Below are 72089 nucleotides of genomic sequence, written 5' to 3'. Positions count from 1 at the left end.
TAGGGCGAAATCCTCCATTCCGTTATTTAGAGAGCCCCCCAAACACCTGCTACAAGTCTTCGTGATCTTCTTGAGGAGGGCCGTCAATTTCCAGATTAGCATTGCGGCTATATTGCTCACTATCATTTTGAACATCATGCAGGCGCGGATGCTGCTCTCCCTGCATTTGCACTGTAGAAGAAAGAGCGGCAATCTCAGATTCTTATTTTGCATTCTGAGTCTTCCATTCGTTTAGCTGGATGATAACCGAGTCGTACTTATTCGACATAAACATCACCGCTTCCTCCAGATGGTCAACAGCCTGAGTTAATTTCGAAAAATCTTCTTTGAGGCCTAGAAGTGTGTCCGCTCTTTTAATCAGGAATGGTAAGCAGAGAAAGCTGTCTTTTATGTCCTTGAGCTGAGCCCACCAGTGACCCACTCGGGATCGTATTTTCCACTACATGGGAAATATCAGAGTGTGAAGTGGAACCAGCCCGGCTTTTTGTAGTTCTACAGGTTTTGCAAACCCAAGCTTCTCTTTTAGGCAACGCCATTGTGTTGAACGTATTTAGGGCAATACCAGAGCAAGATTGACCTGAGTGATAGAAATGATTACAGCTTGAACACTTCATTAACTTTCTGTCAGTGGGCAGTTTATGACACACAATGCATTTTTCATCATCGCCAGACATGGTGAATTCACGACGTTGCAACAAATTGCAATCAACAACAAAAATGGCGATCGGTGGCGATACAACCAACAAATAAAAAAATAGAGTCGCAACACTCTATCTGTTAAAAAACGAGGTGCCAGCGTTGGCCGAAGGAATCGCCGCCAACTGCAAGGAATCGTAGGCGTCCGGACAAATTATATATGGGCCCCTCTGCCAGAGTTTCCAGGTGAGTAGATGATTGTCGCTGAATCCTGCAACTAGCAACCCAGTCCTGGTGTAGAAAAATGACGGGCTGGTCCTGCGACGCTTTACGAGAATCACGGAATTTAGGAGTAGCAGCCGGGGCGGAAGCTTGAAGAATCGGCAAACCAGCTACAGCGCAGCCCCAACACATTCCCGCGGCACCTCTGTAATCTGTTAAAAAACGAGGTGTCAGCGTTTGGCGAATGTATCGCCAACAACACCACCACCACCACCACCACCACCACCACCACCACCACCACCACCACCACCACCACCAACAACAACAACAACAACAACAACAACAACAACAACTACTACAACTAGTACTACTACTACTACTACTACTACTACTACTACTACTACTACTACTACTACTACTACTACTACTACTACTACTACAACAACAACAACAACAACAATAATAATAAGAATAATATATGAATAGAGTAAATGCCATGTTTTATCGTAACACAGACTCAAGAACAGGCATATATTATATATTTATTACATCCAGCGTCTGCCTGCATTTATTGAACAAAAGCTGGTTGCTTTTGTTAATAGCCGGCCGCATTTACACGAACCCGACAATAGCGCATTCTATCGCATTTCCCACACGTCGCATACGTGTAAACGGAGGTAGTGCGCTATAGGAAATGAATTAAGACAGCGCTGACGTTGCTCTGCATTGCGAAGGGTAGCTGCGACGAGATGATGTTTACACTACTCCGTTACGTTAAAATAAGAAAGGTTGTTCGTCTAATTGGTATTCTGTTAATTTTGTTGCCAAAGCCTACCCTAGAAACCAGTAAAACAGGACAATAACAAAAAAGAACGAGAGGTCTAACCGGATTGACACAGAAATTCTTCCAATGCATATGATCATACAAGTTGTCCCACATAACTTGAGCCAAAGTTTTAAAAATGAAAAGCACTCCGGATGCGAGTTGAACCAAATGCATAATGTTGGAACTGGCCTAGAGTTATTCAGCTTACTTTTTATTTTCCCCTTAACTAACAGATTCGTTATGTTTAATTAATCAACTTTAAGGGTATTGGCTGCAGACCCCAAGTGACACGCAAAGTTGTAAAGCTCCTTGAGAAACCTCTCAGCTAGTTGTTTCGAACACGATATATCACACGTGGTCCGGCAAATATGAAAAAAATACCACGTGATGGGGTGATTATGCACAGTTATGGGGTTATTGGGCGGCTCTCAAGCATGCGATGGACGAACAAGGTCGGCTGCAGCGAGACTGGCCCGAGACATGGAGTTATGCCTGGTGTAGGTATCTGGGCATGCGGCTCTTATCACATGACGATGCAAATGCAGGATACTGTCCGAGCGTTGCCGAAGCAATAAAGCGTCTAAGGCCACGAAAAAGGAAAGACGAAAGCAGCATTTTGATTCTACTTGAAAGAACGAATGGGCGAGGCGCATGGGAACGATGGAAGGCGATGATGGCTGTTATAATTTTGCCTTCGTACACAAATGACCTTGTAGTATTTTTCGAATTAAACAATGATGCTACAACTTTAAACCTTAGGGCTCGATAACACTGATAAGTCACATGGGTACGAAACTAACTAATGGTAAAAAAACCTTGGCTATATTCAAGGAAGATTAGGCATGTCTTCTTCAGACGATGACTATTTTAGCACTGGCCCCGTCTGCTCTCTTTCCCAACTTACTGTCAACCAGATGTTCTTTTTTGATCTCGCACCCTGCACGTACGCATCGTTTCGTGGTCGCAGTATCGGGTGGCCGCGTCTGGCTTCACAGATGTGAAGGCCAGCCCGCAGTTCCTGTTTACCGGATGTAGATCATACCTTAGGTACCTCGTCTGAAGAAATCACAGCGAACTGTAATATATCCAGCGCTCCTTAGGCGCCCGTATCCCCGCGTGTTGTCCACAGCAAAGCTATGAGGCTGTGACCAACGTTGAGCAGCAGATATGGCCTACTCCTAGGAGCCGATATAATTTTGGCTCTAGGTGCATGAAGTGGACATAGGAGGCGCACAGTTGAGCTATTTCAAAGATGGCATCCAGGTACGCCTCCGAGCTCAGTGACAATAGTGCGTGTATATGAAACTGTGAGACAGACTCATGGGCGAGGACTCCTGGGTGAGGACGTAGAGACAGATATTCTGTCAATGTCCAGAGCCACATGCAAGTGTTCGTAGTGTGGGTGCTGAAGCTGGAGTGTCAAAGTCTACAGTGTGGAGAGTACTTAAGAAGAGGCAACTTCATCCGTTCCACGTGCAGCTGCACCAGATGTTGTAGCCCCTCTCTTTCCCAACTTACTGTCAACCAGATGTTCTTTTTTGATCTCGCACCCTGCACGTACGCATCGTTTCGTGGTCGCAGTATCGGGTGGCCGCGTCTGGCTTCACAGATGTGAAGGCCAGCCCGCAGTTCCTGTTTACCGGATGTAGATCATACCTTAGGTACCTCGTCTGAAGAAATCACAGCGAACTGTAATATATCCAGCGCTCCTTAGGCGCCCGTATCCCCGCGTGTTGTCCACAGCAACGCTATGAGGCTGTGACCAACGTTGAGCAGCAGATATGGCCTACTCCTAGGAGCCGATATAATTTTGGCTCTAGGTGCATGAAGTGGACATAGGAGGCGCACAGTTGAGCTATTTCAAAGATGGCATCCAGGTACGCCTCCGAGCTCAGTGACAATAGTGCGTGTATATGAAACTGTGAGACAGACTCATGGGCGAGGACTCCTGGGTGAGGACGTAGAGACAGATATTCTGTCAATGTCCAGAGCCACATGCAAGTGTTCGTAGTGTGGGTGCTGAAGCTGGAGTGTCAAAGTCTACAGTGTGGAGAGTACTTAAGAAGAGGCAACTTCATCCGTTCCACGTGCAGCTGCACCAGATGTTGTAGCCCCGCAATTTCCAGATCAAAAAGACTTTGCAAACTGGATTATAATCAAGACGGAAGAGGACCCAGGCTTTGTCAACAAAATACTGTGGACCGATGAAGCTGCCTTCTCACGTAATGGCCAAGTGAACATCTACAACGCTCCTTATTGGAGTTACGAAAACCCTCCCTGGGTATTGAAGACACCTCACCGATATCAGCGGTCGGTTAATGTGTGGTGTGGAATTTGCGGTAGCACTATCATTGGCCCCATGTTTTTTGGTTACACGCTTACAGGCGAAAGATACGTCAACGGCATCGTTGATGGGGCACTCGATGATTTTCTTTGCGAAGTTCCATTGACTAGGATCAAGGATATTTGGTATCAGTATGATGGGGCTCCCCCGCATGGCAGCAGCAAAGCTTGCAAATCGCTGCATGAAGTATTCCCGCAGCAGTGGATTGGACGGCATGGGTCAATTTCGTGGCCGGCACGGTCGTCAGTTTTAACTCCCCCCCAATATTTTTATCTGAGACTACGTCAAGGATCAAGTATACCGGTCACAAACTGCAACATTAGAGAACCTAAAATAAAAAATAAGACAAGTCTGAAACTCCATCCTTGATACCATGATCAAGAATGCCTAGGAAAATGTGCCTATGACGTTTGTTCATCGCAGCAGATGGTGACCTCTTCGAACACGCATTAGAATCAAAGGGCGCTTTTTGAATTGAAGGTCACTGGGAAATCATTCCGGCTATAACGCCGCCTCCCTACCCAACCCCACTACACTCCGTCGGCAGGCTGCCAGCTCGTGCCCATTTCAAGCAAAGAAAAATAAAGCTATGTTCTTGTTCTCTTTCGTCTCCTTAGACGCTTTATCTCTTCGGCAACGCTCGGCCAGCACCACGCATTTGCGCACTCATGCGATAAAAGCCGCATGCCCAGATACCTACACCAGACACAACGCCCTGTCGCGGCCAAGTCTCGCTGCCACCTTGTTCATCCATCGCACGCTTGAGAGCAGCGCAATAACAGTGCGCAATCACTCCATCACATGGTATTTTTTTCATATTTCGCGGGTTGCCTTTGCAACGCGGAAGAATGGACCACGTGAGATATATCGTGTTGGAAACAATTTATTGGGCGGTTTCTCAAGGTGCTCTACAACTTTGCGTAGCACACTTGGGGTCTGCAGCCAATACTTGAAAAGTTGATTAAATAAAGATAACTAATCCATTAGGTAAGCGGAAAATAAAAAATAGCCTGAGTAACTCTAGGCCAGTGCAACATTATGCATTCCGTTCAACTCGCGTCCGGAGTGCCTTTAATTTTTAAAACATTGGCTCATGTGATGTGGGACAACCTGTATACACCAACAAGGGTTTGTAGGATGAGGACAAGCGTGAAATCTCCTGGGAATCATGTTCGTGTGCAGCACTGATTGTACTTTTTTCTTTGTTGAAAAAGTACGGAAAACAAAGTGAAGATAAAATCGCCAAACCCGTCTCTTTTGTTAGCTTATTTTGTTTTAAATATTTTGACGATGACAACGAGGATTTGCAGATCTGTGTTCATCACATGAATTGCGAGTTGCTCTTATTGTTATTACATATTCCTGTGAGTGATTGTTCCTATTTAAGTAAAATGTTTCTTTCTGAAAGGTTGTAAAACTTACCATAAATCTTACCATAAAAATAGGAACTTTTGGGCTGCCAACAACTAAGCCAACAGCTACATGAATGATCTTAATGATCACGACGTTTTCATCAATCGTAGCCAATGTTTCGTTTTTCTTTGCATGCATTTTATGTCTAGAAAATTGCGCATTACACTTTTACAGTTACCAAAGCTCATCCATTCCGTAATCAAATCAATTTTTAAAAGGGCAGTATAGATCTGTATCTATACAAAGCAATTGAGCAGACGCTACCACCATTAAACGATTTATTGGGACAATGATCACAGTGCACCCAGCAGTTTGGTTAATTTCTCGGAGCTCTACGACCTCAATGTTTCTTGCGAGGTTACGAATGCAAAGGATCTGCGGTCAAAGCTCCCTAGTTCACTACAAAGCAAGGACCCGTTGCGAATACTCATCCACAAGAAACGCAGTGTGTTATACTTCACCCCAAAACACACAGTTACATAAATTCACACCAACAGAATAACTGTTGCTTATTTTGTCGTGGCGACGATGCCCTCTCTTACCCTAAAATGACAACAACTTGTGGCTTGGTGTATCTAGCGCTAACTGCGCGTGTTTATGCCATCAGTAAAGAGAGTTAGTGCGCATATAACGAACTACAGCGTAGTCATGAAGTTTCGGGTTAAGTTTAATGGAGTGTAATCTAATGGCTAGATATATCATAGAAACCATTGATTGTGCACGAATCTTTATATTCTTTTTCACGATTTCGTACGGCTACAATGGGAGAGCCCACTGCAGCTTTTGTTGCGTGTTTCAGTCAAGTAGCATACTAGCCTCGCAACGTTTGTTCAGATCATTTCACTGCCAACATGTTCTAACGAACTCTAACACGTAATTTGCAGCTTGCCACCCTTTCTACGCAATGCCTCACGACTTCAAGTGAACCAGGGAACTGGAAAAATGCCAACGTTATATTTATCCACAAGGAGGGAGACGTCAAAGAATTGAAAAATTATAGGCCCATTAGCTTCTTTAAAGTATTTTATAAAATATTCAACCAGATCACTTCAAATGCAATATGCCCAACACTGGACATCAGTCAACCAAGGGAACAGGCTCGCTTCAGGGAGGGATACTCCACAATGGATCGCATCTATGTCATCAATCAGGTAACCGATAAATCCGCCGAGTACAATCAGCCCTTATATGGCTTTCATAGATGACGAAAAGGCATTGGATTCAGTGGAGATACCAGCAGTCACAGAGGCATTAGGTAATCAAGAAGTACAGGAGGTATACGTCAATATTTTGGGAAATAGCTACAAAAATTCCACAGCTACACCTCGGTTCTCCAGAACGAAAGTAGACAGTTACCTCTCGAGAAAGGGCTAAGGCAAGGAGACACAATCGCTCCAATGCTCTTAACTGCTTGCTTGGAAGAAGTATTCAGGCTATTAAACTGGGAAAGCTTAAGAGCGAGAATCAACGGGGAATATCTCGGCAATCTTCGCTCTGGAGACGCAATTGTCCTGTTCAGCAACACTGAGGATGAATTGCAACAAATGATTGAGGACCTTAACACAGAAAGTGTAAGAGTGGTGTTTAAGATTAATATTCTGAAGACGAAGATAATGTTCAATAGCCTGGCAAAGGAACAACAGTTCAGAATTGCCCGTCAGCCTCTAGAGTCTCTGAACGGGTACATTTCCCTAGGTCAATTACTCACAGGGGGCCCTGATCATGAGAAGGAAATTTACAGCAGAATAAAAATGGGTTTGAGCGCATACGGCAGACATTGTCAGATCCTGACTTGAAGCTTGCCATTGTCATTCAAAAGAAAGGTGTACAATCAATGCATTCTACCGGTGCTAACATGTGGGGCAGAAACTTGGACACTGACAAAAAAGCTCAAAAACATGTTAAGGACAGCACAAAGAGCGATGGAACGATTAATGTTAGGCGTAACATTAATAGACAGGAAGAGAGCGGTTTGAATCAGAGAGCAGACGGACATAGCCGATATTCTAATAGACATTAAGAGAAATAAATTGAGCTGGGCAGGTCATGTAATGCGCAGGTTCTATAACCATTGGGTCATTAGGGTTACAGGATGGGTAGCAAGAGAAGGGAAGCGCAGTCGAGGGCGGCAGAAAACTAGATGGTGTGATGATAGTAGGAAATTTGCAGGCCCTAGTTGGGATCGGTTGGCGCCGGACAGGGGTAATTGGAGATCGCAGGGAGAGGCCTTCCTCATGCAGTGGACATGAAAAGGTTGATGATTAAGTATGCGCCTGGCCGGAGAAGTGCATAAATTAAATTATCAACGAGGTCAGTGGTTGCGAGTACAAATTAGCTTCAGGTGTGTAAAACAAGGGGCCATTAGTTCGTTTGAGAACAGAAAGAGCAACCATGCATGGAACATCATTGCCACCCTGGCTTAGCCGCCTTGCCTACCACGCAGGCATAGGCTACAGCAGTAGGCGTGATCTTATTTTTTATTATTCTTTATCAGATTTTTGGGTCCAAGCACAAATATTGGGCAGCCTTCCTCAAGAATTTCAGGATTATTATGCAGAAGCAAATATATACCACAAGCTTAAGTGTCTCTTTAATCCTTCTTACTTGTCTTGATAAGTTATTTATATTCAAGTTCCCTTCATTTTTGCGCGTTCCAGGTAACTGTCGTTTTTTTCTTCATTATAGGTCAGCTTTTGCGTTTTTTCTGAGTATTCGCCTTTGACATTGCTTCATATTTTCTTTTTCTGTAGTGTCGTAAAATTGCGCGTACCTTCATTTTCTTTATCTTTCATTGTAGTTTAAGGTGACTGTCTAGTGTATTCTAGAAGACTGTCTCCTTCGAGCCCTATCCCAGCTAAACTATGCAGAAAATGTTATATTACTTTCTTTTTGTTGCTTTACAGATACTACTTCAAATGACGGCCCTGCGTGTAGTATAGCGAACTGTTATAATAGCTGCAAGTGTTCTCTTTCCCTCATATGATCAATTGATACTGGCAATCTAGGTTTGCGGAGAAGGCGATGACACATTTGTTGCGAAGATTTTCAATATCGCATTAAATAAATAAATTGAATCAGCCAGTCAGGACAAGCACGCTGCGTCGACTCTTTATTTTCCCGCTACTTCATCACCGACTTCGCGAAAAATCTTAACGCTGTTTGCAAGAGGCATACCGATACATCTTCTAGCATTTCGCTGCCAACAGATTGAAGGAGTTGAGCGGAAAATGAGAGAGGAGAAGAAGAAAAATAAACAAGGTGATTTCCTGAGTACTCAAGTTCGTTATCACGTGCCGTAAGCGCTGTTTTTCCGCGACCTATATGTTATGTAAAACGCGGTGCGGCTGTTTGCATACATTGCAGCTGTGCTGGTGTAAATTAGATGTAATAACTTCTTTAAGTACGGAACAAAGTTTATTTCTTCTTTTCTTGTAAAGCGAGCTTAGGTAGCGTAACTCGAATTGGAGCGTGTCCCAATTATTCCATAATTTGCTGCATAACTCTTAGCGAGACGGAATAAACAAACGAAGCAATGCGCAGCCCTTTTGGACGGCGTATAACCAAATCGGGGGCCGAATTCACTGAGGTTTTTGTTCGCTAGAACTTCTGATTGGTCAGTGGCCTTCGCTAATAATATCTTTGCTGTCACTATTGCATGGTTTTCTTTTTAATAGCATTGCTATAGGGTAAGAACTTTGTGCGAATACGGGTCTTGATACTGTTGTGGGCCGGCGGCTGCGAGGGCACTCTTCTTAAATGCACGATGTTTGTGTGCGCTAACTATAATAGAAGCAAATATGTCCTACAATAGCTTACCTAGGAGCTTCTCGCACTAAAATATTTCGTCAAGAATATTTTAACGCATTTAAGCTATATTCAAGCTATGAATGAAGTTCGGGCTTTAATTAAATTGTTGATGACATTTACACGTTTTTTTCGATGCGAAAAAAAAATAACAGAGGGCTGACTTTACAGAGCTTTTTGTTTGTAAGTGCTGTTTGCTATTGGCCAGCCGTCTTCGTTTGTAATATGGCCGACGGTCACGATCGGCTTGTGAATGTTTTTGTGAATGCGAGCCATAATTCTCATGAGTTTAGGTACTTGCCTTTCGGGTCTGTACATGTTCAGTACCTGTTAACCAGAACTGACTCCAGGTTGTGAGGAACATTTCTTAGTCCTTCAACAAAAAGCTGCGGCAATATGAAGTCGCACCTTCCTTCTTCCCCCTCCCCTCCTACATTCATTGTTATTCCAAATGTTCTTGCTTCATGCACGTCGCTTAATAAGGTATTATTGTTATTGTACGAGACACTTGTGTTTCTGAAAAAAAAATGCCTGAAAGCTTGTTAGGGACAACTAAAACAACTGTGTGCAGTAACGAAGAAGAGTTCACTTTGATGCTTGAAATAATTCCGTGGTCGGTTCCCAGGAGGAAAAGTGAGACGCGGATGAATCTAAAGCTCGCAATGCGAAGTGCAGCTACAAGTGACCTTTCTTGTGCTATACTCGGCAGGGCGTTTCGCAGAGGGCTCCTCGAAGCGCGTCGTTTTATGAAGTCAATGCCATCCACGTAGACACCTGGAAGTCCGAAGCCGGGGCACCGCAGGAGGTTCGCCACACCATAACAGTCTCAAATCCGAATGCCGCTCGAGTCGGGACTTAATAATCTTCCTCATGTTGCCTTTGTTTGGAGGCGCTATCTAAAGCACGAAGAAAGCGCACAAATATCGATGTGGCTTAACACCCCCTTTGTCGTCGACGTCGGCACACATTTTTTGGAGAGTATATAAGGAGCTTGTGCGTTTGCAGAGGAGCAGTTGTAGCAGTTTGTGCTTATCCAGCAGACCAAGCAACATCATGAAGACTCTTGTAAGTAAATAGTCAAATATTTATAGCTTTGACAGTTGTGTAGCTGTTATATTCCTTCGGTATGAGTACTAGCATAATGAGGAAACCGTTGCGAGAAGCTGGTTGCGTTACAAAGTGGATGTATGCGTTTTAAGGAATCACTGAGAGAACGCGTGCTGCCAGCGTCAGTAAATGTCGACGCTAGCAACACGTGGCTTCGAAGACAGCAGTGCACGAAAATCTTGCGCATATGCCACAGATTTCAAGCGCCTGCAATTGGTTGGCACAATGCCCAAGTCTACGGAAAAGCATTAATGCATCGTAACCACTTTCTATGACTTAAGTTCCTAAACTTTTCGTGGCCTCACGAGAGTGCCAGCGTGAAGGTGGTACTATGTCTCAATCAAAAAGTTAGCTGTTCAAATTGTTACGCTCTATGGTTTAGTTGCAAGTGGAATGGGGTTACGCTATGCATAAGAAGAGTGTTCACTTAGTCAAGATTTTTTGGTCTTTTTGTTTGCGGGCTAAGGACAGGAAGGAGAGATGGTTGCATCTTCGATATTTGAGCTCGAAATCAAAAGATTGGTAATTACTGCATTTTCAACGAACAGCGTGTTTCCCAGTTGGTTGAAGTTGTTTCAAGATACATGAAAAGGTACCAAGTGATCGTACTCAAAGGAGGTGCTATCTTGTTTTGCTCTATTCATTAGTGACAATAGCTACAAAACAAAACAACTTAATTATTTTTTATACGATGAACTGAAGAGCTGTAATGAAGTTCCGGATTATCGAACAGCTACGTGGATAAGCAAAGGGCAATGACTTCAAGCTCAGTAAGTGGCCTTGCTTGTGCCTTGACCTTGGAAAAAGCAAGGCGACGTCAAGCGATAAGCCGAATGTTTTCACCAGATGACGAAACCAGACACAAAAGTGGCTTTATAACATTTCGTTCGTCTTTACGAAAAGGGATTCAACTGGTCAATATGCTAAAGATTGCGAATCTTGCTTAGCGCTCCAGAATTTATTTATTTAATGGCTCTATAAAACTGAAAATTATGTCTTGCAGATTATTTTTTTCTTATTTGATCTGAATAAGTAGCAGACAGCAACATAGGAGCTGCCGCCACTTCAGCGTGAACCCTGCGTGATGACTTCTTTAAATGTTGACATCTATTTTCCCGCGGCCAGCCTAGAGATGTGTATGTTGATTATTAGCGTTGGTTTATATGTGGTTATTATAGTCCTGAGAGCAGCCTTGGCACTTCTTATTGTATATATACCTTCAGAGGGGCACAAATGTTCTTTGAAAGTAGATGATAGTCGGCTTGCCGACTTTCATTGTATGGTGCGAATGAGATAAGCTGAGCCATGCCGTGAGGTTGTCGGTGGCGGTTGCGCACTCCACTTGTTTCTGCGCGCACAAATGTTCAAAAAGTGGGAAATACAAGGTAGAATACTGATCTCTTGTGCTGACTGGAACTTAGAGATTTTGTCTGTAGTAATACCTAAATGGGCCAGTAGAAATGACTTCGCTTGCAATAGAAATTATTTTTTTGCCTAATTATGCAACGGTGGTGTGAAACAGCGAAATAAGCTGTACATATTATCACTTACAAAGTCTGGCACACCAAAGAGCTCTGAGATGCTCCTCATGGCATAGGTCTCAGAACCAACCATGCAACATTTTACAATGTGTAATATTATTCTTCAAGCCACGTGTGTTCAGTACTGGCGCAAACGTTTGTGCTAGTTCTGCTCGAATGTTCTGTTGGCCAGCTGCATGTACTCGATGAGAAAGGCAGTCACGCGTTTTACGGTTTCGGAATGCCACTGTGCGTTTCCTGAAGCAGCTTGCGAGAACGAATGTCTGCCATTCCCTTTGACAGGCAGTGGCCATCGTGCTGTGCTCGCTCATCGCCATCGCTCTGGCCGGCGCTGTGGCTGAAGGTGGCTATGGCGGTGGCGTGGGCACCGGTGTGGGCGGCAGCGTTGTGCTCCTCAATGGCGGCGGCCATGGCCACGGAAAAACTGTGCTGGGGCCTTCGTTCCTTGTCAAGACGGTTCACCATGTGAACAAAGTCAGCTCTGGAGGCGCGTTGGTGGCACATTCGGGTCTGAGCGGTACAAGTTCGAACGGTGGATATGGCAATGGCGGCCTCGTCTACGTGCCCGTCTACGGTCTAGGCCTCGGAGGCTTGGGAGGTGTTGGATCTCTCGGAGGCTATGGAGGCTATGGAGGCTATGGTGGCTATGGAGGCTATGGAGGCCACGGTGGATGGTAGAACACACCACAACTTCGCCCTGTGAGCAACATATTCACTAAATAGGTTTCACGCTATCCGCCGCGGTAACATAGTGGCTATGGGTGCCGACTTCCAGGTCATGAGGTAGGCCCAGGCCGCAGCTCCTACCTTTCAATAAAGGCGAAATGCAAAAAAATAAAGCGCTCCTGTATATATATTTAGGTGCAGGCTAAACAACCCCAGGTCGTGGAACTACAGCGTGCCTTATGGGATCGTGATTTGTGCGCGTACACCCCAGAATTTAACTCAATTTAATTGCGCGAGATTGTGAAGCATTCCAAAACCACGATGGAAGGGGGTTCGGTTCGCTGGAGCACTGGTAGCATCATAAGCCAGGGTGCGGAATCAAATCCGAGCCACGGCGGCTGGATTTTCATGCGAGCGAAATGCCAAAACACCAGTGTACAGTGCATAGGGTGCACGTTAAAGGACCCCAGGTGGTCGAAATTAATCCGGAGCCATTGAATACAGCGTCCTTCTTAATCATATCGTGGTTTTGGCTTGTAAAGCCTAAGAAAAATCAGAAAACTTATCGCAATTTCTTGTGCCCTGAGTGTATATCATAAATAACAAAACATTATCGGTTCACGTTGACTCCATTTGATGAATGCTGCATGATCGAATGGCACAGGGAAATTATGTTAGTAGGTCCACAAGGGAGACGGCAATTCAAGCGCGTTCTCACCATTATGCGGGATTTTAAGTGTCGCAAAAGTTTACGCTTCTAGGCGAAGCCAAGGGAATGCTCGAGGTTTTTACTTGAAGATTGGCAGCTGCAGGACAACCTGTTAAAAATTCAAGGCTCCGCTGTGTTCAGCCGCGAAAGCTAGTAGCCTTGCCAATTATGTCATATTGTTCATTGTTTTTGATACATTGTGTCATCATCAATACGAAGTAAAATTGGGACTGCTAGTCCCAATTTTACACTTTTACGCGGCTACACTTATGAGGCTTCTGTTTCCATATAGGACGAGAAATGTGCGCCCACCGGTGTCTTCACTTAAAATGGGAAGAAAAACAGCACTGAAGGGCGGAGTAGAACTATACATGAGTCATGGGGTGCAAGCTCGGAGAAGTAACACCGCAGAAGCATGGCATCCGAAATCGAGACAGGACCTTGTCATTTAAGAGGTTATGACATATTTAGGAATTCTGACTTTGGCGATTAAGGAAGAACTAAACTGTAAGGCAAGGCTTAAGAGTACAGCATCCAGAATCTCGATAGTTTTACTCAATAAATGATAAAGGATGTGGATCCACAGATAATAGAGAGTTGTTGTTCTTGCACTAGCATGATGCTTCGCGCAATTTAATTGAAAGGTTTACTATTATTAAATTAAAAATAAGAAAATAGATACGAAACCCACAATTCTTTAAACGCAGATATGTATTGTGCGCACGCATAATTAATAATTAGGAACTAGAATTCGTAATATAAATAGTTAAACTTCTGGGGTTTTACGCGCTGAAGCCATGATATGACCATGAGGCATGTCATAGTGGGGGACTCCGGATGAATTAATAAATGAAAACACGTATAGAGATGCGCTCAAATTTCGCATTAGGAAGTACAGTAATCGCCGGTGAATTTTTGCACCTAGAATTGATTAGTGAACGGTGTGGCACAATGACTGATTTATATTTGGTTGTTCATTTCAGGCCAAAAAAGACGTTCCTCTTCATTTCACAGAGCTCACTCTGAATCACTGCAACTATCGTCACGGAAGAGTAAACCACCACGTTCAGTATCTATCAGTCCTGTTAATGTTAAAAGAATTTCTCTTTCCACGTATACTGTTGCACTATAAAAATGAAAAAAAGAAACGGTGCGTTAAAGCCTCGCAGCAGAAAATAAAGAGTGTCCAAGAAATGGTTTCTACGAAGTTGGTTTCCTTGCTCATCAACAGAATACCACGCAAGAAATCTTGTAGAAAAAATTTTTTTCTAGAAATATTCTAGAAAAAAAGTGGGCGCACGTTTCTAGAAAAAAGTGTGGCCACGCATGACACGTCGCCACATTGACAATTGCGGCACGGCGGGCAACGTAAACTGTGGAACAAACGAATAAACGTCAAAAAGATAAGCGGCACAGGAAGCCGGCAATCGAACAGCCTGTGCCATAAACAATTTCCGATGGGGCTTGTGCCATTGGGTACATTGGTAAGAATTGGCAACATGGGAATTGTGAGGCGCCCAACTTCTTCGGTCTTCGCATGGAATCAGCATGGTTCGATCGTCTCGTAACAGGGTGGCCAACATCCGGGTTTCACGCCGTTGACGTCAGCGTGTGGTAGCTTAAGTATCCTTATGTGATTCGAATGCAAAAGCATTTTTGACTTCTCTAACTTATTCGTTACGTCCGAGATACGTGACATCATACGTGGTCACGTGTCCTTCACAACTCTGTCGTAAGCCACCTTAATGCACCTTAATCCACCGTGCTTTACCTTGTACCAACCTTAATCTACCTCAGTCCCCTTTAATCCACCCTAGTCCAGCTTAATCCACCTTACTGTAACTTGCTTCAATCTTGATTCACCTTATTCTTCTGTAATCCACTTTAATTCATTTTAAGCAACTTTACTCAGCCTCGATGCACTTTGATTCCCTTCACTTCACCTTATTTCACTTTACTCCACCTTAAGTCACCTGACTCTAACGTCGAAGCCAGATGTCTGCGACGTAACGTGCGCAATGACGCAAGCACTAGGCGCGCCTTTAGCCAACGAAAACAGTGGAGCCGCCATGGCGTCGGGAAAGCGTGCTCGTCTCGCGCTCCGGAGGCCCGGGCTCGATTGCCATCCGGACTCAACTGAACCAAGTTTTCTTTTCAAAGCCAATAATTTACTTTGTTTAGAGGCACTTTCCCGAGAAATCTGACGACAGTCCGAGCAAGTTTGAACGCGTTTTTACTCATTGCGCCATCGGCCACACTTTTCCAACCATTGCTTGATCACGCCGGATTTTCTGCCTCATTTGACATATAATGCTTTCGCATTTAAAAATAAATGTGTCACCGCACCACCGAGGTAGTTCCGAACAGTTATGCGTGTCAGAAAGCATTGTGAACTAGTTTATCTTAACTGCTCTTATCGGTGGTCCTTGTACATAAAATAAATGGAAGCTGTCAACGAACGCGTTTCCATGACGGCAAACATGGGAGGTGTTTATCAACTCTACAGCGGCCCATTAGTGTCGACTTCCTCTAGCGCCACGGCAAGCGGATTGCGGAAGATGTCGCAGTCGGCTTTTATTAGCTTTGAAAGACCTGACCTCACCTTCGAAAGGTGGCTTCATAGCTACCTCAGGTTAGATTATTTTCCTTGTGAAGACGCTTCGCTCATTTAAGAATTTACGTGCTTGAGTATGGTTACATCGGTTTTCTTTAGTGTGCGTGTGTGTTTCTGCATCACAAATGGTGCTATCGCAGTCACAATAGTGTTTATTAGTCAAGTTCAATCAAATTTACTTGAACTTGCCTTGAAAGGATCATTTGGAGATATGCACCTTTTGGTCCAGCCGCCAGTGTTTAAGCTAGTGAGCGTAAATGATAATTATTGCTCAGAGGCCGGGAAGCTCATTGGGGATACAAGAGCGACAAGGAGATAAATATCAAAAGCTATCTTCCACAGCAGTATACACTAAGAAAGAATAAGTACAATAGTCCACTGCACGCGAAAAAAGGTGCCTCCTGAGAGGCAGTGGCTTGCAAACAAGCAATAATGTGGAATATTAGGTTATGCAATATAAGGTAAATTAATGTTATATTAAATAATTAATATTCCCAGATATTTTCACATTCGAATGTATACGGTTCCAAACTCTGGCTCAAGTAGCGACAAACTGAAGTCCAACATACACATTCTGAAGAGGAGGTAGGTTAAAATCGTGGTCTACCGTGTTTATATTCTTACGAGAAGAACAAGGAAATATGCTTACTTGAGAAGTTTTATGAAATCTGATGACTCAATTTACGCCCATAGCCATTACTACCAGAGCCAAAATATAAAAAGGCAGTACCGCATGCCTCAAAAACAGTGGCCTACTCGAATGATCCAATTTATAGATTGTTAGATTTAATTCTCATCTTTATAATTTACATATACGTACGAAATCGAGATAGACATCGTACGTGGCAGCCCATGAATGTGTGCAACATGTTGAATAATAATAGACGAAAGCAAAGCGAATTGTTTTTTGTTTTTATTAACGGCTACAGAATCATGAGGTTGGCTACAGAAGAGCGCGGTATCCAAAAATTTGAGCTGAAAGCAAAACACTATCCTCCTGAGGTTTGGGGTGCATTCTGTGTCAAGGGTTTGTTCCATATTTAGAAATTACGCTATGGCTTTTTGTCTTGTCAGCGGTGCTTCTCCGGCCACTGCGCCCAGCTTTCTAATATGCCATACAATGGAGAAGTGCTGCATTTCTGGTGCTTAGGTTGCTATACCGAAGAAACATGCTTATAGACATTTTTGTAGATTGTCACTTTATTAGCTTTTTTTGTGGACATATAGTTCTGTGTTGATTATGCGACGTAATTTTTATTGCACTGTAACATCATGATGACTTTCTCTGTTCAGTGACATTTTGTGTGCTTTGTCGCACTTATGTATATGTTTTATCGCCTTGAAGACTTTTGCATGTTAGCCCATTTTTATGGAGTTTGGTGCGAGTTCACTTTTGAGCTTTGATTAGACACTACTCATGTTCGTCACACATCCTGCGCTGGCACCATTACACGTAATACGCCTATATTTCACAATTTGTGCCATACTCTATCATATACCAGCTGTTTTATTGACTTCGAACCATTTAAAATAAAAGATAGCATTGTTCTGCCTCTTTAGAATGATTTCTGTAAGAGGCGAAGGTTGCATAAGAAACCGTATGTGTCTAGATAACAAAGATTCACTAAGTAACTTTTTTAATTATTCGCTTTGTTGTACATATTTGAAGCCGAGCTCTAGTGAAGTCATGTACTGGGACTTGCAACATTTTCGAGGTATATCCGTCTTTAAAATGCTCCAAGAAATACATTGGCCTTTTTTTTTATTGAAGTGAATGTTAGGAGAGGTTGGCGCCTTTATGTGGTGGCACCGGCTACTCCTTGTCACTTGGCTGACGAAACAAATTTACAAAAAAAGGGAGAATAGCGACACTAAATATAACACTCATTAGAACACCGGATCAATAAAAAATATACAGTCCAACAGTACATGAGTCGCAAAGTTCTGTGCATGAGTTCAGTCTATGTACGCATATATGAAGTCCGATGTTTTGAACAGCCAAAACACACAACAACACTTGTAATACACTCCAAGTACAGGACAGAATTATACGTATTGAGTAAAAGTTGCGATCACCACTTAAACCAACTATGCACCATGAACAACGTTTATGTAACTCATTTAGCGTATTCGGATTATCCAATACTTAATATTTTCCCAAAATGTTGGTGTGCTCTAAAAACGTTTTCAGAGCAAGAAGCGCTCTTTTTTGAAGGCCCGCAGTTGGCCATGGGCCAAGTATCTTTTTTGGAGTGAATGGTCTTCTGTCTAATATAAACAAATTAGCTTGCAGTACCGTTCTTTGTGTATCGTATTTTGAGCACTCGAGAAGAAGATGATGCACATCTTCGCCTGGATGGCCACAAGAACACTGCGGACTAGAGACACGTTTTATTCTGTACAAGAAGTGTCTCGTAAATGCAGTATAAGTTTATACATGGGTCTATTGAGTATAACTCCGAGTTTTTAGTTTGCTGGTCAAACCAGGTAGTTTTGCTGAGACAAGAAATCTGTCTCAGGAGCAGACGGACTTCACTACGCAATAGAGGAAGATTGGTTGTCTCTGCGTTATTGTGCGCTCGATTCGCAGTTGCGTCCGCTACAGTATTACCAGGAATATTGCAGTGCCCAGCAATCCACTGAAATGCAATTACGTGGTTCATTGCGCTTGCTTTTGTAAGTTCTTTGAGCGTCTCATACAATAGCGAAGTGTTCAAGGAATTTTTCTTATTGCTCTGTAGTAATGTGAGAGCGGCTTGCGAATCGCTAAAGATAACCCATTTTTGCGAATGTTTTTCTAAAGTTATGAAACGCAAAGCACACAGGATTGCAAATAGTTCTGCCATGGTGGAAGATGTCTCCCGGGATAATTTAAATGCTTGCTCTAGCGCTAAATGTGGAATGACGAATGCTGAAGTCGAGGAATTTTTATGACACGAACCATCTGTATAAACGTGAATGTACTGGGGATATATTGAGTAAATTTGGTAGAGTGCCAGTTGCTGTGCGGCTACTATGAACATGTGTCTCTTAGATATAATCCCGTGAACCGATAACTCTATTTTAGGGTATGTTAACATCCAGGGAGGGTAACTAACATCCACTTTGCATAATTCAAATCTTGGTAATAATGCTTTATGTTCTCGAACAACATCGTGGATTTTGCTTTTGTTTCTTTCGGTGAGCGCGAGGTTTAATGGATGCTTCTCGTGTTGGGTTAAGATGCGATAAATATGCCGGCATGTTTCGACCATTCGTATGACTGGAAATGGGGGGTGACGAGCTTCAGCAATTACTAAAGAACTCGAGGTAGCCTGCGGAACCCCAAGACACACTCGCAGCCCCCTTGCTAGTAAACGTTGAAGACGTTCCTCAGAAGTCTGCGACAAACCATGGAGAATAGGTGCCGAGTAAGCAATTTTTTGTTTTATGAGTGCGTTATGAACTTGTAGACAGATCCCCCCCACGTGGTGCCTGCGAGTCGCCGAAGTACGTTTATTACTGCATTGGTCTGTTTTTCAATTGCGCGGATGTGTGAAGCCCATGTAAGTTGGCGATCAAGAATAACTCCAAGAAATTTATGCTCTTTCACAAACATCAAAGCTTGCCCGTTAAGCCTAAGTTGGAAATTAATCAACTGTCGTCTAGTGAAAGGAAGTACGGCTGTCTTTGCGTATGAAAGACTCATGCCTCTTTCTTTTAAAAAGGTGTCGATACTATCAAGGCCCTCTTGCAGCGTTGTTTGAAAGTCTTGTATATTAGCACCCGAGGCCCATATGCAGATGTCATCTGCGTACAGAGAATACCGTAGACCAGACGGGAGCTTTTGTGGCAAGGCTGCCATGACACAATTGAATAAGAACGGACTGAGAACACTGCCCTGCGGAACGCCCTGCGTGATGCTGTGATAATTACTTTCTCCTTCTATTGTTTCCATAAATATTTTTCTATCTTTCAAGAAGTAGGACACCCATCGCAGCGTTCGACCGTGTAGGCCAAGCTCTAACATACGAGCAAGGACGTGTATGTGACTTACAGTGTCGAATGCTCTTTGAATGTCTAAGAATACTGCTACTGTCACATTTCCGCAGCTTCGTTCCTGTTCGACGTATGTGGCAATATCTAATACTGCATCCATTGTACAACGATTTTGTCGAAAACCGGTCATGTGGTCGGAAAACACATGTGTGTGTTCACACCACCATTGCAGTCGACTGTCTATCATCTTCTCCATTAGTTTGGAAAAACAGCTTGTGAGACTGACGGGTTGGTAGGAGTCAAGACAAAGTGGAGTCTTTCCTGGTTTTAGCACTGGAATTACCCGAGCTAATTTCCATGATTCCGGTAGAGTCTCTCTTATCCAGATATCATTAGATATCTCCAATAGAGTCATTCTTCCTACTGGACCTAGGTTCTTCAACATCACATACGTAACACCATCTGGGCCTGCGGTTGTCTTTGTACGGCATGACGAAAGAGCACTTTTCAATTCATTTAATCTAAACTCACAATAAAGTTGTGGATGTTGTGACATAAAGCACGCATGAAGCTTCTGTTCTGCTAGTGCTGTCGAACTTGCAAATTCTAGGCAAGTAATCGGAATTCCTGGTCTGGATATAAGTTGACAAAATTCGTCAGCAACAGATGTTTCCGGAGTGCTTCGAGCTACGGCAAGGGCTCGAAAGGGATGGCTCTGGGTAACTGGACCACTATAAGATCGGACTACGGACCATATTCTGGGAACTGGAGTAAACGGAGACAACGACGCGCAGTATTCTCGCCATTTTCTTGTACCTAATTTTTGTAAGCGTCTGCGCGAAGTTGACTGAACTCTCTGTGCCATTTTGTAGTCATCCAGCTTTCCACTGTGGCGGTAAGCCCGTTCCGCGCGCCTTCTAATTGCTCTTAGGCATTCATATTCGCCGTCGGCTGCAGCGTATTCATTTGGAACAATGACTTGCTTTGTACAGTTCTTGTAGGACTCACACAATGTATTTGCAAAACTTTGAAAGTTCGGATTTTCATCTAATGAATTACTTAAATGGTGCCGAAAACTTTGCCAATTAGTATACTTTGAGTAGCGGCGGGTCCCTTCACTCCGTATGAGGCAATGTTTGACCAGGATCGGAAAATGATCACTACCATGCGTTTCTATGTTCGTTGACCATTCAACACCATCAAGAAGGTCTTGGGAGCAGAGCGTAACATCTATACAGCTTGAGTAACGAAACCCCCGCAAGAACGTTGGAGAGCTGTCATTTAACACCATCAGATTACTTTTTTTCTGCGGCAGACTCTATAATGCTTCCACGGGAATCATTATATTCACTGCCCCAGATGACGTTATGTGCGTTGAAGTCCCCACAAACCAATAACACCAGCCCTCACAGCGTATTACCTCCTTGGTAATACGCCGCCATCTTGCTAGTAGCCCCACAATTGCATCGGTTCCGGCCTACACACTCACGTTAGCAGCAGTCGTCATTGGATTCCTTTCGCAAAAAAATATCCTGAAACGTGGCAACGCTGTCACATAAGAAAATGTAGTCTGAACTTGTAACATGCCATTACAACGCGGCTGTGTTACTAAGAAAGCTGCGTGGCTCACAAAAGCCACGATAATATATACTGTGGCGCAGGTTCTATTCTAACAAATTTAAAGCAATGCTTAGCACACGCCACTGCCTTGTCTCTACTCAAATGTCGCAGCGAAAACGTATTTGGTTAAGTATTTACCCCATTCAGTGAAACCTTTGATATTTCTTCTGTCCGGGAGATAGAGCGAGAAAAAAAGTTAAAATATTTTTGTGAGCGCACCTCGCCATTGAAGATGCCAGCTTCTGCTGAGACGTGGACTCCCACTTCCCGTCGAGCACCAATCAGGCAAATATTTCGAAATGTTTTATGGAACGATCTAGACAGGCAAGTCTGGCAAATCTCCTTCAAAATATTCAGAACAAGAACGCAGGTCACTGCAACACTACGTAACATTTACTAAACCAGTGAACGAACATCAAGTGCTTGCGAATTTTTTATACGTGAAACCGAGAAGATATTTTGTTCCTGTGTCTCTTCTTTAGGCTGACAACTACACTACACATGGCTAGAAATTATAAATTTTATCGGATATATTTAGAATCCAGCAACAAAAAGGAACATCTTGGTCGGGCTATTATGTGTTATCAATCCATTTTTACCGCTGTTTTTTGTTTCACTTTGAAGATCCAATGCCTTTATGTCCCTTGCTAATGTTAACGTATCCTGGAACGTTAACTGAACAATCTTGCGGCATGAATGAAGGTCAATTGACTACCAGCTGTCCAGATGAAATGCCGATACGAAGGCTGCGAGAGCAGAGACGAGTGGTGACGGGGAGTACTGGGACAACAATGCACTGCGCGGGGCTGCCGTAGCGGCAGCGTAGGAAAACTGCTCGTGATATCGGCCTATTATCAGCTTTGGCGGAGAAACTGGGAAGTGGCAACCGTCCAGAGCGCCCACACCTTGAGGGAACCCGGTAGAAGCATGGAAATGCTTGATGTGCTCCTGCATGTCACTTTCATTGAGCATCCTCACCCACTCTGCTTCCAGCGTTGCCACTACAGTTTCGCAGAATTCACGATAAATTATGTTCACCGTCGATCTGCAATGTCAAACAAGTGAGCGATTGTTCTGTCCTCGGCAGACGAACAGAGCTTATAAAGGCCTACGGCGACCCTCTTGTCCAGTGGAACGGCTGCGCGCATGTTCGTCGTCTGACGTTCCATCGTGGGCCGGCAAACATCGATTAAATATTTGAATGTGGTTGGCGATACACGAAAAGACTGCCGGAAATTCTGGTCCCCAAGGTTTGGCAATGTGTTTTCAAACCAACGCCCATGCAGAGCATTGGCCCACACTTCCCTCGGAGCGTGGTTTGATGGCGATGCCAACCCAGTCAGCATGCTGTTGTTGGCAATTATTTGGCGCTTGATGGTACGCACTTTCGTTGCCGAGATTTCAATGTCCACTTCAATGCCGGTTATTGTGGCGATGACGAGGGCGACCTTCTTTTTTACGTCTTCAGTTTCGTCACTCATCTTGAAGCAGTTGAGCTCACCGCGAGCACATAGACACGCACGATTATACAGCGGAATCACAACCACAGAACCACAAGTCGAAGCGCACAGGCCCAACAGCATGACCCGCGCTGCCCACGCACGAAAGCGAGAGCGCAGTGTGGCCAGCATCGCTTGCAACTTCGCTATGCTTGGAAAACAAAAGTCTTGCGGTAACATATTACAACGTTTCTCGCTGGGATTGTATATTATTACATACTGCGTTAAAAAAATTCACATACATTACTGTAACGGCGACCATATACGTGAACAGTTGCTCGCGCAGTAAGCGCAGCAGCGCCGTTTCTACCCCGTGCGGCGCCCGTCGAAAGCTCGCACTGTGCCGTGTAGCACGGCCGCAACTCCATTGCCGTCAATCTCCGTTAGGGAGTTTCATGCTCAACGGAGTTCGCGGGTGCCCGTGTGACAGGGGTATTAACCACGCACACTGTTATTGCTATTGTTGTTGTAGTTGTTGTGGCCTTCGCACATGACTCTTCTCAATAACTTCTTTGCTGCGAGCACAACGACGTCTTCGTCCGCTGCACGTAAGGCATTGGTCGCTGGGGGTTATGTATATATCACCAGACTCCAATGACGTATTGATTTCTTGAATTCAATTACTTCAAATAACAAATATGAAACTCTAATTCCTGGATACATTTAGGGAATCCCATATAATAGTGACAACAGCGTGGTATTTCTGGAAAACATTATGAGGACTACGTGGTGAGAACTCTCGCGCCGCCTGATGAAAACAATTTTCGGCAACGCTAAAAGGCTCCCCGTGTTCTCAAGGAATATGCAGCGTGCATGCAGCAATATGCGCACGATGCTCGCAAAGCCATCCATAGGCACGCAACGTACGCAAGACATGTCCGTAACCAACACGTTTAATCTAAAGAATGTTGGACGTAGCCGAGTTTGCGGTAAGTTCTGGCATTTCTTTTCTTTTTTTGTGGGTGTGCTATGTTTTCAGAAACTCGTAAATCTAGAAGAATAAAGCACGCTAAGCGCCTTGCGAACGCCGGTAGAGTGAAGGCAAGCACGCCGCAGTGGTAGTGTACTGAGGTGCTGCGTGTGGGTCACCCGCTTGCACGGTCGGTGCAGTCGGGGACTACTGCAGGTTGAATGAGATGAACCCGCCAGAATAACGGCTGTTTGTCAACGCAAAGTACAACTATAATCGAAGAGCAGTAACAAAGCGGCATTGGAATGCCCGACCCGAAAACGGGAGACCGTCGGTTTGACAGAACGCCGGGTGTCTTTCTTAAGTATGTATGTGCCATGCCAATGGGGTGTGAACTAACATGGTAAGCCTAATTGAACACAAATGAACCCCCAAAATTTCCCGCAGGCAAGCCATCATGTTTGTCCGCCACGACAGTGTTACGCAGGGTGTATTTCCCGAAGAGAGCAGACAGGGGTCATTGTGGTATCGACGTCAAATGCCATTCCACTGAGTCAACGTGGACACTGAAATGCTGACAAATTCTGCATTCTTAAAAAAGGGTGCGTTTGTATTCTACCCGAGCAACTTGCCCTTGACGTCACTATGGAGCCTTTTATAGGGGCACATGTTATTCAAAGTGTGAGCTGATTGCCAAAGGAGGGGTACGTGCGTATTCAGCAAACTCTCAAAGCCGAGCACATCCAAGAGACTACTGCTTATCAAAGCCAAGTATTGTGCGTAATGCCAACCCATCAAGCCAGTGAAGAGGTGGTTGGGAATTTTCGGAAGTGGCTTTCCTTGTGGTGGCTTGGATTGTTCACCTCTCCCGGTCATCGCTGGGACAATGGGTAGGGAGCAGAAGCTTGATGTGGGCGAGTTGGTTTTGCATACTTGAAGAAAACAGCGCTACGAAGACGCGGACTAAAAGAGGAAGATGTACGACGGACAAGGCGTTTGTCGATCGTATATGTTCCTCTTTTAGTACGCGTCTTCGTAGCACTCTTTTCTTCAAGAATGGGTATGCAGTATTCGCTTCCCCATTTCCATGTTCATCTTAAAGGCAGAGCTTGTGATTTGCATTGACCTTCTCCTCGGAGGCGGAGTTTGTGACGTCTACATGACCACGGAGGAGGAAATAACTTTAATGTGTCCTGAGGAACCCCTCCCCACCCACTCTTGGTTTAGTGGGCGGCAGGGGTCGCGGGCCGCACCCACGTTGGGACGGGAAGCCCGTGAGCCTCCGCCCTTTCGTGAGCCCTCTGGACGGCCCGGAGCTGGGTCTGGTGGTCGTCGCTTTGCAGGGCGTCCACCCAGTCTTCTTCTTTAGATAACATGGTGCCGCTTAACGCGGAGCATTGCCAAAGCATGTGCGCTAGCGAGCAGTAAGATTCGCCACAATCCGGACATTGCGGCTCTACTTCTGGTGAATAACGGCTCAGTCTGCCTCTCGAGGGGAACGACCCTGTCTGAAGCATTCTGAATATCGATGACTGTGGTCTAGTGAGTTTAGCGTGGGGGAGTGGGAAGGTCCTCCTCGACAGCTGATAGTGTGTTGTTATTTCGTTGAAGGTGAGCAGCGGGTCTCGGTGCTCCCCTCCCTCCCCGCACCACGGAATTTTCCGATTAGGATATGAACCGTTTCCCTAGCGAGTGATGTGGGGAAGAATTATGTTGTTTAAGAGACATCGTCAGTGGGAGGTGTTTACCCTCCCAGAAAGATTTAGCGTGCGCCTCCCCGATTATGTAGCTTATGCTACGAGAACAATGTAGCTGCGAACTACGATGTTGCTATGCATTGTGCTATGCTTCTGCCAGTGCTAGTATGAGTTTCTCTGCAAATAACCTTACCCTGTTTGCCCATGTTAATGAACCACCTGTTCCGTTTCTCCAACCTCTCGTCGTCGTATTTATCAGCAAGAAAGCATCTTTTGTCAAGAACGCTCGGAAGACGGCATGGGTCCGATTATCCTCCTTGTCATGTGCCGGTAGTGTAGCCCAGCTGCCCCTTTTCGAGACGCACCGGTGGCGTTGGCCAGAGCACGACCTCCCGTGTGACGCGCGGCCCCGTGTCTCCGACACCAAAATCCTACAACAGGCGAAAATGCTGCAATTAGTAGCAATCATACATGTTCGAAGATCCTTACTGCGTTATGCATTTAGATATATTACTTTAAAATTTAGGTCAATGAAAGCAAAAAAACAGTAGTAAACTAAGCCACAAGAATGTCTTAAGCTACAAGCATGAACATTAGAGAAATCCGTGTACTGACCATCACTCCTATGGTGGCTGAGCGATCACAGCGCCAGAGTTCCCTCTAGTAATTACTGTAATTATTATTTATTATTTGTTGTGAAGACATTTATACAATTAAGAGGAAAGGGAAAGCGAGAAGCAGGCTAGCAACTGCCACCGGAAGGGGCACAACGCCTGCCTACTCTTCAGAAGGGAGGTGACAGCAACACAGGAATGGAAGATAGGAAGGAGGGGAGGAAAGAGGAAAGGAAGAGCAACAGGATAAATCTAAAGAATAAAGTAGAACACAGTACAGATCACACACAGTAGGTCCGGTCACTGAAAGTCACGCTACTACAGAATGTTGAATATAATGGTTTCGACGCTACAAACGGGAACCTAAATTAGTTAACTCTAGAAAAGTAAGTAGAGCCTGATAAGCCTGATCACGTTTACACCCACAACCACTGGGGCACAAGCATTCGTCCAGGGTCGTACACCGCAGGCCAAGGAGATGATAGTCTCTCACTAGTGACATGCGCTGCGCACTGAAAGTGGGACACTAAAATATGAGATGCTGAAGTGTCTCACAGCAGCCGCAAGACGTACACGATGGACTTGCCACACATCCTTGTCTGTATAAACATTCGTGCTCGTTCACGCAGCCAGCCCTCAGCTTGAGTAATTGTGCTCTAGCGCGACGAGGCAAGCCTCGACCGCGAAACCGGTGCGGGAACGCTCCATTTGCGACGCGCTGGTCTGGATGCTGCTTGAGTAGGCGGCGACGAATCAGCAAAGAAGCGTCATCAACCTTGCACAACATTTCTGGGCACTCACAGTTGTTATGAACGCAAGTTGAAACGAGCCGATCAGCCTCTTCATTTCCGGGGATTCCTACGTGGGAAGGATTCCATTGAGCAACGAGAGATACCCCACATGATGAAATTTTGCTCGCAAAATCAGTAATGCTGGGCACAAGTGGACAATCAGTGTCACCGCATTGTAACCTGCTAAGGGCAGCGCGGGAGTCCTTAAAGATGGCAATCTTTCATGTAGTTAACTCCTCGTCCACATATTTTAGTGCAACATTAATAGCTGCTAGCTCAGCAGTTGTTGACGAAATTGGATGAGGAATTTGAAAGATACGCCGTACTTGAGTCGAAGGGCAGAAAAAAGCTGCAGAGGCACCTTGACCGTAACTGTGTGCAGATGCTGCTATGAATATTTGAAGATAACCTAGAAACTTTCCGAACATGTAAGACTGAGCGAATCGGAATATTGCCGAAACAGGCATATCAGACTTTTTGTGCATGTCAGGGATTGTGAGGCTAATGGGGAACATGTGTTTCGTGACATCTTTTGGAGGTGGAGGCGTAACTGAAGCAGCATGCTCAGAAATCTCAGTGATATTCATAAATAATGGCGCCATTTTTCCCATGCGAGATAACGGGTGGTGAATGAGACGATCAAGGAGCGAATGACCGTTCAATGCGCGGTGCAAACGTTTAATATGACATAGAGCTCTCTGGTTTGCCTGCAGCCTCAGGGGTAACTGATGCGCTTCAGTGAGTAATGCAACAGATTGCTCCTCACAAGGTAATCCAAGCATTAGTGGAAGGGCAACGCGATGATCTGGTTCCAGTTGGGCCATCAAACTCGGTGGTATATTCAGGACTGGTAACGCGTACATCATGCCTGAGAGTACAGATTACTGGTACACCTGGAGAGTCGTTGTTTGGTCGCAGCCAGCACCTTTAGCAGTCAAGGCGGCCACATACTTAAGGGGGGAGTGCGATTTGCGTCGTACAGATCTAACAGCAGGACGCCAAGAGATGCGGTCATTTACAATTAACCCCAAATAACGGTGTTGTCGAACCCAGTTTATACGCTTTTCGTCAAGGTACAGCCGGCTCAGCCGACTTAGCAGGTGATATGAGCAGGCCAATTTCACCCAAGTACTCCGAAGTAGCGTTTAGAGCTCTTTGCAGGCTTGCATGAAGCCGCGGACCAAGGTGGGAAGGGCCGCTTAGCCACAGAGCTTACATCACAGGGAAGTCACGGTCCCGAGGCAAACGTCTTGGAAGTGCGGCGAGTATGGTGTTAAACAAAAGCGGCGATAATACGCTGCCTTGTCGGACACCGCACTTCACATTTCGGCATTCACTAGTTACTCCTTCGACACGCACTTTCATACGGCGCTACGATAGAAAATTATGCACAAAGGGGGTAGACGACTCGAAATTTCCGCGGTTGCAAAAGCGAAAATAATCGCCTTATGCGGAACTGAATCGAAAGCTTGCTGTATGTCTAGGAAGACCGTGTAGGCGGAAGGCTTGTTTCCTTTAGCAAATTCGAGCGCTGAGACAAGGTCTTATTATGGTAACGAACTTTATGATTCAGAGAGCTTCGGAAAAAATAAAACGAAAATAAGGGACCCAAAAGCGTGGCATTTTGTTATCTGCAAATAAAGAAAACAATACATTGTACATACTATGTGTTGTGTTTCAATGCACCGCTTTCGAAAACTAAGAACGCTGCTTCGCTTACGTGGACCGACATCAGGGATGTCTCTGACTAATTTTTGTGGTAGCGCTTACAAAGTGATTATTCTTAAGTTTATTTACGCAATAACTGCATCGTCATGGTTGACTTACAGCAGCTGGGGAAAGAACAGAAGATATATGCATGTTAACGAAATCCCTGCAATTATTCACGTTTTCTTTTCCTTTTGTATTGATTCGTGAAGCCTATACGCTGAAAGGTCTTTATGTATGAAAAATGTATTTATTTTGTGCGTGTGAACAATTTATATATTGAAATTAACTGAACAAGAAAAAAACTGAAAGAACGTTTGACACTCCTAGCACTATCTGCAAAAACTCATCAAATCACTGACATGCTTACAAAGATTATTTCAAATTTGGGCAACGCCATCCTCAATCAATTATACGTGGATCAATTATGCAAGAGCAGTTATACGTAGGGCTCTTCGTTTGCGGATAGAACCCGATAGTATCCGATTTTCGCACCTTCGTAAAGAATAACAAATGTAGGTGTAACAAAACCAAGAACGCTGACCAGCATCACGCCAGCGAAAACTCGTATATATATATATATATATATATATATATATATATATCCTGTAGAGGCTGCGCTTGAGTGAACATGAGCGTATTGCTCTTTTCGTATCGGCATTTTCATGAATACGTAAATGACGTCTTGTATTTCCCGCACGTCGCATGCATGCAAGCAGCGGCAATTCACTGGGCAGCGAATTAGCGCAGCGCTAACGTTGCTCTGCCTTGTGAACGGTAGCTGTGTCGTTGAGAGGATGTTTGCCCAACTTTGTTACGTTCACAGAAAGGCGGCTGATGCGTCTAGTTGGTATTCCAATAGTTTTGTTTCATGGGAGTATACTGGGATACAGTAAAACAGTACGACAACGGACGAGGAAGAAAGACACAACAGGATCGACACCGAAATTCTTCCAATGCATATGTACACCCGTGATCAAAAGTATACGGACCAGGGACCGCGCGATAAAGCCGATTTTTTCCTCTGCCTGTGAATGCAACTTGAAATCGAGGACTGTAGTCCAAACTTGGCATTGCGAACCTTACAGTGTATACTCGTCAATTTCAGTTTATGCATGATAATTACAAAGAAATTTAGTTTTTTCGGAGACCCTCTGGTCCGTACACTTTTGCTCATGGGTATACATGTACGCCAACAAGGCGTATATGTACAACAAGCAAGACAAAGAAAGGCACCACACCTCCTCCGAAGCCGGCCCATGTGTACTAGTTTTTGCACGTTATTCCTTTATTAAAAAGTGCAGAAAGCAAGTAAAAAAGGGATGGTGAACCTGCCTGTATTTTTTTTTTTCTTATTGTATCTTTAAATGCATTATTACTGCCTGATAACGAGGGTTTGTAAAGACATGTTCTTCGCACGATTTGCGAGCAGCTCTGTTTGGCAGATTACACGTTCCTATGAGTGATTTCGCTTGTTTAAATAGGATACCTTTGTACGAAAGGAGACCTTTGCTTGCGTTATTCGTTTGTAAAAGTTACCACAACATTTCTCAAGTTTGGGCTGCCAGACAACACAAGCTCGATTTCTCACTGGTTTTTCACTTTAAACATAACCATAAACCAGACACATAAACCACATAAGACACAAAGACACATAACCAGACACATAAAGCGCGAAAACGAAGGGCTCTAATTATACGCTAGATATCCAAAGTGTCTGGCACCGCACTCACTGTTTCAAAACTTCAAACACCTTCCGTGCGGGTCCCTTACTGCTGCGGAAAACAGAACGTCGTGCAGAATTAGCCGAAGACAGCCGGTGCTTGTGGGCATGTAGTGGTTCCGGCACCGAAACCGCGATCGCCCGCCTGAGGTAATGGCAGCCCGTCCTGCCGAAAACGGGTCTGCGAGAGAGGAAGCGTGAACCGCGCTGGCGCCCTACGACTGCTTTCGCCCGACTGCGGCCGGCACTGCCGTCTGCTCACGCGTGGTGTCTGCTCACGCGAGCGCGCACGTCGACGTCGCGCCGTCCGCTCCGCGCTCAAACATGACCAGCCAATAACACAACGGTGTGTTGCGCATGCTGCTGCGCGTGATAAGCTTGAGTGAAATGATTACAACCACGTCATTATCGTCCCGAAAGATATATAATGGTTCTGCATGTATTGCGCTCCAACTAGTGCAGAGAACTTGCCAGCGTTGGATATCCTTAATGCAATTATTTCACCAAGAACGGTACCATAGATGCAAAGCAAAGCAAGACAGTAGGAACTTTATTCGAGGAATTATTCATATGCTGAAGTGGTTCGTAAGAGTGGGCGCCAGCTAATTTTAATAGTGAGCTTATAATTAGCGATGGCCACCAGTGGTCAGTCACAAAGTAGCCTCGTGACTCCAGGCTCACTTCCTTCTCCTCCACCAATGAGACTGTAAAAGTCACTTCCGCTTCCTGCCCTCCTATCCTTGCTATGTTCAAGGGGCATGTATGATGAGCTGAAAGCACGTGCATAAAGGGAACGCTAAAATAGAGATATTATCAACAGAGTTCAGGCATTAATTCCAAAGCAGCCGACTGTTCTATCACACACTACCATTTTCCCCAGAACAACTTTCTTATGGTGCGGCAACGTCATCGTCGCCTATGACAGTAATGCGTGTTGTGTGGTCTGAGACATATATGCACAAAACGCAGCACAAATTGCGAAAGGCGACACCTCAGTTCAAGGGCCACACACTGGCTACTTTCCAAGAGAGGAAGAAAGGAAAATTTTAAATAGATTTTGAGGGGTTTGATGGCCGACTCCGGCGATATTTCGATGCCCACTGGCCTCAATAAAATTTTGAATATACTTTCTCTTTTGCACCGTGATTACCTGTGCCAAAGCATGTGGCTGCAAGTTATTCTGTTTTCCTGAAAATGAATTTTAAAGACTGGCTGCGTGTTCCCGACTCATGCGCACGAATGTATCACTTTTTACTGGCCACCCTGTGTTTGGGATGCCAGTGACTACACCACCACTTCGACCAGAAACGACGGAGCTGGCTTCTTTTTCTACGAGGTGAGGGCCGACAATCATTGTTTTGACAGACGCGATAACCGGTGCTTTTCTTCGTCGCGCCGCAGCACAATGCGTTGAGCTTGGGCGCGTCAGCTGCCTCGCTTGGCGGTGGCTGGTAAAAAGCAAACGGCGATCCTTCAACTTTCGTACTACTCTGGCCGAAATCGCCACTGTCTAGTTCGAAAGAGCGCGAGAAAATGCCTGTGTCATCAGAGGGCATCATCAGCTTCGCTCTTTCGGCGTTAGCGCCGCGAGTGCTGCGTCTTCAGCACGCGTTCTGCGTGCCTACATTACGGTAGTGCAGGATCTAACGTCATCGACTCGTCGTTACGTCACACAAAGCAGCTAGAGCTTTCGGTTTCGGTACCTCGTCTATTGGTTGTTTAGAATTATTTATGTAATATTTATAAATTATTGTTTCCAACTATTAAATTGCTAAGCAACTTGAACCACCCTGCCGGTGACAGGACTGTTATTGCCATATTTAAATGCCATTATCTTAATATGGTAAAAAGAAAAAAAGAAAAAACGCCGGGGTCAATTGCCTGTTAACGTCGCAAAGAAGCACACTGAGCTGTGAGCGACGCCATAGTTAAGCGCTGCGATCTAATTTTGACCCCTTACAATTCTTCAACATGTACGCAAAGCCGCCCATGGGTGACACAGCGGGAGCCGAACGCGTGACCTCGTGCTCGGCAGCGGGACGAAGCAATACGTCTCACAAACCCCTGAAGAGTCTTATGCCAACAAATACACGTACCATAAGAAACAGGCATACAGAAAAGGTCTATATATATATATATATATATATATATATATATATATATATATATATATATATATATATATATATATATATATATATATATATATACATATTTAATGGTCTGACTGGGATGTGCATACATGCTGGTGACGTAGCTGAGCTTCAGTAAGCTTAGTAACAGCGGCATCTAGTAAAATACAGAAGTTACACAGATTCTAACCACGGGAATTCCATCAGTGCTGAACGAAGAGGCTACACTTCTCTGGTCGTTGCCTTGCGAAATGTTAACAATGAGTTCGACTACAAGCCGATCATATCTGAAATCAACCAAACAATTGTCCACGCATTATCGTGCTTTTATATTTTCTCACGTGTGCATGTCTTATACTAGGATCACGGTAATGCCATGAGATAAACATAATCTCCGCCACCAACACCACATATTTATGTTCCCCACTTCTAGTAGGTAGCTAACTGCACTTTTGGAATGCGGACAAGCTGAGAGAAGAAGAAAAACATAAACGGAGATAACGGCGCCATTAGATCCCCTCTGTATGCTGCTGGCATTCGGTGCTTAGAGAGAAACTGATTTAGTCAAGGAAGTACTTTACACAAAATTGTGTTTTTTCCCCTCGTCAGTAGGACAGACGAATGCATAAAGAGATAAACATAATAAAGAAACCAGTAGAAAGTGGAAGGGGGGGGGGGGAGAGTGAGCAAATCTAAAGGCAGTAAAGCAGAACGCGGCTGCTTGCATGGAAAGAGCGATTCTGCTGAAATATCCCCGCCGAGACTAGATCAACGCCCTCTAGGGAGAAGTTGGCCGATTGCGCGAGGGTTGTACGTGTCTCCTGGCCCGTTCTAGATGACACAGAAACTCTCCGACAGGGCCATGGCAGTCCTCCTCGTCTTTCTAGGCGAGTGCGGCCGCAACCGTTGGACGGCGATTTCCTTGTGTCCCGGATTTTGCGGCGTGGCGCAAGCAATGCTGTACACTTACGCACACGCGAGTTATCTCCTCCAAGACGCACCTCGATCCGACTGGCTGTCTTGGCCGCCAGCAACATCCCGAAGTTTCCGCTACTTACCAATTTCAGGCGGTCCGGAGAGCGAGGTGTTAGAGGCGGCTCTTTTATTTTCGTTTCACCTGCGTTGCCCGTGCACGCGTCAAGAATGAAAAGAAAGTAACGACGACGCCCAGAGAGCGGGGGTGGGGAGTAGAAGGGGGAGGTGTGGCGCCTTTCATCGCCGCTAGCGACTCTCGTTGTTCCGAGCACACGAAACGTGAGTGGAAACGCACGTGCACTCCTTTCCGAATTTAGGCAAACGACGCGACATTCAGCAAGAGGAAGGCCAGCCGAAGGACGTTTCCATTTACGATGAAGCCTGTTTGCGGAGAGACGCCTGCTGACTTGACGCGCTATTTTATAACGCGGCCAGTTTGGATGCAGCGCAGCGGCTTTTCAGGAGGCGTGTCGAGGAAGAAGCGCTTGCTTGCAAATGACGTTGCCACACGCGATTATTCACGCAATCAAACACCTCTCACCGAAGGCGCAGGTATTACTGAGCCGTAGGCGGCAGAAGATTTGTGAATGAATCGGCTTCGGATTGATGAGCTGAGCCACAAGAAAAATACATCGAAGAAAACTGAACATAGAAGCCCTCTCGCAATGTAATGAGCGACCGCGTCACCAATAACAGTTCCACGTAAAAAAAAATTATGAGGTTTTACTTGCCCAAACCCCTCTCTTATTATGAGGCACGCCGTAGTGGCGGACTCCGGAAATTCGGACCACCTGGGGCTCATTAATGTGCACCTAAGTCTAAGCACACGGGTGTTCCCGCGTAACGATCTCGGTGCTAACAAGCGCCTCATGTAATGGCACTTACACACGCGACGACGCTGAAAGCGCATTCCTACAATCGAGGTTACAGCCTCACGTGCGCAGCCACATGTCCCAATGTGAAAAGCTCGATAAAGAGACGCCTTCCAGTTGGAGGCGCTGAATAATGAAATAGTGAGAGGGAACCGAAGCTGGTGTCACCTTGACGCAGCGACGCCAAGTTGAAGTTCAAATAAGAAATTTAGTAATTAAAGCTGGAAAGCTGATATGATAGAGAAAAATTACAACGCTTGATAGAGGCTCATTGTCGCAAGCACGGGGCTCTCTATAGGTTCCGGCTCACCTGCATGTACGATGATTTCACGGGCCGCAGACTTATTCGAAGCGTACACTGCGCATGTTCTGCTTCCCGCACTTATCAAACCTGTTGCTTACTCCGGGCCCCTCCTGAGGCTTGAAAGGAATGTAGCCGTGTGTGATTTCTTTTTTCGAACACAGACATGAATTGCGAATGCTACGAGCATGGCAACCCGTTGGACATTCACAAGCGTTACAAAGGATAAGTTAAGATGGTAAAAAATACAAAGTTATCAAAATGTCCTACATGCAGTGTATGCTTCATTAAAAGGCCGAAACCGCGCCCCAAGTGCATTCGCTTGTGGAACTTCTAGAGTTCGTATGATGTAGAAGTACAAAGAAACAAAAGCGGTTCCTATTTCGTGCAGTATGGGGACGCGGTGTAAATATCGGGTTGCATTCGTACCACCACAGTTGAGAGCCAGATCACATCTCTCGCTTGTAGACACCGCTGATTCTGCAGGGACCCCGTCACCTTTTTCGGCCCGTCATCCGCGCGACACTTAAACTAGGGAGCCGTCTAACTAAACGGACCAACCTCCATGCCGTTTACAATCTTTACCGTGTGCCGGAACAATGCCTTGGTATCTCCTGACGCCTCTTCCCGGAGGGACTTTCACCATTCGGTTATATTTGTGTCTTCTGCAACGACAGGGGCCACAAAATCCCATACTACCGCCACGCCCTCATCTTCGTGCGTCAGTCAACACATTTTTCAGCTCGGATCGAAAACGACTCCCCTAAAAGGAATTCTTCTTGGGCAAGTTGGTGCTTAGATTTCCTAGGTATACATTGTGGCACAAAATACAATTCTTGAAAAGGGACAGAAGAAAGGAAGACAGTGAAGCGTTGTTCTGTCACACCTTGGCTCCCTGCGCATGAGCGGAAGTTGTATTTTCTTGTATACGTTTGTTCAGGCTGTCATTAAACAGTTGGTAGTTTGGCGCTTCACTGTCTTCCTTTCTTCTGTCCCTTTTCAAGAAATGTATTCTGCGCCACAATGTATACCTAGAAAACTCCCCTAAGTATCGGCGTTTCTCTGTATAAACTCTTGATCGCGCTGTTTGAGGACTGGGTGCTTGATTGTGAGCGCTGGAAGAGGGTTGACGACACGGTAATGCAAGCGTGGCGTAAGAATGACTGAACGGTATGTGTTATGCCACTAGGTCAGCAGACTGTGAGCGTGGCATCGGGCTTACTGCCGTAAGTTTCGTGAACAAATCGTCGAAATAGACCACGTGTAGAGAATAACACGAGACATGTTTATTTAGAAAATTTTCTCCGCTCCATTTTTGTGTCTCGCATACGAACGGCGACATCGCATTGTTTCCGTTAAAAACTTAGATCGTAGCAATTGGCGTTCAAGTTTGACATGAAAGAGCTTATAAAGCTAATTCATCTTCTGAGATCTCATGTAAGGCTGCTGCCATCCGATGACAATATTATTAATAATAATAATAATAATAAAGGAAAATTAAACTAAACTATGAGGTTGTATGTGCCAAAACTTCAATCTAAGTATGAGGCACACCGTTGTGAGGGACTCTGGAATAATTTGGACCACCTGAGGTTCTTTAACGTGTGCCTAATTCTAAGTACACGGGCGTTTCTGCGCTTCGCCACCATTTAAATGCGGTCGCCGTGGTCGGGATTTGATCGTGCGACCTCGTGCGGCCTCGTGCTTAGCAGCCCAAGACCATAGCCACTAAGCAACCACGGCGGGTAATAATAATAATAATAATAATAATAATAATAATAATAATAATAATAATAATAATAATAATAATAATAATAATAATAATAATAATAATAATAGTAATATTAATAATTATTGCGGATCTTACGTACATGTATTTCTTGCCGGGTCTGCCGAAGCCTTCGGAGGGCTTTTATGGCAGGTACCTGACAGTCACGGCAAAATCACCATATAAACTAAACCTCTTCAATTTCAAGAGCACATACAAAACTAGTTACCAAGAATTGCAAAAATTAGAGCGACAGGGGTGCTACATGTCAACTTCCAACAAAACTGGTGAAACTATTACAAGAATATGCACTCAATTAGCCAATGTTCTAAAAGAAGGCCGCGAAATGGACAAAGGTACCATGTTCAAACAATTCGCAATGCTCACATACCCACAAATAACAGTTAGCTTCATACAAGTGACATGTTTTTTTTTCCATATTCCTTCTTTTAAGGCATCCTTTAAGCCGGATAAACTTACTCGGATATTCTCTTTGCCCTTTGCCATAATTAGTTCTTGTTCGAGGAACAATATATCTGGAGAAATCGCGTAGATTCAGGTGCCTTATTGCGGGTACGCGAAAATCTTCGTTCCATTAATACCGCGCCACAACAACAGAGAGAAACACTGAATCAAAGTTTGACATATTCAGGGACCTGAATGGGTTATCTATATCAAGGTTTGTGTTGTAGGCTTTTTAAAATATTCTGTAATAAACTGTTTACTTTGGATTTCCATAAGCGGCTGCTATTAAAAAGCAGCAGATGCCATATCTTATACGCGAATATGCTAATGCATGTACAATCATTTTCTTTATTTTAATAGGACCATAACTCCGAACGTGTTAAAGTAAGTACGCCGCTTGTCGAATTTTAGCACAAATGGAAGCCATATGAACGTTCCATGATAAATCATTGTCAAAATGCAGTCCTAGAGATTTAATACTGTCTACATATTCAGTCGGTGTGCAGTCGTAATACAAACAATCAGAGCCATGCAAAAGGACAGGAAGTATGGCATCAAGAACTTTTAGATGATTTCTAAAACAGACTAATTGCGTTTTTCGGGCATTAACTTTCATTTCATTACTTTAAAACCAGTCTGTGACTTTAACTGTATCAATTTGAAGCAGAGCAACAGCTCTACCATATTCCACCTGTCTCGAAACAAGCAACGTGTCATCCGCATATTGAAAAACGGTGCTTGTGCCGATTACTTGTCCTATGTCACACACGTATAAGTTGAATAAAAGCGGTGTCAGCACTGAGCTTTGCGATACTCCTGTGGTGAGGTACCGCAGAGTGCTGTGTACATCATTCGGACAAACACTTTGATACCGATTAAAACAATAACTACTAAGAAAATCTCGAAAATGTCCTCGAAAGTTATAGTTGTAAAGTTTGTTGCATAGAATGGGATGGCTAACTAAGCTGAATGCCTTTGATATATCTAAAATGAGTCCACAAGCCACTTGGTTTTGTTCAAAAGTTCCGTGTAAAAAATCTGACAAAGTTTCAAAAAGTTTCTGCGTACCGCTGCCTTGAACAAAGCCGTACTGGGAAGCTGGTAATATGTTGTGCTTGAGAACAAAGCTGTTCATTGCTTTAAGAACATGCCTTTCCGACAGTTGTGATAAAGGAAGTACGGATATGGGGCGGTAGTTTTCAGGTTCTGATGCCTCTCCACCCTTAAATATCGGAATAACACGTGCTCTCTTCATTTCAATGGGTACAACACCCGTGTCTAGAATACTCTTCAGAATAAAAAGAATCGGCCCCGCTAACACACTGATAGTATGTATTATATCTTCAGGTGATATTCGATCTAAACCTTGAGCAGGGTTCTTTCGTGACCGACACAGCAATCGAAACAAGTCGTCATCCGCCATCGAGGGCACAAGCGCCGAGACTGTTACTGAACTACGTGATGCGATAAGGCTCTGCCGATTAGTGGGCGTTCCCATATCTGTCGCCACTGAAGAAAATGAATCATTAAAACAATTAGCCACCGCTTGCGACGGTGCACCGAAGCCTTTCAATAATTAAAAAGCAGGTCGATTTGGTTCCCCTAAGCTCATTCACTAGGGACAACATCTTTGCAGGTTTATTACGAGAAGAAAATTGGCCGCCAAAGTAGTTTGTTTTCTAACAGCGCATCACTGCTGTAACTTTGTTTCTTGCACTTCGGTAAATAAATTTCAAAGCTTCGTCTTCAGGCCGCTTCCGACATCGTTTCCAAAGTACCTCTTTTCTCTTCAACAGCATTCAATATTCGATTATTTACCCAGTGTAAGTGTGCTTTTCGCTTATGTATCAAAACGGATCTTTTAAACACTTGCTTCAGCTCGGTCAAAGCTTGTACAAACTTTTTGTACACATTTGTCGAACAGCTATGTGATAAGAGTGTGTCCCAGTCATATTTGGCGACAAGTCTGTCAAATCTAGCATGATCAAATATTTCTAAATAGTGGACCTCCTTGCTTTTGAATGCATAAGGGCTAGGAAAAGAGATCTGGAAGCCGGTATAGCAACGATCCGCCAGCCTCTTTCTTATTCGAATGGATTTACCGGTCAAAAAATCCATTGAACGAACTAAGACGTGGTCGAGACACGAAGACACAAGGTGTCATGAGAGCACTTCTTGTCTAGTGGCTTTATTTACGGCAGATTCTATGCCACAGTCTGCTAGTATGTTTACATAATTTTAAACGAGTGTTTTCTCTGAGCTTAGGATATATATATATATATATATATATATATATATATATCAACATCCCCGATAATGCAGATGTTATTATGAGAAGGTAAAACATCAAAATTTTGTTTCAGTTCATCGAAAAATCTCTGCACATGTTCTTACGGTGGACGATACGTAGCGATTAAAAAGAGAGCAGTGCTAGAATTTTTCAGGCAGAATGCAAGGCTTTCAAAAACCGAAAGTGAAAACGTCATCGGAATACCTAACCATTTAGTCTTAATGAAGACAGCTATTGCCGCGACTCGTCTACGTGTTCTGGTTATTAAATGCTCTTGAAAGTTGGGTAGGCAGAATTGGACCAGCATATTATGAGCGTTAATTTCTGTAAGCATGAAAGCATCTACAAAGCTCAAAATGTTAGTTGTATCGACAAATTGATCTCAGTGTTTCCTTCTACTTCTGACGTTAACATGAACAACCGAAAACGACGGGTTATCAGTGACGTCAAAGACTGTTGGAAGAGAACAAAACTCTGTGAGGGAGTGATAGCATACTGTCATCTTCTAAGCCATTTTATTAATGTCAGCGACCGTGTCAGTACTAAGCACGTGGAGTCCGTCCTCTGTTCAAGTAAAAATTTTGTCATTCTTAACCCACAAATACTTATAGATGCTTTCCTTCCCTTTGGCACGAGCTTTCCAGAATAATTCTTTGTTAGTGTGAGTAAAATTTTCGTTAGGTACATCTGGGGTACAGTTTTTTCTGTGCCGAGTCACTGATAATAATAATAATAATAATAATAATAATAATAATAATAATAATAATAATAATAATAATAATAATAATAATAATAATAATAATAATAATAATAATAATAATAATAATAATAATAATAATATATTTATTGCCATAACACGTATACAGAGTTATCATCAGGCCTGTCTAAGCCTACAAGGGCTTCGGGAACGTGGCCCTGCAGATTTCGCAAGGCAATACATTAAGATAGGAAAACATTCAGATATCAACTAAAAATAACGCCGTTACGTAAAGTGCGCGCGACACAGCATTTGGCTGCGCAAGTTTATTACAGCAGTACATAGAGTTCAAGCTTATCCATAACATAACCCAAAACGAACAAACATACACACAAAATACAAGAATTCAAATGTTTCAAACAAATTACACATAAATGTTACATGAGGTAAGAAGGCAAAGCTAATGTGAATATCGACCATGTTTAACCTAGAGAGCACGGATAATCTTATTCAGTGTTATTTTAGAAGTTCCTGTGAAAATGTCCTCTGGTAGATCGTTAAACAGATTAGGAGCGCACACACGTCGCCGGGCCTCACTGTATCTCCTTCGGCAACGAGGCACACTGAAACGCAAACCCAAGTATAGCATGCGCTCAGATTTATGCTCAACTTTGAAATCCCAGTCTTAAAAATGAGGTAACATCACTGTTTGAACAAACAATGAGCGGAACGAAGGAAAACCTACGGCGGTAAATATATTTCGAGATGAAAGTAGAGGCGAGTTTTACGCTACACTTTGGAGCACGTTTTTTTAAAAAGAGCGTCCACCCGGCTCTCCCAATGCGCAGAACAGAAGGCGAAAAGTGTGATGCCATACCTTAATATTCCATGCGCAAGAGCATGCACAATTGTCTTTTTGACTGAAAAATTAACTATACTGTTATAGTGATAAAGCACACAGGCGATACTTCAGGGTTTACTACATACATAAGCTAAATGCGTTTCCCACGACAGGTCTGAGTGAAAAAATACACCCATGCACTTTATTGACTGCACATACTCCACATGTACAACCACATCGCGAACAAATCGCATTGTGCTAATAGGTATGTTCATCTTTCTACGTCACCTTCAAGCGATTTCTGAAACAAATCAGCTTTGTTTTTGAATAATCGATTACAAAAAAGTATTTAGAAAATAAATAAATTACGTTATGGACATCTTTTTGTAGCATATTGATCGTCGCTTTGTAGCATAAATGCTTTGCTAGTAGAACGGTGTCATCGGCGTGCTGAAAAATTGTGCATTCTGAAACAGTGAACACAGGGTCATTTATGCCAATATTATACAGTAGCGGGGCTATGATAGACCCTTGTGGGGCTCCTGTTTTGATAGGCAAGAAAGAGATAGAGTGATTGCCTAATACTACAGTTTGCTATATATTCGAGAGATAACTTTTAAGGATCTCGAGACGGTCTCCGGAAGCCCAATAAATGTAATTTGTCCAACAGAATGTCGTGGTTAACTGTCTCAAAGGCTTTACAGATATCTAAGGATAATGCAATGCTAAAGAAATTTTCGTCGAACGTGGAAAAAATTTCCTCATGAAAAGATTCTAAAAGTAAGGTAATACCTTTACCGGCGACAAAACCAAACTGATGAGAGGAGAAAATTGAGAACTTTTTAATGAAGGAAAGCATTACTTCCAAGAGAAACTTTTCTAACACTTGGAACAGTATAGGCAAAATAGATATAGGCCTATAGCTCTCAATTGCATCCTTTTTTCCTCCTCTGTGAAGTGGCTTGACTAAAGCAGTTTTTAGTCTATCAGGGATAGAGGAATCGCCCATGAACCCATTAGGCTAAAGGAGAATGCCTGATAGCGTCTCAAAGTTTCTTTGGAGCATGTACTCTGAAAGGCCATCACGACCGGGTGGTTTGTTCGGTCTGAAGCTGAAAATGATCCTACGTAAATCTAGTTCCGACAACTTCGGCAGGAAGGCGGAAGCAGCTACAGATTTTTGGAACGTGCAGTCCAGCGCATGCCCTTGAGCTGCTCTGTCAGGCAAACGAGCAAAATGACGGTTGAAAATATTAGCCGTTGTTGCGGGGTCGTTCAAAAAGGAATCAATGGCAGATCTCAAGTCGGCTTCACCTCGAAGGTGATTTATTAAAGACTAACCCCTGCATTCCTAAATGCATCTTAACTTGAAGCTCACGCTTAACTTGATTTATATGACGCCTGTCATCAACGCACGAAGGAAAGGCGATGAGCGTCTTGGGTTTATTCCCACCAGGCGTCGTTTATATCAAGTCTAGCATGGGCTTCAAGTTAAGTTCCATTTCTGAATACGGGGGTTAGTCTTTGGCGGATTTCTGGAGGCTAGAATAAGATGTAAAAAATACTGCCGTTTTGCCGATCTAATAAGGGCGACTACCCTGTTTCTAGCGGCTGTGTACTCTGCGCGAAGTGTTACATTTTGGGGGGACCGTTTCGAACGTTTCCACAGAACATCTCTTTAGGCTAAAGCACGAATCACGGTAGCAATTATCCAGTTATGATCTTTTTCGGCGTTTCCTTGTTATAATTTTTTTTGCCAAGTTTTCAAATATTTGTATTTGTTCACGAAAGCAGTCGTAGACATGTGCAGCCTTTGAGTTCATTAACGTAGACCAATCAAACGCCATGAGAAGGTCATCCAGCTTACGCTGGTCTATTATAGAAATATTGACAACGTTGCTTGCTGAGTCCTCCGCGCAAGCACGTGTTACTATTGGAGTTGACGACCAGAAGTGGCCGGCCGCAACATAATGATCTGCCAAATGTCGTTTTATGACACATGCATATAAAGAATAATTTGATGTACGAAACGAAATATGGTCTATGCATGAACTGACTACGTGCCCATTTACCAGGTCTTCTGTGGTTGAAATGTTTATAGCAGTTTCAATCCCGTGGGAAGCTAAAAGAGATAAGTAGTCTGCTACCACACCCTTTGTGTGACAAAGAGCGTTTATGTTAAAGTCTCCGGCTAGGCATTTTTCATCCATAGGGCTGAATCGCTGCAAGAAGGCTTCCAATTCTATTGAAAAATAACTGACACTATTTGATGGATGACGATAAAACGCGAATATGGGTAGCAGGAACCGCTCCTGAGCCATTTTGATAGCAACACATTCCTGAAAAGTGAATGAAACATCAATATGTGACACGTCATAGACGTTTTTGACGAAAATAGCAATCCCTCCTCCTCGCCGATGTGATCGGGTCACAATGTACGATTGATAACCGTGCAGAACAAACGTAGCCGCATGTTTCGGCGGCGTTAATTTCTCTAATAACAAACAAATCCTCAAAACTAAGTTTTGAAATGACAATCATTTTAAACTCGTTCCAGTATTTCCATAAACTTGTAATGTTAAGATTTATATTATGAAGTCACCTTTCAACTTTTGACTGCAGCTGTCACAGAACGATCGAAAATCAGGAAGCTCTTGGCAGGTGCTTGCCATTATGTTAGACAATCTTTTCAACGTCTGCTAGCATGTTGATTCGAATCAGAGCTGAGGATTCATCTTTCTTTGCGAACAATTTTCCGGCTTTGACTCATGTGAACTTGTATCGCTTTTCTTTGGCTACTGTGCTTACGCGCCAAAATAATTCCCGAGTTTGCTTGGTTAGATTTTCAATGAAAAATAGCTTTAGCAGCTTAGAGTGATAGAGCTCCCGTAACTTGCCACAAGCCTGGAGCCATCTTTCCTTAGCCGTAACAGACGTGAAGCGCGCCAGAACTGTGGGAGTGGAGTCGTGTTTTTCTTGTAAGCGATAAATGGCCACCACATCTCATAGGGTGAAATCCGCCCTTCCGTTTTTCAGCGAGCTGCCCCAACGTCTTCTTCAAGTCTTCGTGATCTTCTTGAGCAAGGCCGTGAATTTCCAGATTAGCTGCGGTTATATTGCTCACTGTCATTTTGAAGATCATGCAGACGCTGAAGCTGCTTTGCCTGCATTTGCACTGAAGAAGATAGAGCGGCAATCTCAGATTCTTATTTTGCATTCTGGGTCTTCCATTCGTTTAGCTGGATGATAACCGAGTCGTATTTATTCGACATAAATATTACCGCTTCCTCCAGGTAGTCAACGGACTGAGTTAATTTTGAAAAATCTTCTTTGAGGCCTAGAAGTGTGACCACTTTTTGAATCAGGAATGGTAAGCAGAGAAGTCTGTCTTTTATGTCCTTGAGCTGAGCCCACCAGTGACCCATTCGGGATCGTATTTTCCACTACATGAGAAATATGAGACTGTGAACTGGAACCAGCCAGGCTTTTTGTAGTTCTGCAGGTTTTGCAAACCCAAGCTTCTCTTTTAGACAACCCCATTGGGGTGAACGTATTTTGGGCAATGATTACAGCTTCAACGCTTCATTGACTTTCCGTCAGTGGGCAGCTGTTTGTGACACACAATGCAATTTCAATCATCGTCAGACATAGTGAATTGACGAGGTAGCAAGTGGATTGCAATCAACAACCAAAATTGCAGTCGGCGGCGATACAACCATGAAAAAAATGTAATACTGTCGCAATACTCTACCTGTTAAAAAACGAGGTATCAGCGTTGGGCGAAGGTATCGCCGCCGACGGCAAGGAATCGTAGGCGTCCGGCGAAATTATATAGGTGCCCTTCTGCCGGAGTTTCCAGGTCAGTCGAGGATTGTCGCTGAATCTAGCAACTAACAACCCTGTCCTAGTGTAGCAAAATGAAGGATCGGTCCTGCGACGCTTTAGGACAATCTTGGAATTCAGCAGTAGCAGCGGGGGCGGAAGCATGAAGAATCGGCAAACCAGTTACAGCGCAGCCCCAACACAATCCCGCGGCACATCTGTAATCTGTTAAAAAACGAGGTGTCAGCGTTGGGCGAATGTATCACCGACGACGACGACGACGACGACAACAACAACAACAACAACAACAGCAACAACAACAACAACAACAACAACAACAACAACAACAACAATAATAATAATAATAATAATAATAATAATAATAATAATGTGCCACTAGACGAAATACATTATAGGCGGCCCAGTCGAAGCCTGAATGGCTTCTGTGACTAGGCCCGGCAGCGTCGGCAACAGTGATAAGGTCGGGTTATGTATATCTAATATCTGATCCAGACGAAACATGCATGTCGCGAACAAAAATCCCTATACCGCCTCCTCGCCCTCGTGACCGGATTAAGAAATGGGAACGATAACCAGACAGGGTAGACACATCGGGAAATTTGTGTGGTATAGTTACTTCAGTGAGAAGAAAGGCGTCAACGTATTTGCTAGCCGCTTCCGCTGCTTCTATTAATTCATTCCAATATTTTCGGAGGCTTTTGGTGTTTACGTTGACAAGAGTAAAATTATGTTGCCACCTCAGACCAAACACATCTTTGAAACTTCTAAAATCAGGAATCACACAGAAACTAGAGGCCATGCTGGTTACACAATCATAGCAATATCAGCTGGCCTGATTACACTGATAAAATGCGCACCTTCGTCCGTCCTCCTTTACAAAAAATCCTGCTGCCTTTAACCCTCGAAAACTTCTACCCATTCTCCTTAGACACTGTTCTTGCACGCGAAAACAAACTACGATTTCCTTTGTCAAGTTATCTTTAAAAAACAACCGGGGTAGAGAACTATTCTTTTGTAGCCGCCGCAGTTTTTCTCGTGATTAAAACCAAGCTACTTTCGCCGCTACAGAAGTGAACCATATCAGGACTGTCGGGGTCAGTTTACGTTTATTAGGCAAGCGATGCACCGCCTCTACATCAGTACCTGAAAAGCTAGATAGCTAAAGCTTGATGGCTCCCTCTGATGAAACATGCCTTGAGTTTTGTCTTGCTGCAGTGGCAGGCCTTGAATTTCCAATACCCGCCGTGGTTGCTCAGTGGCTATGGTGTTGGGCTGCTGAGCACGAGGTCACGGGATCGAATCACGGCGGCCGCATTTCGATGGGGGTGAAATGCGAAAACACTGGTGTACTTAGATTTAGGTGCACGTTAAGGAACCCCAGGTGGTCGAAATTTCCGGAGTCCTCCACTACGGCGTGCCTCATAATGAGAAAGTGCTTTTGGCACGCAAAACCACATAATTTAATTTAATTAATTGTGAATTTCCAAGTTAGTCATTTTATTGCACTGTTCGTTCTCATTTTGTATTTCCTGCGGATGCTCAAGCTGTACCGCATGGGACTAGAATACTTCCTTCAATTGAACAGTTTCTTTTTCCTGGGCCCTTCTCGCGCTCTTTGTTAGCTTTTATATTTTCCATTACTGAATCATACTACTTCGACACAAATAAGACCGAATACTCTATCTAGTTCCTTAACACTCAGGGAAAGCTTAGTAAATTCAGTCTTTACCAGAAGTAGGGAGTCCATTTTTGCATGCAGAGTTAATAAAGAAGCAATACTCTCTTTCATTTGTTTGAGCTCAGAAGCCAGGGATTGCTCAACAGAACTGTCTTTCCCTGTCTGGTTACACTCCATCTGCGATGTGTAACGTTTCCTGCCTGCTCGATAGGTTTCGCATATGCAATTTTCTCGCTTAGTTTGATTCTTCCATGCAACATCACTACTACTACTACTACTACTACTACTACTACTACTACTACTACTACTACTACTACTACTACTACTACTACTATGGGGTTTTACGCGCCAAAACCACTTTCTGATTATGAGGCACGCTGTAGTGGAGGGGTCCGGCAATTTCGACCACCTGGGGTTCTTTAACGTGCACCTAAATCTAAGTACACGGGTGTTTTCGCATTTTGCCGCCATCGAAATGCGGCCGCGGTGGCCTACTACTACTACTACTACTACTACTACTACTACTAATAATAATAATAATAATAATAATACTTTCACTACCAGTAAGACGATCAAACTGCGAATGCCTTGAAGACGTAAAAATTTAGTTGACCGGCGTTGGGCATTTCTAATACCTCATTTTCGAAACCTTTAAATGCTAAACATTTTGCCTAGTCTTGGCCAATGTCAGCGCCAGGTCATACGCTGAGACGCATAAATTTTGTCTCCGATGCAATGTGCGCCGATTCCAGAGATAACGCGCTGATGCTCTAAACGGTGCCGGACATAGTGCAAACACACACCGGATGTACTAGACATAAGGTCACCTGACTGTCTGACTTTTTCATCGTTTCCTTTCTTTACTTAAGTGCCGGATTGTTATGTGATATTTAATATATAGCTTTTCCCAGCTTTCATGCACCAATATAAATATATCCTAATACCACGTAGCTACACAAAGCCAAAGGTAATGATAAATGTAATATTGCCACGCGACTGGCCAATCGAGGTACTTTGCGTGTATTCGCGAGCTTCTTTCACGCTCGGAAAAACACTTTTATGTAGCACGTATTGAGCAAAAGAAAGCTGTATCGGGAGTTTTTCGTGCTGCTCTACAATCTTGTCATTGACACTTTTAATCTAATTGTAATCTTTGAGATGTTGATTATGAGTAATTATGGGGTTAGGCGGAATGCAAAAAAATAATCTCAGTATCTCCAAGCGACGGCCAACATTACCTTTGTTCTGTCCAGCTACGTGGTTGCATATTTTTAAATCTTTTTGCGCGATAGTTGGGACAGCCTGCATACATGTTCTATGAGAAAATGAGTAGGCGGTGCCGCCTAGAGGCACCAACATCTCCTAAATATCTTATATGAAAAAAACAGAAAGAAATACGGCCCGATTGGTCGGTACAGGACATAGTGCCAACACCGGATAAAGCACGAATTGAGGAGACGGGCGGTGGCACGTGATGCATGTGAGCGCAAACGTGAGCTCCAACACCTTGTAGGGGTTGGAGGACGGGACTTCGGGATGAAGACCCAAAACTTGGGAGGGATTTATTCTACATTATGTACAAGGAGGTGAGCGTCAATTAACAGTCGTACAGACATTACGGGACGGCAGCAACTCGGACGCTGCGGCCCGCGGCAAGAAGTTCGAGAGAGGCGAATCAGGGAATCAGGGACTGTCCCAGCATGCCAGGTCTCTCTGGAAGGCTTCTTATAAACCCTTCGAGCACTGTAAGTCACGTCATGTTTGACCAATGGGAGAGTCCGCTCCGATGACGCCACTTTCAGCCAATGGTAGGTGCCCGTGTCGCGGTGTCGCACCTGGCGGCTCTCTGCGGTCTTGCCTCGCAGACTGGCAATCCACTTCTTCTAGGCTGGAGAAGGAGGGGGGGCGCTCATGCTTCATTGCACAAGGGCCCACCTGCACCCGGTGGCTCGGCTCCGCAGCGGTAGCAGATGCCTTCTTCAAAGCCGAAGGGGGACGATTGAGCTCCATTGTACGAGGCCCCCTTCTAATCCCGGCGACGCACGAACTTGTTGGCACGTGAACTTGTTGCCTTAAACTTGTTTGCTCGGCCGCTTCTCTGGAATGCACTTTCCTGCTTCTGCATTCCTCAATTAGCTGTGCTGCCATCCGATGTGGTCTGGGGAACTCGAAGTAATCGCAGGAAACAGCTCCATATCTAACAGCTCGTCCTCGCCCCGGTTGTTCTGAATGGCCGGTGAACTCAATTCGCTGGCCATGAGGAACGCTCAAAGAAGCTGCAGGGTACTGGGGTCGAGCCTCGTTTGACAACCCTCGGGATCCTGGGCCCTGGAGAACATACGTCAAACAAACCAAACAACACAGCGCTGCACCACGCGTAAGCGCAGGCTCTTCACCCCTGACTCGCCAGGCTATTACTGAGTCAAAATCAACCCTGATCTTTTATTTCCCCAATTTTGACAAAACAGTTCCAACCACCCCTCCAAACAGCTATCCATTTCTCCTCGATTGCCGACAAGACCAGAGTACTATTGTTGTTGCAAAACAAAAAGGTCGTTGACGATGCAAACAACAAATGAAAACAGCCGAACATAACTTCAGTGGCCTAACTACACGAACAGCATGTTTCCAATCTATCGCAGTGGCGTACTTATCGCACGTATTGGTGCCACTGAACAATCTGGTCAACCTCACAAGTACGTAATCACAAGCGCACTAGCCTTGTGGTCACTAAACAAAACGCATACTTGCGTTGTAGGCAAACTTTTCATTTACGCTTACTCACGTTTCTTCCCTGAAAGTCCTACAGGACACGTGACGTAAACGAACAATTAAACTTGCGGGACTTACACACTCCGCAGAACCCTTAAACTAATGCGTCTTTTAATAACTCGTTCCACGCGTACTTATAATAGAAGTCAGAATACGGCTGCCCTCGACACACACGAGCAACCCAGTCATAAATCTGCTTCCTTCCGTCCACACAGGACACGCGCTAATGGAACTAAGAACGCTTCTCCGTGCAAATCATGCACTCACTGAAAATCTACGCGCTTAACCTTAGAAAATTCAAAAACACATAAAAAGCAGGTTAAATAACACACGCGCTTTACGATAGGTCTCTCAACAATAACCTTCACCCTCACGTTACTCACACACACAAAAAAAGCCTATCTACTTATTAATGAGCATCTCGCGAGACTACATGTTTACATAAACCTCATCTTTCAAATCACGGAGCTTCTCAAACGAAAACACAAACAAAGCTCAAACCTTACACATTGAAAGAAAGCCTAGTCTCAAATCGCGAAATTTTCCGATGCTCAAAAATAAAAAACAAACACTTCATTTCTACGGAAGCGCTCTTGGCCTCCCGTTCCCGATTGCTTACGACTGACTCATACTTTCAGCCTGACCCGCGGTGGGCGAAGTTTCAAAGCTACTCTGGCTGCCGAGAGACAACAAAAGGGCTGATTCACTATCAGCTCCCCCAAGACGTTACGGTCTCCTGCCAATTTGCGTCCTGGCGCCCCGCTTTCAACACGAACTCGATTGACCGCGTCGCTACTCCCCACCTGGTCTCGTCCTGCCACCTTGCGTTTCTTCGAACTGCACGCTGAGCTGTGAAAAGAACTACGGAACGACGAGGAGCTTAACTGCCTCGTGCCCTTTGTCCGCGTCCGTGCAGAACATTCTTCGCGGTCCCCCTTTGACCTCTGGCTCGAACGTTTAGGATGCGTCAACATCGTCAGTGACGACCGCACCTTTCTTCTCCTCGCGCCCTGCCCATTTGGGTTCCTCGCCATCTTTGGCGGCGCTACATTAATTACCGACTTTCGGTCTCTACCGCGCTTCTTTTTACGGCGCTTTCTCTTTGCACTCTCTTTCATGTCGCCTTCTCGTGCTTCGTGCTGGCCGGTACACGTTTCGTCGGCCCGGATCGGTCTCTTACCCGCACAGTCTAATTGATTTTCATTTAAATCAACATTCTCTCTGCCTCGACTGGCGGACAGCTCAACCGACTCTGGCACAATGCAGCAGGCTTTACTCGAGTAAGACAACTCGCACTCTTGCGAACTGCCCTCTACTACATTGCCCAGCTCACGCTGTGCATCGGCACACAGCCCGTCGGTATCGATCGCTGTCTCACGCGCACAGTCCGAATGATTAACAACTGAATCATCCCTATCTAGGCCATCTAGACTGGCGGAGAGCCGCACCGATCCCTGAAGAATGCAGTTGTTCTCTCGTGAGCTACGGAGCTCGCCACCCCGAGAACTATTCTCAACTGCATCGTCCAGCTCGCACCTCACTTCTGCACGCAGATCTGGCTCTACATGGGTGCTCGCGTCTGTCGGGTCAGCAGTACCCTTTTCTTCGCTAGCAACCTCGCTAACATTACCAGCGACGCACACACGCGGTGACTGTGCCAAATTGTTCGCAGCTGGCCTAGCTGTCTCTACAGCCATCTGTTGGCACAGCACCTCGTCGCTCTCCTTGCGGCCTTTAACGGCCTCTGTTGCCACTAAGGCATCGTTAGCAGCTAGCCTTTTCCCTTCACTTATTAATCGGCAGTCAATCTCACAGGCACTACTCTTTTCGTCGGCTTCTGGCGAAAATCTAGACACTTCCTCATTCTTTCGCTCTGTACTACCTACAGAATTCTCAGACAGCCGTTGTCTCTGTGCGAATAACTGATCACAATGCTGTATCTCCTTGATCAGTGCTGCCTTTTCTCTCTGATACTTCTGCTCACGCTCAAGCTTTCGTTCCTGATACCCACGTTCGCGTTCCTTCTCACGTTCGTGACGCTGACACCTAAGAGTAAGTTCTTGAAGCTCCTGCTTCCGTTCATTCTCGCGTTCTTCACGCTGACGCTCACTCCTAAGCTCACGACGCTCTCGCAAACGTACACGACGCGCACGCTCCCGTGGCTCCTGTATCACCTCCCAAGCAAGCTCAATGCTTTTCTCATCATTGCCACTTTCTTGAATCGCCTTTATGATAGCTGGCGTTTCCATCCGTTCATCCGCCTCAACTCCCAAGTCGTCGCACACCAACAACAAGTCTAACCTCGTCAACCTTCTAAGATCCATGGCAGCTGCCCCGACAGGTGGTTAGAACTGTTTTCCTTAATTAATTTGTGCAAACACACAATGCAACAAACTCCCGATTCCCAGAACTATCAAAATTGAACACACAACCTTTGAGTCTGGCGAATCATAAGGAAAAAAACCACGCGCTCACTTACGGTTGCAGCACCCTGCCATCCGGTTCATTCGTCCGCTGCTCCCGGTTCCTCCGGACTCCCTGGGTCGAAGGCTCGCTCCTTCTTCGCAACTCCCAGTTCCTTAGGATCTCTCTTGACGAAGGTTTATCCGTAGCGCTGCCACCAGCTGATGCATTCGGAGGCGATCCTACCGCTGCCAACCAGATGTAGGGGTTGAAGGACGGACTTCGGGATGAAACCCAAACTTGGGAGGATTTATTTACATATTATATACAAGGAGGTGAGCGACAAGTAACAGGCGTACTGACATTACGGGCCGGCAGCAACTCGGACGCTGCGGCCCGCGGCAAGAAGTTCGAGAGAGGCGAATCAGGGAATCAGGGACTGTCCCAGCATGCCAGGTCTCTCTGGAAGGCTTCTTATAAACCCTTCGAGCACTGTAAGTCACGTCATGTTTGACCAATGGGAGAGTCCGCTCCGATGACGCCACTTTCAGCCAATGGTAGGCGCCCGTGTCGCGGTGTCGCACCTGGCGGCTCTCTGCGGTCTTGCCTCGCAGACTGGCAATCCACTTCTTCTAGGCTGGAGAAGGAGGGGGGGCGCTCATGCCTCATTGCACAAGGGCCCACCTGCACCCGGTGGCTCGGCTCCGCAGCGGTAGCAGATGCCTTCTTCAAAGCCGAAGGGGGACGATTGAGCTCCATTGTACGAGGCCCCCTTCCAATCCCGGCGACGCACGAACTTGTTGGCACGTGAACTTGTTGCCTTAAACTTGTTTGCTCGGCCGCTTCTCTGGAATGCACTTTCCTGCTTCTGCATTCCTCAATTAGCTGTGCTGCCATCCGATGTGGTCTGGGGAACTCGAAGTAATCGCAGGAAACAGCTCCATATCTAACAACCTACATGCCATCGGCAATGCTGTCGTCATTCCATCGTTGTCATTTTATTCTCGTCATGACATCGTGATCATTATTTCATTTTTATGTCTTCATCCTTACACAGTTTTTACTCTGTGACTGTCACCGTGCTGTTATATTATAGTCATCAAGCCATTTTTGAGCTGACGTCGTCATAACGTCGTTATTATTCCATCATCGTCATGGCATAGTCGAAATCCCGCTGTCATCAGAAAGTCGCAGTAATACAATCGTGTTCGTTCCAACGACGTCGTTTCGTCGTAGCGATTGCACTGGCATCAACCGCTTCCCGTGATGCCATCGTCGACACACCGTAGTCGTCATACAGTCGTCATCATAACACTGCGATCATGCCGTCATTTTTTATTATTAAATGTATTTAAGGAGAGGTGCATAGTTGTGGCGCCGGCTGCTCCTCTTCTCTTACGTGATAGTTATTGTCGGAAAGTTGTCAACAATCACCAAACTGGACTAATAAACACATGAAGGAACATTCAGGTACTAAGCCTCAGTACTGCAATATAAATAAATGTCCATGCAACGGAAGAGTTCGCATAGCATAAATACTCACAAAACCGAGATGTTCACACGCAACAAATGAGTTGACACAGCATAAATGTTCACAAAACCAACATGTTCACACAGATGTTGGGCACTTGAATACCGCCCTCAAAATGCAACAAATACAAATGCTACATGAAAACGAAGACACAATAAACATGTACTTAAGGGTGCCAGCTAATAATAACAATGCGAGTTATAACTATTGCGTGACTTGGTATTTTTGTGATATTTTTGCTTCCTCCAAAAATTGTACCTAGGCGCGCGCAGCGATGGTTTGAAGTTCTTCTGTTGGCCATGTACCTAAAACTTTTCCTAAGGACAGTGACCGTCTATCCAAGCCATGTAGTTTTAGGGAGAGATTATTGCGGGGAGAATCGTAATTTTTACAGTGTTGAAGCAGGTGTTCTATGTATTCTTCAGTCTCTTCACATGAGCATGTAGCACTGCTAGTTTTTGTTATCCTATACAGGAAGCCTTAAGTATACGCTGTGCTTAGTCGAAGCCTATGAACTGTTGTTTCAACAGATCGACTAATTTTAAAGGAAATATTGAATTCTATTCCAGGATCCATATTATATAATTGAGAGTTCTGCGCATCAATTATGAACCAAGTGTCGTTGGACAATCTACCGCATAGTTTCTTCAATAGACATCCCACGTCACTCGCCGCTAGAGGAAGTAGTGAGAATTCATTCTCTTGGTGTGCTGCACGCTCCATGTGATCAGCTGTTACATTTCCCATGATTTCACAGTGACTTGGAATCCACTGGAAAGTTATGTCGTGTCATAGATATTTGGCTATGGCGTATGTCTTCTGTTTTTCGTATGTGAATGGGCTGTTTGCTTTTCTTAAGCTGATTTCTTTTAAGTAGAGCAATGAGCCTTGTGAGTCACTCAGAATCATCCAACGAAGCGGTTCTGACTGCTGACATATGTAACGTAGAGCACAAACTGTTGCGTGAAGTTCTGCAGTTGTCGACGTTGTGAAGCGGCAAAGCTTTTAAGATTTTTCTCTTGGTATGCAGGTATATGAAACGCAGATGTGGAGCTTTGTTTGCAGCATGACGCATCGGTATACACGTGAACGCGATCTACGTACTTATTGTAAAGATGTGATAAAGATAATTGCTTTATCGTAACTATGAGCATATCACATTTGCGACGTATCCCAGGAATTAAAGTGACTATTTCTGCAATTGCTAGTCGCCATGGGGGATGAGTTGCACAAGTAGGCCAGGATTCGTAAGCAGGCAGTCAGTTTTTGTACCGCCGTATTTCTTCATGTATGCGTGCAGCGGATGTATCCTGAAAGTCTTGGCACAGTGGATAATTAGCGTGTTGTGTTGCGAAACGAAAAAAAAAGTGACGACAAGTTTCCGTAAATCTTGGTGCATGAAAAGGTGGTTGGCCGGACTCTAGCAATTACCAAAGCACTGACAGATGCACGCGGAACGGCAAGACATATGCGAAGGCTTCTGGCCAGGGATCTTTGAATTATTTTCTGTAGATTACAGGATATTCCATGCAGCACAGGAGCACAGTATGCGATTCTTTGTTTAATGATTGCCAAGTGAATGCGTAACAAGCAGGAGGTTGAACTACCCCATCTCACTCCAGAAAATCGACGAAGAATGTTGATTAAGGAGTTGACTTTCTCCTCTAATGCGTTTATTTGGGGAGCCCATGATAGCTGTCTGTCTATGGTAATACCCAATAACTTGTGTTGTCGCACAAGTTGCAGACGCTGAGAGTCTAGCATAAGCTGGAATCCCTTGGTGCACTTCCTTGTAAAAGGAAGTACAGCAGTTCTCTCGTGTGAAATAATCATACCTCTCCTTTTCAAGAAAATCATTAATGAGTTTTAGGCCAGCCTGTAGCTTTTGCTGAATGGCTTGAGCACTCGAGTCAGATGCCCATATGCACAAGTCGTCTGCATATAGCGAATAATTCAAGGTGGCAGGCAGGGTATGGGGAAATTCAGTCATAACACAGTTAAATAGAAATAGACTGGGTACACTACCCTGCGGAATGCCTTGATTCACATTATGCTATGTGCTTTTGCCATCAGCAGTTCCAATAAAGATTTTCATCTCTCTTTAGAAATCCACAATCCATCTGAGTATTCGGCCAACTGTGCCCAACTGAATTAACCCATGGAGTACGTGAGTGTGGCTGGCTGTGTCAAATGCGCACTCTATGTCTAGAAACACTGCAATAGGGATTCTTCCACAGCTCCTCTCACGATCTACGTACATAATAATATCTAAAACAGCATCCATCGTACACCGGCGCCTGTGGAAGCCCGCAATATTTTCGGGTAGTGCGTTGGTGCATTCTGTCCACCAGTGTAGCCTAGCGTATATCATTTTTTTCATAAGTTTACGTAGGCAACTTGTCAGACTGATAGGGCGGAAAGATTGTAGCGATAAAGGAACTTTACCCGGTTTTAGCATAGGAACCACTCGTGCAATTTTCCAGGAAGGAGGAAGACATTCCGATATCCCCGCATCATTCAGTAATTTTAACAAAGTTTTTGTGGCCACAGCATCAAGGTTTTCCAGTGCAGCATATGTGACCCCATGAGGTCCAGCCGCTGTCTTCTGGCGGCACGACACAACTGCGTTCTTTAATTTTTCTAATGAAAACGGCTGATCTAGGTAATGATGATGGCTATTGATAGAAAAATTGATCACTACTTTGATTTCTTCGACAGAGGTACTGTATTCAGGTGTTTTTGCTTCTGCACTTGGGTGCGTAATAAGCTGACAGAACTCGTTTCCGACGGTCGTTTCCGGTACTTTCCCGACTAAAGCTAAAGCTCGGTATGGTTGTTCGTGCGTTGATGGCCCATTAAAAGAGCGCAGAACATTCCATAATTTTGATTCAGGTGTAAGGGGAGCAAGTGAAGTGCAGAATTTCTGCCAGCGCTTTGTGCATAGGCGCTCCAGCTGCTGTCCCATACGATTATACATCTTTTGACATTCTGGGTGATCTTAAATAAGGGCTGTTCGTCGCTATTTTCTTTCAGCTTGGTGGCGTATAGCTCTGAGCCTTTCATATTCAGAGTCTACACGAGCGTAACCTTCAGGAATCTTAACAAACTTTGAACACAGGTTTAATTTCTCTTCTATAAGCGATAACAGACTGTTTATCACTGACCGTATCAGCTTGACTTGTAATGTGATATGAAATACCTGCCAATTTGGTATCTTTGCAGAGCGCTGATAAGTCGACAATCGTAGTCTGGAATGCTGTATTAGAATAGGAAAATCATCGCTACCCCTTGTTTCAATGTCTGTTCTCCGTGTTGCTCCACATGCAATATCGTTTGAGCTGCAGTAAATAAAATCCTGTAGCAAAGTCACTGAGCCGTCATTCAACAAACACAGACCACTATCCTGAATTGCCTTTTCTAGGTCATTTCCACGACGGCCACAGTACGTTCTTCCCCACATGACATGGTGCGCATTGAAATCCCCATAAAATATTACATCTTTTATGTATTTGTTGAGGATTGTAGATAAACACTGACTATAGTGATATTTACTCGGCCAAACCAAACTTCACCTGCTACGTATTCTGGGATGTCGGACGCTGCGGCACTTAATAAGGCTGACGGCAGGTCTTTTCGAACACAGATCATTGCTCTGCTTAGTCTTGAAGATCGAGATGATCTATAAACAATGTAGTTAGCTAGTTTAAAATCGTTGTCTACACCAGCCTCTGTAATACATAACACTGGAAACGAGAACTGGGCCAGCAGTTTTATAAAATCCGCAGTCTTAGAGCGAAGACTTCGCGTTCGACTGCAATACGGCGACATTTTGTAGCAATTATTCATTCCCCACCTGCGCAGTGGCTGATGTAGTGTTTTGCAATAGAACTTGTTCCGTCGACAATACGGCCTTGACCTCAGGGAGGTTATTGGTCTGTGGAATCGCGGCAAGTATTGCGCTTAAAGCTGAGAACAACATGAGTACGACATGTTCACCAATAGACACAGAGGAGTTCGTCTGTTTCGTCACACTTGTTGCGGTGTGCTTGTATTCTGTCGCACGTTAGCCATGTGGTTGCTCCTTTGACGAGATCCCTCCTGAACTTCTCGAGCTTGATATTGGCTTGGTGATGTCCCAAAACTTTGCTCTCGGTGTTGGGGTCCCCTTGCGACTGTTGCATATTGCCTAGACGTGTCCTGGTGCTTATGCGCTTGTGGTCCAGGTGGTTACGCTGGGTTCATCGTAGTCATGTTTGCTTTCGGTGCACCACGCTGTTGTGTGCGACCATAGATAATGTTGTGTTGGTATTGAAGAAAGGCCGCTTTGTTCTGTGGGCGTCCAGAAAATTATGCAGTGTGGGGCCCGTTGCAATTCGCGCACTTAGGTTGTCTTCTAGACTTGCAGTCTTTGTGATGGCGGTTTTCTGCGCATATTTTGCAGCGCCTTATTCCTCGGCAGTTTTTCGTTAAGTGACCTAATCTCTGGCAGTTGTAGCAGTGTCTGGCTCGCCCGGATATTCCTCGACTGCATGGCAGGCTAGTGAAGCCAACTCGCTCTGGGATTGGTCGGTCATAGCGAAATTGCAAAATTACACTTCTAACAGGCCGCGATTACAGACTGCCATCTTCTTGACGTATGTAACGGGTCTGGCGTCTAGCTGATGCCATTCCTGACTCTTAAATATTCTGTGAACTGTTCTTCTATGTATTCTAGAGGTGCTTTTCTGATTTTGCCAACATTTCGTATGTATGACTCCGGAATAAATGGCTTCACTAGCAAGTCAGCCATCTGTACACATGGCAAGAAACTCTTGGCTGAGGTGAGTGAGCTCACAGTGACTGAGGAACTTCCGTCTTTGTTCACTCGGAAAGAACCTACTCTCTTTTTTGCTAGCGCAACTATTTCTGAGTCTACAACATTTGGGTTCACTTTACAAAATGTTTTCATTTCTTAAATTTGTCGGAATACCAAAGGAATTCCCTCGAACATACTTTATTTATATCTCACTAGAGTGAAATTCTCTGCCTCCTTATCACATTCAATGTCTTCTTCTTCGCTAAGGGAGTAGGTCGATGTTTTCTCATTCATGTGGTCAATCTGATCTTCCACTCTCACCTTGTTTCCCACAGCTTGCTTCGTCCGACATGCTCTCTGCTTTCCTCATCGCTTCCAGGACGAGTGTTGGTGGTCGAATGTAGGAGACCCTGGCGGTTCCAGGCTGGCTCACAGGCTCGTCGGTTCCGAAGCCATGCTGCGATAATGGCGGCCCTTGCCACGCTTGCACATCTCCATTGCTGCCTTGCCATTCCGCCACGGTGGCAGTTGAACGACAGCGCTTGGTGCCGTCGTGCCGCTCACCGGTATCAGTGATCGCTGCTGATGTTGTTATCGAAGCCGTAAAAAAGTGTCCACGATAGCCGCTCTTGTGCCGGATTTGCCTCGGCAGCTACACTCCTTCCTCGTCTTCTTCCATTCCATGCCGTCATTTTCATATCATTTAATTATTTTAACATGGTCATCCTATCAGTATCCCTACAGCATCGGTACCACGTTGTCATCACGCCGTCGTCGTCACACCATCGTCGCCATATCATAAGCGCCACTATTTGCACAAATTTGCGTCATCTATGCATTTCAGAAATGCTTTGCTTGACACAGAAGGGCGGCTATCATTGTTAATGTTCTTCATTTTGAAAATAACCATTTAGGTGGCAGAATTGCAGCAAGCAGCTTGAGACGTATTTTCAGCTGAACAACAAAAGAAAGAAAACGAAAACGTTCGACTGAGAAATGGATGCCTACAATTGCTCAGGCTGGCGCTTTGAAAGAGGAATTTTCTTCCTGCAAGAAAATAGAAGGCGCATTCATCCGAAGCCATTACGCACGACTCAGGTTTGGAAATAGTGCATTTCTGTCTTTCGTAACGTTCCGCTCAGCTATAGGCAATGTTACGCGCCGGTGCATCGTCTCTATGTACGTTGGCTAGCGTTTCAACACACCGGCCCCGTCACGAACACAATTATCGCTCTTACGCTTACGCAAGCCTCACCCCGAAAGAACACTCATATGCACGTCTGTTCTGTGTTTTCCTTGAGTTAGCGAAGTGTTATTTACGGTGAAAATAGGTCTCCGTGTCTCGGAGAAAAGTCTGAAGTAAGGAGAGAAGATAAAGCAGGAAGTCATCACTAAGCATGAAATACTATTAGGCAAAAAAGGTATCGAGAAAGCAAAATAGGCATAGTCCTTGCATCGTGTCCTTCTCACGTTTTACACATTGCTAGCTGTGCATTGTGAACATATCTACGTTCTCCCCTAACTAAGCTCCTCGTATAAGGCGGGCAGCAAGCAGAGACGGCAATAAGTAGAAGTCAGAGTTCCATCTATTGAGCTCCTGTTCTGGACACCTTAACTCGGCTCTTGCGCTGGTACTCAACTGTGGACGGGAACATCTTTTTCTGTATCTCCAACTCGTTAGAGGAATTCGCTATCAAGAATATTTTCAAGAACTGTTTTTCTTGTGTTACTTGCATTTCCGTACTGTAGTGTATACAAAATCAAATGCGAATTCTTGCACTAAAGTAAACCTGGCGCTAAAATTACGCATCGGGCAATTTGCCATGCCGTCATTGAAGATGCTAATGGTACCACTTGAGCTTAATGTTTTAATTACACGACTAGTGGAACTCAACTTTTGTGTCGACACTGTTATTGTAACTTCTCATGTATAGAAAAGGCCTGCGTTAGGCAGGGATCTTTAGCGAAGCTCGCAAGTTGAGGGAGGAAAAAGGGAGAGGTAGTGCAAGAAATGATGATAAGGAAACTTAAGTAATAAGAGACGTTCAGAAGCATTAATAGCGGTCTAAAGCATTCCAGCGCGAAAGTTGACTACCATGGCATTTCAAGGACGAAAAAGGTTAGTCATGAGAAGCACAACAATAATGCCCTCATCTTGCAGGGCCAACGCCAGGAGCCTAGCTTAATGTAACTGCTATCTATGGCCTCGAAACGAAATTGCACATAATTACTAATGTACGCCTCGAATATTATGCACAAACTCCCGGAAAAAATGCAGATGGTACCTGGTAGAGATTGAATAAAGGAGCAAGATACATACACTGCTCGTTACGCAATACCTAGAAAGCACACCTATAGACACATTATAGGCAGCCTTATCAAGAGACAGCTAATTTTGTTCGATAGATAAATTGATATTCGATTAAAATTTGAACTGCACTGAACTGATCCTTTTATTTCGTGCACGCGGGCTTGGCGCCATGGATACTGTTCATGTCGCACCAGCATCGTGCGCAACGCCGACGCGGACAAAACTTACAGCGCCACGGCTGCCGCCGCTCACTAGAAAGGCCGTGTTGACTAAAATAACGTGCCGTATTGACACGAGTGATGACTTTCTTTATAGCAAAATGTGACAAAATTATTCTTCAGTACACATTTGGAACCGGTTGTCTTTATTTTTCTCCACGCACACGCCCAAAATCCACATTATCTCAATCGTGGGGATACAAGGTTGACTGGACCTTTTCGTTAATAGGAAACATAGCTTTATCTACTGACAGTTTTCCAAGCCATACTGGGGGAGTAGTCATTTTTGGGATCGGCGCATATTCGCAGGACAAGCACATTTCACGTATCTTATGATATGCAAGCATGGCTCTAATGATCAAAGCACTTGCAACAGTCATGCCTCACCATATGCAGCTGGCACTTCGTCATCGTTTGAGCTATGACCGATACCATGATTTGGTTGGCAAATGTACAATGAAAAGAAGCGCACTTTTTAAATACAAATAAAATGGATTGTGGTCAAATGACACGCCAGCAGCGCAGAAAGATAACACTCAAGCTACAACAAACAAGCGTCACATTATTATTTCAGGCTCTATACTAAAAGCCCGCAAGTCATGTCAACCAGATTTAAAGCGATAGCGGTAACGTTAAACCTACCACAAACAAGCGTCACATGATTATTTCAGGCTCTATACTAGAAGCCTGCAAGCCATGCCAACCAGATTTAAAGCGATAACGGTAGCGTTAAAGCTACCACACACAAGCGTCACACGATTATTTCCGGCTCTATACTAAAAGCCCGCGAGCCAAGCCACCCAGGTTTAAAGCGATAGCGGTAGCGTTAAAAAGACGTAGACAAGAACGGTGGCAAGACGAACGCTATGTGCGCGTGGGTGTAGCATTCGTCTTGTCGTTCTTCCTTGTTTCCGTCTTGTGTCAACACTACCGTTGTTGCTTTCAGTATGAAACGTCTATAGCCCAAGAATAAATTATGCTAAGCCACAAGAATTATTCAGCCAATATGATATTTCGTTGGTAATGCAGGCCTCATCAAGAAGTTCCAGCTGTACGTCAACCTTTTTTTTTTCGTCTCCTGCTGAGAAAAGGCTGTCAAAATGTAGTACGAAGAACGTTCAAGAGGGAATGTGTTGCGAGTAGTTTCGCCTTGACGTTGCCACGTATTTCGTTTAACATGACAGCAACATCTAACGTCAAAAATATACACGCTCAATTTGCGAACGAACAAAGCAACCCAATGGTTGAAATCTGCGCCAGTTGGTACATACTTGAACGAAAAAACCAGTCAAAAACACAAAGGACAAGAGGAGAAGTTCACATCACAACGACTGGTTTTTATCAGCCAGCCGATGTACGGTGGCAAGCAGTTCATGGCTCCTTAAGCTTGGAGTGAGGCTATACTTGGGGCCATTTTGAAGCAGATCATCAACAACCTTGGGCACTGTCGCACCTTCCAAGTAAGTAACTGAGCCTCGGTTCACCTTCGTTGTCGTTGTCACCTTCGTTCAGTCGTTGTGATGTGAACTTCTCCTCTTGTGCTTTGTGTTTTTGAGTGGTTTTTTCGTTAAAGCAACCCAATTTTGACCAAATGTTTCTTTTTTTATGTATCACTTTGAATATATAAGGATATTCATTATGCTGCGGCACTTAAACCTAACAAATTACTAGTAGCAGCAAAAGCCTGTTTCTTTCTTTTGCAGCTATAAAGCGAGGTCAAAGCGCCATCGATTGCTCTGCTTCCGTGTTGTTATCCGTCACATTAGCTCACTGGCCATGGCGTATCTCCGCGAAGCAAGAAGTCACGGGCGTGAAGCGGCAGCCGCTTTCGGTTTGTAGGTAAATGCAAAAATGCTTTGCATACCGTGCATCGGGTGCGTGTTAAAAACCCCGGATGGTCACAATTAAGCCGGAGTCCTCCAAAATGGTGTACCTCATAATGAGATCGTCGTTCTAGCATGCAAAATTCCGGAATTTAATGTTTCCGCATTGGTACAATCGTACAGGTATAGTACCACCGTTCAGAAAAAGAAGGTATGATTACCTCCTTGCTAGAATTTCAGCGCAAGCGCTTATGACTGTATACTTCTTCGACCAGAGAGAAAAACTATGTGTTATCTGAAACTTATTTGGGTAACAATGCCATTGCAGAGTATCTCATCAATATTAATAATACTTTCTTGAAGCTAAGGCTAAAATGCTGTAATGATTCTATAACAATGTTATTCCTTGAGGTGGTCCGTCAAGGGTCCGAGTGGCGCTCTGCCCACGTCTTCGCCGGGATTGGCTGGCCGTCTTTACATTTACATCTTGCGATGTAAATTCTACATTATAACAGCCTTGTTTATTACTTTAGAAATCAGAATAATGCACTTATTGTTAGAAAGGGTTTCGGCGTAGTGCACTTAGTTGACTCACCAGAGAATGCAATAAGGCAATGCAACACATTCATGAAAAGTAGGCTGAGTGTCACATTACTTGTCTTTTTGTAGTAGTTGGAGTAGCAGTTGGAAGAGAGCGGTTTTGGTCAGTGAGCAAACGGGTATAGACGATATTCTAATTGACATCAAGAGAAAAAAAAATGGCGCTGGGAAGGTCATGTAATGCGCAGATTAGATAACCGTTGGACCATTAGGTGGACAGAATGGGTACCAAGAGAAGGGAAGCGCAGGCGAGGACGGCAGGAGACTACGTGGTGCGACGAAATTGGGAAATTTGTGGGTGCTAGGTGCAGTCGGTTGGCGCCGGATAGGGGTAATTGGAGATCGCAGGGTCATAAAATAGGCTTATGATAGTGATGATGAAGATGAGTTGGACCCTAGGAAGTGTCTGTATATATATATATATATATATATATATATATATATATATATATATATATATATATATATATATATATATATATATAATATATACGTGTGTGTGTGTGTGTGTGTGTGTGTGTGTGAGGGCGTGCGTGTGTTTGCGGGCATCCGTGCGCATCCCCGACTACACGACTCTTTCAAAAGCCACGGAGTATATTTATCTGGAGACTGCGGGAAAATAGCAGCACCGGACAGGAATACTAGTTGCGTCTATTTTTGCTTGCGGCTGAGCGGCGCGTGTCTGCCTTGGCGGTACGAAATGTTTTCCTCCGGACCTACATCAGGTCCCGCGGCGCAAATTGTATGCACCGCCGAGACATGATGCCTGGACTAATGCGTTGGCTAAGGTAGCTATCATTACCTAATGTTCGTTCGGCTCCACTGATATTGCAGTGCTGGCTTCACAGTGGCGGCCCGGGTTCGGAGAGGCTCATGCAGTGACATCCAGCAGCCGGAAAGTATTGGGTGGGGCGAGTGGCGCGCTGCTGCTTGAACGCCTCAGATCAGTACTAACACACAGAGTGCAGCACGATTAACGAATTTTTTTAGTTTTCTTGTTCGCCGAACCTCCTTAAGCTGCAAGTAAAGATTTGAGTGGCTTCCAACTGCTGGCCGAGAAGTGAACCAGCCCTAATTAAGGCTAATCGCAGTCGGTGCAGGTCGTTGCGTTCGAATATTTTTTAAGTTTCTTTTAACAAACCAGAGACCCCACCATCGAAATTCATCTCTCGCTGTAAAACGTATTGGAACGCCGAGTTCGCGAAAAATTTAAATTTCATCACAGCCGCTACAGTTTAGCACGATTGAAAAATAGCAGTGAACAATTCCTCATGGGAACACCACATTGCACCAATGAAATGTAGGTTAAGTGCTGAAGCGGGAAGGATATTCCACATTTTTGTGTTTGTGTGTGTTTGTGTGTGTGTGTGTTTGTGTATGTGTGTGTGTGTCTGTACGTGTATGTGTGCGTGTGCGTGTGTGTGTGGGTGTGCGTGTGTGTGTGTGTTTTCACCTTTGATGCCTCATAAATGTGCATATTCTATTTTATTAGACGAAACCTAACATGTACTGAGTGCTAACATATTTACCTGCACTGCTCGTACCTTGCACCTACAATTGCAGTTCAGGTCGTACTTGGGCTAAAGTGGAGCATGTCTTTCCCCCGATACTGCGCCTACAGTGTTGACGCACAGAACACGGAAGCTGATTCGCTCCTACTTGCCGGAAAGGGAGAATGTTCTGTGAGCATAATAGGTTGTGCAGAATATTCTGCACCAGCATATGTTTAAAATACTTTTCAAATCCTTCACTAACTTGTACTTTTATTTGTCCTGGATAGTGCTTTCGGAGCAGCTTTAATTGATAGTACCACTCGATTCGGCTTTCCTCTAGATGAACTTGCTTCAATATGTCAGAAGTTTCTTCGGTCACCCGCTGTACGCTACTTTTACGCGGATATACCAAGCCCTCTTTATCTCTTTTGGAGCGTAGTTTCGCGTGTCTACAGCAAACTAAGAGGGCCACTGGTGACAGCGCTAAGTCGCCTTGATTACCGGTGGATGTCTCAACAGTCTCTTCGGAAATGCCGACCCCCCAAGAGTCCTCACTAGCAAGGAGGAAAGGAGGAGCTTTAGCGCTTCATTCTAGGGGACATTACTGGTGTACAAACCCTTGACTAGTGCTATTTTATTTGCTTTAGCGTCTTAACGCATGCACATAAGTTCTCGCTCTCTTCCCTTACTCCCTTAGTGCAGGAGTTCAAACCGATTTTCTGTTCTGATTGCCCTTCCTGGGGGCATAAGAACACAGGCTGTGCAAATGAAACCACGAGGGAAGCTGTGCACGTGTCGACGCACTTGTGGATTTCGAGGCTCGCCACGCATTTTAAGCTTCGTAATATCGTGTGGTCGAAAATTTCAAGTGACATTACGCGCAACGTACTGATGTGCTACTGCCATAACAGAAGACAAAGTAAGCATACAGATGTAGCACGGGACGCCGCGCTCAGATGACTTCCGCTGGAGCTATCCCTTTATCTTCTCGGCAGGCTGACAAACTGTCAGACAAAATGATAACCATGGTTAACAGGACAGGAAAAAAACTGATCCCTGTTTAATAGCAGTTTCACCGTGGTTAGGCCGTTAGCGCAAGTTATTTAACCCTTCGTGGATGGTCATGGAATGACACCGGTTGCCGTAGTGCATGACGATTGCTTACGGTTATTTCACTACTAATTGAGACAGCATAATTAGTTTCGGATTAAGTCTTCCTAACATTATAATGGCTTAGAATTATATTGTCACAGCATGTTATCTTCAAAATTTTGTCAATTTTATCATCTTACTAGCAAAACGAGGACATATTGTGGCTTTGGACAAAATGGGAAGTATGGAGAAAGAGTGCAGCGAAATTTGAAGGTGAACATGAAACCGTGCAACGGTTCATTTCCTCGTTCTTCGTTGTGGCGTTCACACCGAATAGCACCTAAACATTCAGCAGAAAGACACAACTCAAAGTTCGCGGGCTCAGTGCGCTGTATGCTGCACTCCTCATTCATTGATATGTCGGATGTAATGTGTAGCCTTGGCTTTAAAGTTGGTAACAAACTGCCTTTTCCATAAAGCGAGAAAGAAAGGCGGAGCGTGTATGCATACAAAGTTGTCGCGTGTCCTGGCTCTTTAGATAACTATCAGAGGGAAAACTTGAGCCGAAGAGAGCTGAAGGAAACCTGATAAGCGTACCCGGTAGTTTCTTTTTTTCCCCGTTTTAGTCGGTGTTAGTACGCGCACCGTTTGGGCTGCTCAGTATAGGTCATTGCCAGCGGGCGAAAAGGCCAGTGATATCGAATTTGAGACATCAATCGCGTCGTATTTTACTACGTGCTCTTGCGCCTTCCTTCTTCCTGGTGACAAAAGTATGGTCGCGACTAGGAACAGGGGGCACTTGTGCAGTCCTGGCGCATCAGTGGTGGAGAACTTGGCGGAGATCGGTGTCTAGCCATATAAAAGCAAAGACCTTGAGAACGCGCCCTCAAGTGTGCCCCCTTCGAACAGTCGACAATGAAGCCGCTGGTATGTACCCCTTCTCGTTCGATTCCGTGAACGAAATTTGGTTAACTGCAAAGCTCGATATTTGAATTATTAGATTTTTTGCATTGTGAACATGATTCTTCGTTTTTCTCTAGTGAGCCTTCTTGAGGGGATCTTTCTGAGGCAGATATTATGTAAAAAATAAATTGTAGACGTTCATCGGTCGATTTTGATACACCTGGTTTGCACCATTACCCCGTAGACGCTATGGTGCAACTCTGTGTGTTCGTTTCGTCTCTGTCTGCTGTCTTCCTCTCGCGCTGCAGTTACTAATGAATCAAAACCGACTGTTGCGACTTTCAGTTTTTCTCGTACACACTAATCACAAAAATGTTTCGCATGTAGCAGGCTCATCAAGCTGGCACATTATTGCAGACCTACGCATGCGTCAGCTTTGTCTCCCCGCTACATGAGTGCATAATATGGTGGCCTGAATGTTGTTATGGATTTCGCAAAGAACAATAACTTCTTGAGCCTGCAGCTGAAAACCAGCTGCAATTTAACTTTAAAGGTATGGCGCTGTATGTTTAAAATTATAGATGAGTTTCTTGTGGCAGTTTTTTTTTTCATTCTTCCGCGTCGAATATTCAGCTGCTCAGCATAAGAACAAATGCTGAACAGTTGAAACGTAAGAAGGCGTGCATGACGAGTAAATGTTGCGTCTTAGTCAGCAAAATGTACAAAACTAACATTGGCTTTAGACATGTTAGACATATATTAAAGTCCATAAAATAATTGAAGAATACCTCGACTACTAATGGCTTGTTACACCGCCGTGAATATAGTTGTCAGTAGATAGTGCAATTAGGAAAAGGGACAGGTTTGTTAAAGCCTTTCAGCAGTATACGCCTTAGCAAGCCTACATACGCTTTCCAGGATAGATGCGTGTCTGTGCGGATGGTTGGAGTTCAACCACCTCTACCACTTTGACATTTGTTATACATCAGTTTTATACAGCGTGTTCATCTTAAGCTATGTGAAATTTTTAAATAACGCCTGTGATAGATAGCATAGTTCTTGTCCTTGAGCTGGATTATTCGAAGAGGCGGACATTACTAGCACGATAAATCGAAACACATATTCAAATAAGTAATAAAAATTCCCTGATTATCTTCTTTATTATTTACTTTACGGCAAGTATTGCAATTTACGAATTGTAGCTGGTGAGCTGGCAAGATGTATCGAATTTAAATGAATTTCCGGGATAACACCAGCTTGAAGATATTATTTCCCAAAGAGTGGAACGAAATACATGAGCGTTTCAGTTACTTTAGTGATTGAACGCACAAAAGAGAGTTTTGTTAGAAAACTAAGTGGAGCAACAGTGCTTTTTTGCGTCAAGTTTGATAGCGCATATCTCCAAACTGGCGTCATTCTGGAAATTCATCCAAGTGGATACGCCTTGTAATCTAATCAGCTGCAATTCGTAAATTGCGACATGTGCCTTAAAGTAGTAAATTCAAAAGATAATCTTTGATTTTTGTTAATGCCAGTAATGTCTGCCTCTCTGAATAATTCAGCTCGGGGACTACAATTATATTATCTGCCGCATGCTATTTTTAAAAAAATTTCATAAAACTTAAAATGATAACCCTCTGTACAAGGCACATTTATGTTATGTTTTTCGACGTCGTCATTGACGGCGGAAGTATTTGACATCCTACGTGCGAAAAACTTTATCACTTCTGTACGAGACGATGAAGTCAATGAATGCTGCCGTAGTGCGTGAGACGCTCAAAAGGAGCTGACTTTGGTTGAGCAAGCGCAGCGTACCATCATTTTTCTAGGGCATACTGGGACAAGCACATCGGATTGAAGTTTTTTCCTCCTACTATAAGGAAGTCGTTAGTGGTGTATTTTAAAGGCCACATCATCCAAAATATTTGGTAACACATTATTGCACCAAAATTCTAGGTGCCCTGGTCTATTTGACACTAATGAGCTTATTGAATTCACCACTACATTTATTCTCAACAAAAACATTAGATACAGAATTAATCGTATATGGCTTGGCACCACTTACACGAGACATTTTTTGCGCAGAATTAGGCGGGCTGAAATTCCACAGCGTAGATGTTGCATTGAGGAGGAATACATATCATCATCTTCTAGAATGCCTTAACTGCACACTAAGAAAATTACGGGTCGTACATCATTAGGTTTAAAGAAGTTATTAGGCTCGTTGTCTATAAGAGCGATGATAAGGGTACTTTGACATCATTGAGAAAGTGTTTTGAGGGCAGCGGCACTGTTTGTTGTTACTAACGGATGTAAAATGTTTTTTGTCGATAACGGCGTTCCTTATTTGTACTGTAACCTTCAGTGTCCTGTGATATTCTCGTTTCTGCTCGCATTATTCACCTGAGAGTTCCTTCGTAATGTTGCTGTGTTGTTTTGCGTGTTATATTGAACTATTCTTGCCTGTGAACATGACTTGTTCTTCTATTCGTTCTTCTACACAAACTATATTAATAAGCATTCAAAAGTACATGTTTAACTACACTAACTGTTCATAAGACAAGGAGTAGTTGGCGCCATATATTTATTGCGCCGACATCTCCTTCTTATATAATGGCCAAAGAAAAAAAAACTGGGTTCCGAAGTTACTCTATTGCGGCTTTTCTGAGACAAATCGTAAGCTGTTTGTACAGTAATTTCACTCTTCTGCCAAAGAGAAGCATTTCTGTGGGCTAGCGTAAAACCTGCAACAGTTATCATTCATGCGGGAAAGTTGCGCTAACTTATTCAAAACAATAAGTGGACATAAACAATGAGTAACAGATGCCCCCAAACAAGACAGATAGGTGTACCTGTGCATGTCCGCAATTATTTTAATTATGCAGTGTTTCGCTGAGGCACCATCAATAATCTTCCATACATAGTTAAGAGTACGCTAGGCTAGCTAAACATAAAGTAGAATGAAGCAATACAAACAAAAACCAAGTGCAATGCACTTAACGTTTATTTCTGTAAGCATGTTTGAACTCTAAGCAATCCAACCAAATTTACCTTCGTACTAAATGTCTCTGGGAACAAACTATCGCCCTGGTGAACTCCACTCATATTGCAATTATCAGCTCATGCCCACTGGAGGGATGGCCAGTTGCGTAACAGCGAATAAACAAAGCAAACAGAATCATTTAATAAGAAGCCGCGCTACCTCACATAACGAAGTCGGATACTACGTTAAGATGTCAGAAGTCCACGGATTTATGCAGGTGGAAAAGTGTTAAGGTGAATTTCATTAGATTATGGGGTTTTACGTAGTAAAACCATTCTGTGACATGTGGTGCGTCGTAGTGGCAGATTCCTGAGTAATTTGAACCAAGTAGGTTTCTTTAACGTCCATCTAAATCCAAGTACACGAGTGTCTTCGCATTTCGCCTCCATCGAAAGGTAAAGTGAATTGTAACACGTTTTTATGCTTACATAATACCTCCTTTCTTTGGCAAGTACTATGGCATAAATTTTCTGTTTTCTGCTTCTATTTTTGCAGATCTGTACAGCTGTGGTTTGCGCATTATTTGGCACAGTCTTTACTGGAGGATTCGGGCCTGATTGCGGCTATGGGCCAGGGTTCGGCGTAGGGTATGGTGGTTTTGGGTTTGGTCCCGGAGGTGGCAATGCACTGGGATTCGGAGGAGGCTACGGAGGAGGCTACGGGGAAGGTTATGGAGGTGGTTATGGAGGAGGTTTCGGAGGAGGCTTTGGGGGAGGCTTCGGAGGAGGCTGCGGTGGAGGCTTTGGGCCAGTAGTGGCCAGTGGACTTTTGGGAGGTTTCGGAGGTGGCTTTGGAGGTGGCTTTGGCGGTGGGCTTGGATTTCCTGCGGGAGAAACATACTTTGGGGGACCCGGCACGTTCGGCTACGTGAAGACTCTGACCGGTCCGGCATATCTTGTACGAAGAGAAAATAAAGTGAAGAAGATCCATCCAGGCATCCCAATTGCCGCTCACACAGGAATCGGTTCTGGACCCGGTTTGCTGAAAGTATGACCGCTGGCGGGTATTCACCGACAGCAAGGAAAAAATGATGGGTGAGCTGCTGCGAGCAACGCTATAGAATGCTTTGTCTACTTTCTCTTTGTGACCGTGAGATGACACGTGGATGCAGTTAACAATGTTGCTGCTTGAGGGACGGAGACACAGGATTATCCAGCTTATACTGCCAGCACTTTACTATTGCAGGCATTTCTTTCAGTTTTTAAGGGCAACAGAAGTGGACAAGCGGCTTTAGCCTGAACAGATGTCTATAGTACTGCAAGTGCTAGAGTGCTATGAGGTGGCGGTATGCGGTGACAGTGACTGACTGTGATTGTATGTCTATGCTCCTTTCTTTCTTTATCTCTACTTTGCTATCACTTTACCTCCCCTTCCCCTCTATCCCCAGCATAGGGTAGTAAACCGGATCTTCCCATATGGTTAACCTCCCTACTTTCCCCTTTCTCTCTCTCTCTCTCGCTCTCTCTCTCCCCCTTTTATTTCTGATACCTCAAAGCACTACGTAGGGGTTTACATGAGGGGGGGGGGGGGGGCGTATACTTTATTCAACATAAGTTAGTTCTTCCAAGATGTGTTTATTGCTGATACAACAAAGGCCCCCGCCAACATGCCAACAAGACGTTGCAGAGCGCAGTGCGGTGGAATGGGCGTCATGGCTGATGACACTGCAGCGGCTACAATTTACTAGACAACGAATGTGTGGTTGCGCAGTCGTGACTATGAAATACATAGGTTCATAGACATCTCACAGCAGTGCAGAAAATTCTGCTATTTCAGAAGGTGAAAGTCATAGTTCTAAGATCAGCTAGGGTCCGATTTCAGAAATATCTTGTTCATAAGAGTTGTTGGCCAGACACACACGCGTGCGCGTTTGTGTGTGTTCGTGCGCGTGCGAGCGTGCGACCATGGACCCTGGTCTTCCGTCTTCCTTTTACAGGCGTGCAGTTCGACTGGACTTATCGCGTGCTTTGCGGCATAAAAAATTCATAGCGAAATCATAAAATAATAAACAACATTTCTTTCCGCTTCTTTGTACAACAGTCAAGGTGCGAACTTAATGAATTAACATCGTCAGAGAGACAGCTACCATTTGTTTTTCAATAAAAATATATAGCAGAGACGCGGTCATCATGGGTTTGGTGGGGATGACTGCATTTTAGTTAGGATGTTGGATAAATTACAAGTGTTATCGTTGGCACTGCATTGCAGTGCACTAGTTGAACAATTTTTAGAATTTTTTAGAAACAGTAACTGGGTCTGTAATAAAAAACACATCTACTACGTAAGAGTGTTTTCTTTTGGCGAATCTTCAAACACCCTGCACTCGTGTTACTGGTTGGCGTCATACGAAGACGACCGCCATATCGGTGGCCAATTTCCCGAGGGGCACTGACGTAAGAGAAGTCCGTAAATAGAAATCCCGATCTGTATGTTCACACCCAATATCAGCGTTCATATTTTTCTTTTTCTAGGTTCCTCTGCACACCTGTTTTCTGGCGCTGACTGGTTCTGAATGTTTAGCTGGGACCGCTGTGGCAAATAGTGAAACAAATTGTGAAACTGTGATTATTTATTAGTTGTTTGCAATAAAGATATTTTGTCGGTACTGATTCCTTGTCACGTACTTTATTTGTAGTTAGCGATGAAAGGGCATCATAGTTATAGGGTAAGTGCGTCACGGCGATGCATGCTGCATCGAAGAAATAATTTCGCTATTCTGAGCTCTTTGAAAATTCCAAAGCATTCTCCGAGCTGTAAGCAGAAAGATACCAATATCCGTGCATTTAACTAAAACCTTTGCGGATGGCCAAAACACAAATTGC

General features: G+C 44.4%; 2 protein-coding genes across 2 annotated transcripts; both read left to right on the top strand.

Moving 5' to 3' along the window:
* Positions 1-6565: 6565 nt before the first annotated feature.
* Positions 6566-12571, top strand: LOC135904865 (uncharacterized). Its single transcript, XM_065435848.1, has 2 exons — positions 6566-6592; positions 12176-12571. The coding sequence occupies exons 1-2, from the start codon at positions 6566-6568 to the stop codon at positions 12569-12571; spliced, it is 423 nt and encodes a 140-aa protein (XP_065291920.1).
* A 53453-nt stretch (positions 12572-66024) lies between these two features.
* Positions 66025-71872, top strand: LOC135904854 (keratin-associated protein 6-2-like). The gene is made up of 3 exons (XM_065435838.1): positions 66025-66248; positions 69763-70301; positions 71739-71872. The coding sequence occupies exons 1-2, from the start codon at positions 66237-66239 to the stop codon at positions 70258-70260; spliced, it is 510 nt and encodes a 169-aa protein (XP_065291910.1). The 5' UTR covers positions 66025-66236; the 3' UTR covers positions 70261-70301; positions 71739-71872.
* The last annotated feature ends 217 nt before the right edge of the window (positions 71873-72089 follow it).

This window comes from Dermacentor albipictus, chromosome 1, assembly GCF_038994185.2.
Source record: "Dermacentor albipictus isolate Rhodes 1998 colony chromosome 1, USDA_Dalb.pri_finalv2, whole genome shotgun sequence".
NCBI classification, from domain to species: Eukaryota; Metazoa; Arthropoda; class Arachnida; order Ixodida; family Ixodidae; genus Dermacentor; species Dermacentor albipictus.
The sequence above is the reverse complement of the archived record's forward strand: the minus strand, read 5'-3'. Positions and strand labels throughout refer to the sequence as shown.

What these genes read in the sequence shown, in the direction of transcription:
- LOC135904865 (XM_065435848.1), top strand. Translation starts at nt 6,566, where the DNA reads ATGGATCGCATCTATGTCATCAATCAG. An exon ending in GCATCTATGTCATCAATCAG is followed by an intron (nt 6,593 to 12,175) that starts GTAACCGATAAA and finishes TCCCTTTGACAG; the next exon opens with GCAGTGGCCATCGTGCTGTG.